At 36.6% G+C, this 71,942-nt stretch overlaps 3 protein-coding genes across 6 annotated transcripts; 2 read left to right on the forward strand and 1 right to left on the reverse strand.

The window, feature by feature from the left end:
* Positions 1 to 5,939: 5,939 nt before the first annotated feature.
* Positions 5,940 to 24,431, reverse strand: Rad1 (RAD1 checkpoint DNA exonuclease). 3 transcript variants are annotated; one of them, XM_040273576.2, is made up of 7 exons: positions 24,413 to 24,431; positions 11,651 to 11,780; positions 10,955 to 11,225; positions 9,924 to 10,032; positions 8,915 to 9,173; positions 7,062 to 7,160; positions 5,940 to 6,276 (listed from the first exon to the last, which is right to left on the reverse strand). In XM_040273576.2, the coding sequence occupies exons 3-7, from the start codon at positions 11,147 to 11,149 to the stop codon at positions 6,099 to 6,101; spliced, it is 840 nt and encodes a 279-aa protein (XP_040129510.1). In that variant the 5' UTR covers positions 11,150 to 11,225; positions 11,651 to 11,780; positions 24,413 to 24,431; the 3' UTR covers positions 5,940 to 6,098. The 3 variants fall into 3 exon arrangements, with proteins under 3 accessions (XP_040129510.1, XP_077873407.1, XP_040129509.1); XM_078017281.1 differs by lacking the exon at positions 24,413 to 24,431 and adding an exon at positions 24,022 to 24,130; XM_040273575.2 differs by lacking the exons at positions 11,651 to 11,780; positions 24,413 to 24,431 and adding an exon at positions 11,368 to 11,606.
* On the forward strand, positions 11,763 to 21,316 carry Brix1 (biogenesis of ribosomes BRX1). Of its 2 annotated transcripts, none has more exons than XM_005325645.5 (10): positions 11,763 to 12,077; positions 14,875 to 14,986; positions 16,170 to 16,213; positions 17,884 to 17,954; positions 18,205 to 18,254; positions 18,356 to 18,429; positions 18,585 to 18,635; positions 19,051 to 19,152; positions 20,510 to 20,638; positions 20,872 to 21,316. In XM_005325645.5, the coding sequence occupies exons 1-10, from the start codon at positions 11,919 to 11,921 to the stop codon at positions 21,139 to 21,141; spliced, it is 1,062 nt and encodes a 353-aa protein (XP_005325702.1). In that variant the 5' UTR covers positions 11,763 to 11,918; the 3' UTR covers positions 21,142 to 21,316. The 2 variants fall into 2 exon arrangements, with proteins under 2 accessions (XP_005325702.1, XP_021582257.1); XM_021726582.3 differs by lacking the exon at positions 11,763 to 12,077 and adding an exon at positions 12,259 to 12,768.
* Positions 24,179 to 50,167, forward strand: Dnajc21 (DnaJ heat shock protein family (Hsp40) member C21). The gene is made up of 12 exons (XM_005325646.4): positions 24,179 to 24,312; positions 30,916 to 31,009; positions 32,570 to 32,693; positions 32,983 to 33,105; positions 33,489 to 33,793; positions 34,837 to 34,988; positions 38,150 to 38,237; positions 41,487 to 41,645; positions 42,056 to 42,098; positions 46,471 to 46,643; positions 48,590 to 48,665; positions 49,168 to 50,167. The coding sequence occupies exons 1-12, from the start codon at positions 24,216 to 24,218 to the stop codon at positions 49,330 to 49,332; spliced, it is 1,599 nt and encodes a 532-aa protein (XP_005325703.1). The 5' UTR covers positions 24,179 to 24,215; the 3' UTR covers positions 49,333 to 50,167.
* Positions 50,168 to 71,942: the final 21,775 nt, after the last annotated feature.

Raw genomic sequence — 71,942 nt, forward strand, 5'->3', positions numbered from 1 at the left:
GAGAAAGAAAGAATGAAAACATGAAGTATAAGTTCTGGAACAGCAGTTGCTCAATGCAATGAGAACAGAAAAGAGAGAGAATCTGTGGGCACTGGGAAAGACTTCGAAGTGAAATTGACATTTGAGCCATTTCTTCAAGGGAGAGTAACAATTCTTCCATATGGAAAAGAGAAGCCATTCCAGAAAAAAAAAAAAAAACTGTTTTATGCAAAGGCACAGAAGCATGATGGAGGGCAGCGTATGGAAGGAATGGTGAGTACTTCGGGTCATTAAGTAGAGGTGCCTTTCCTAAAGGGGATTACAGAGAATGCCAATTCCAAGGGTGTGCACTGGTTGGTTAGCTGGGAGAGGGAGAGAGGCTCTGTGACATAAATCAGTTTAAGGAGAAAACTGGGTTGAACAAAGTGACATGGGTAACTTTCCTGAAGGACTCCTCAGACTTTAAATTCAACTTCTCTCTAGGCATATTTTGAATGATCATTTTTTTTTTAAGAAAACATTGTATTTTTATATACCTGAATTCTTTTTGAAAATGGTCAGTGATTTAAATTTTGGTCTAAAGACCTTATATTGTCTTTAGAACCAAAGTAGAGAACTTGGTTTTGTTTAGAGTAAAGGGTGTAGGACATGCCTGAACTAAGGATGCAAGGTTACTTTTATAAGTTAGTAAAGAATTTGGGTCCTACTTCAGGTCATAATAAAATCTTATGAATAATGACTATCCCACTAACAAACTATTTTATCTGATCATAGTAACATGTCTTCAACACATCCCTATGAAATTATTTTTCTTTATGATTCTTTGGTGATTAAGAGATGTAATTCTGGAGACAGAGAAACCTGGATTCAAACCCCAGAACTACTACTTCCTGGCTTGTGTAATTTTGGTTTCTTCATCTGTTAAATGTGGATGAGCACCATAAATTGAAAAGCTACTTCTAAGCTGATGTGAAGAACATTTTCTTGCTTGACATATCAGATGTGACCTAGAGCTTATCAGCCCCTGGAAACATAGAATATCATAGACAAGACAGTCTGGCACAGTCACTGAAGCCCAAAGAAGCTATTCCACACTATGGAGATTAGTTGTCCTTTAATGAACTGAAGATTTTTGGGAAGGGGAATTCTGCCACCTTGTGGTAGGAGTAGTTGACGGGAGGTTGACTGCTATCATCCCTAGAATTCCAGCCCTCTCAGATCTTGGCCCACCTCTGAATTTATGAGATTCCTGGGCAACTGACTTAATTTGTGTCTATTTCCTCTGCTAACTTAGAATCACATTCTCTTTGGGTTTACTGAGGAGAAAGTGAGGGTGTCCAGAGAGCTTCTGTATTTTATGCAGTTCCAGTAGAAGAGAATGAACCAGCTTTAGTGGGATTGCATATTAAAAGACCCCAAGATACTTGTAAAATTTTCTCTTATTTCTGTAGGTCAAGCAGTTTATTTCTATCTGAGAGTTATGAAATCCACAATTTTTATAGGCTTGAGACTATATAGAAGGTGACTGAAGATCACTTAATAGAAACTGTTTCTGGATTTTTTTTTTTTTTTTTGGACCATGTTCCTTCAAACTCCAGTTTGACTCCTCCAGTATTAGGAAACCAGAGAATGGAAGTCATCATGACTGGAAAAGGGGAAGCCAAATCCGCTTTTCAGCATGCATAGAGTTTCTAGGCTTTAATTTTCTGTGCTCATGAAGATCACTTGAAAATCATGAGTTATATAAGACCCTAAGTTAAATAAGTTTTTCAGATGTGGTTAAAAGTAATACAGATAACTCAGATATCCATTATTTGCTAACTAAATCAAGGGAAGAGCTGAGCTCACTCTTCTTTTAGGAGAAAACTCAAGACTCTGGTCCCACTCTGGAGACCCATTACGAGAGTCAGCACTTTTAGAAGTATGATAATGTGGGGAAATGATGGTGACCGTTGCCTCAAGCTGAGCACAGAACTTCTTGCTCAGATAAGGCAATGATTTGGTCCAGGGAGAGGCACAGGTAGTTATGGAAGGGAAGAACCAAAAAAAAAAAAAAAAAAAGCACAAATGGTTTTCTCCTTTCTTTAGGTCTTCTGTTATCAGTAAAGAGAAAACCTCTATACAAGAGTCAACAATAAAAGCAACCTTGTTGATAATAAAAATTTTGGAACACAAAATATTTTTACTGGCATAGATAGCAGAGATAGAGCAAAAGCAGAAGGTTTTACTAATGACACTGGGGTGAAAAGGTCCACTTAGTAGCACATTACAGGTAAGAGTCATGGAAACCAGGATCCTGACCTATAGGAGGGAAGTCTTTTAGGCACATACTTTAAGCTACAGTTTCTTAAGCCACAGAGATGTCATTACCTTCCATTTGCCTTTTCTAACTTTGATTTCATTCCTTTCAGTTATGATCTTTTAAAAAAATTCTGCAATACCTAAGCAGTTTATTGGTGAACATCTTAAGATATTATTTGGAAGTGTTTTTACTCACCTTTTTGAGGTTGCTAAAACTGCTTTGCAAGTATGTTTGATCCTTCTGAGACATTTGCCTGGATCTTATCTATTGAGAAGATCTTATGAAACAACTAGAAACAAGAGAAATTAAGGGACTTGAAAGGCCAGCCTGGTGGTAATTATAAGGTAGACTTCCTGAACTGCAGATGATCATTCTTTCTATTCCACTGTGCTGCCTCCACAGTAATGGATTAGAAAACTTTGTTTTAGAAAAGGAATGCTGAGGTTGTTAGGAAAAAAGTCCTTAGCCCCTGAGCAAGTGTATATTTGGGAAAAGAAACTGGCAATCAATTGCTCCTTACTTTGTTCCTTTCATATTCAAGAAGAAATTCAAGGAGAAATCTTATTTGAGCATGCATTATAAAATTTTAAAATTTTCCCCACCTCATCCATTTACCTGAACTAATATTAGGAGCTCAAAGACCATGTCTTAGTGATCAGAGTCTCACTAGCAACAACTACATCACTGAGTACTTATAGAAGTATATTTTGTTTTTTCGTTCAAGAAATTATTTGTCCAGCTATAGTAGTGAGTACTGTTTCTGCTGTGGCAGAAGCACTTATCTACAAATTAACCAGGGTCTTGTGTATGGACTGGTAGGCTTTCTGATAGCAGATGCTGGCTAACTCCCAGAATGATTCCGATTTGGCACTTGGGATCAAGGTTCCCAGTAGCAATCCTGCCTAAAGGCACCTGTATTCCATTATCCTTCTCTGCAACACTTATAAACTGGTAGCTTGGCCTGTCAATGTTAATTTTAGGCCCACCCGGAAATAGGACTTATATTGTTAATATTCTGAATTGACTCAAGTAGCTTTGTAAGAATCACTTCCATTCACATACCAAGCTGAAAGTGGATTTTCAGTGAGATAAAAACAAAGAACTAGAAAGATGCAACCAGTCAGACTCCATTTGGTGGCACCAAATTTAAAAGTTTTTACTATTTTGTGAGACCTGAAAGCCTAAAGATCTCCAAACTGACAAACCGACTTCAATAAAATAACAAAAAAGGGTAACACTATAAAATAAAATTTCATGGTGCATCTATTCTTACATTTGAGGTTTTAAATTATTTATTATTTCTTTTTTCTTCATAGTTAATGTAAAGTTGCTGTTTTGAGATTTTAATTTTAATGTTTTAGGATAAAGTGTTTGATTGTGAATGGTAAAATTTTAATAACCTTGAGAAAGTAAGTTGGTACCTATGTTTGCTCTCCCCAATATTTTTCCAAAGACTTTATTTTTTATTTTATTTTTTTTTTAGTTTTAGGTGGATACAATATCTTTATTTTTTATGTGGTGGTGAGGATTGAACCCAGTGCCTCACAGGTGCTAAGCGAGCACTCTACCATTTGAGCCATAACCCAGCTCCGAAAGACTTTATTTTTAAAAAGCAATTTTAGGTGAATGGCAAAAATAGAGCACGAAGCAGAGATTTCCTGCATGCCTCTTGTCCCCACACATGCATTGCCTCCTTCAGTATCAACACCCCCCCAACCAGAGTGGTACATTTGTTAAAGTCAACTAAATATAGTATAACCATTAAGTTCATGGTTTTCTTTTCGGTTTACTCTTGGTGTACATTCTATGAATTTATATATTTGGACTTGTATCTACCATTACAGTATCATCCAGAGCATTTTCACTGCCCTAAAAATCCTCTGGGCTCCACTGAAGAGTTTAAAAATTTTACGGTTTTGTGAAATTTCAAAGTCTTAAGAAAATACACTAGAAATGTTGAACACAATACAATCTCTTGAATTCTCACAGGGAAACTATAGATAAGTTTATACATATGGGCAGTGTTTTCATAAATGTTAGATTGGAATAAATTTAGAGTTAAGTAAGCAGAATTAAACAGTAATCAGTAAAATGCTAAAGATAATCTGAAAGTGGAGTTTCTTTCATCAAATATTTATTGAATGCTTTTTATTATCCTAGTCACTGTTCAAATATAGAACAAATCAGTGAACAAACCCCCAAATAACTACCCTAATTTTGTTTTTAAGGGTGGGTCTAGTAAAAACTGAAAACCTCTTAGACAAATTCTAAAACTGCTATAATACAACCTTATTTTAAATATAAGGGAAAATTACAGATCCTGAAAGGTTAACTAGTTATTTTCATAATTATGTTTTAGATTTTCTGTTCTTGGTGTTTAAACAAAAAATATTCTAACATTTACTAGAGTCATTCATTTCCTTCTTGAACACATACTAACTACACTTTACAAAATTTTAACTTCTTGTGTAGCAGCAGAGCATTCCAAGATTGCCTGGGAGACTTGCCAGTTAGGTAAGTCAGGTACTGACCCTGGGTTACATCAAGAACTGTGTATGTGACTAGGAAGAGGTGTCTGCAAGCGGTTCTGAAGGAGCCACTCCCCAAGGCACCTGTTGCAATACTCTTGGACTTCTTCTAATACTCTGGGGTCTGTTTTAAGGTAGAGCATTCCACAGATGCCCTTATGGGTTTCTATCATTCTCTGCTTTCAAAAGTTTGGAGCACTTTTACTTGAGGGAGGAGGTAGTCATGATGACTGGCATTAATGCGTAAATGCCAGGGAGGCTAAGTGAATCCTGCAGTGGGAGGACAGTTTTTGCCCCCCATGAAGAACTCTTACATCCAAAGGGTCAGTGGTGCTAGTCCATGACTGAGAGACATTAAAATGTTGTTACCTTGTTTATTAACAAAAACAGACATTTTATTTTAGTCATGTTTTTTATCTCTTAAAGAACAGATAATTTTAGCATTATATTTAATTTTAAATACAAAAATCACATAAAATATTTCAGTTAAAAACTACCCAGGAAAGTACAAAATAACTTAATAATGGGTTTTATATACTTTGGTTTGTTCAAGAAGCTATTATAGGCGAGTGGAAGGTTCCTATTAAACACTTATTGTAGTACTTCCTGCTCCAAACAGTTCTGAGAAGAAAATCTATAATTTTGAAGACTGTTTTATACCCTGCTCTTCAAGAGACATACTTGAAACCATTTGAAGAACTATTCATACTGGTTTGACGGTGCTTCAACCTCAGAAAGTTGTGAAGAAATCACATGTAAAAGTATCACCTCTAGGGGGCTGGGGTTGTGGCTCAGTGGTAGAAGAGTGCTTGCCTAGCCCATGTGAGGCACATTAAAATAAAATAAAGCTACTGTGTCCACTTACAACTAAAAAATAAATACTTTTTTTTTTTTTTTTTAAGTATCACCTTTTTTTTTTTTTTGAAGTATCCTTCAAAACAGTTGTTTTCAAATTTTGGCACTCATCAGGATTTCCTGGGGGAACCTTATTAATGTAACTTAATTAAAATAAACCTTAAGTCTATTAAACATTCTACTTAAACAGAACAGATCATAACTTATTCACCTTGACTCACAATTATTTCCATGAGTTCAAAAGATAGAACCACAGGATAGTCCAAAAAGCTGGATAGTCTATGCCTACATGAAAACATTTATTTATGAAATACATAGCAATTGTTAGCGTACAGGGACCTATAGAAAATCCAATAAGAAATCATGAGTATTGTACTCAAAATGAGAACATAATCTTTCTTAAATATACACATAAACCTACTGAATTTTTATATTCAAGATTCAGGAACTTCTTCATCAGGGCAACAGTAATATTCTACAAAACATATTTGTCCATCTTCATTTCTAATCATGTACTGTAATGAGAGGAATCCCCGGTTATCTGTCCGAATAGATACCTTACAAGATAAAACTAATGCCTTGGTAGAGGGTTTCAGTAAAGAAATCTTGTATCTGTAAAGAGTAAATAAAAAGTTATTATTTGGATACACTTAACACAGTGTTCATTAACTCTAAGTAATGAACAAATTTAAACAAGAACTACTACTAAGTAACAAATATAAAATAAAATTAAACATTAGTTAGGCATAATGGCACAGATATGTAATCCCAAAAGCTTAGGAGGCTGAGGCAGGAGGATGGTGAGTTCAAAGCCAGCCTCAGCAAAAACAAAAACAAAAACAAAACAAAACGAGGCATTAAGCCACTCAGTGAGACCCCGTCTCTAAATAAAACATAAAATAGAGCTGGAGATGTGGCTTAGTGGTCAAGTGCCCCCGACTTCAATCCCTGGTACCCACCTCCTCAATCAAATACTTATCCAGTTTGCTAATATTTTGTTATTTTTATTCACCCACATTTATTCTTCCAAACCTCCAAGTAAATTCAGCCCCCTCTCACTCGTTTTTAAAAATACTATGCAATTTTATTAACAGTTTCTAAGTCGGGTATTTTTTGTTGATAGAAATTTGGTATTTAAGCTGGGCACAGTGGCACAAGCTTATAAAACCAGCAATTTGAAAGGCTCAGGCAGGAGGATTGCAAGTTCAAGGTCAGCCTCAGTAACCAAATGAGCCCTTCAACAACTTAGCAAGACCCTATCTCAAACTAAAAAAATTAAAAGGGCTGGGAATATACCTCAGTGGTAAAGTGCCTCTGGTTCAACCCCCCCCCATACAAATAAATAAACAAGTATTTCATCTTTATCACTAATAACAACCTCTATATTAGGAACTGACCTGTTAACCTGGGTCTGATTACAATGAAATGCTTCCATCAAATCAGAATCTTTGGGATAATCAAGGTGGGAGCTTCCTGCATTTCCAAAAGTAGATAACCTATAGTGGAAAATGAGCATTTACTCACTGGTCCAACAATAAGCAACATTCAGATCCAAATAAAGAAATCATTTCCTCTAGCAGCTCATACTTATGATGAAAGAGACATATAAAACAAATATTTATATCATACTTTAAGAAGCATCATAATAAAGGTTCCCACAGGATGCTGTGGGAGTACAGGTAATTGCAACTAATAACTAATTTGAAGACAGTCACATCAGTCTATACATCCGACTCTGACACTGACTTTTCCTTATCCATAAACCTAGAAATACATAACAGAAATGAGAAATGGAGTATGATGGAAGACCTTGATCTAAATCAATTGCAATGTTTGGGTACCATTTCCCAATCTTTATTGTCACAATGTTTTTCTGCATCTTGGACTGCTCTTGAGAGTTTTATGGCTTTCCTTCCTTGGTAACATTAGCAGCTATATTTAGGCAATTTAAAATGTTTATATGTTGATTTAATTTGTAAGAACTTGTTTAGCATTTCCTATGGGTCAGCACATTGATAAGTACAACATGAGCACAGTGATCAGACCTTGGTGTAAGTTTTCCCCAAGCTCCATCTCCACTCCAAATCTTGTCGATATTGCTTTTCCCAGGATCCATCTTTTCTTTTTCTAACAAAACCTTTCTCTGAATGTCTTGTGCTTAGGCGTCATTCCAGCAATGACGATGATTTTCAAATCTAAATTGCAGTGTAGACTGATTTCCTGAGTGCTGTACTGCTGGTACAGCAGTGTCACAGGCACCTCAAATTCTAACATATCCAGAACAAAAATTTTAACTCCCACCTCCCGACTAACAACTGTTTCCCACGCTGGCAATGAAAGATGCCATGATTCATCTAGTTACCCAGGCAGACAGAGGCTATTTAGAAGGGGAGCCTCTGTCATACTGGTTAATTGGCTTTCAATGATTAACATTTTGGTTACCATTTAACACAGCTTAAGCCAAATTTTTATCTGCCTAATGCCACTAAAAGGACCTGTGATTCTTCGAAACTTGACACAAAAAGAGCATATACCTTTTATTCCATATGCATTTAGTTCTTTTACTCTTCAATATTCTGAAATGTTTTAAAAGAGAATAAATATTTTGGAGCAGCTTTATCATTTTAACATTGTATTCCTGCTGGAAATTACCTTGGCCACTGCTCTCTTGAGTGGTATATGCATGTGCTATTTACTCAAGCATTTTTGAATATTATTTTGGTACTCAGTGGTCTGCAGTTTTGTTCTTTCTCTGTTGTTTGACATATTTTCTCTTCACCTTAATTTTAAGCTGTTACTCCCATAATCTTAAGAGAGATATGTATACGTTAAGTACTCAACAGATACTGAGTAAATAAACTATATATCAGAAATATCTATTTTCTTTTGTATCTTGCACTAAAAAGAGAAAAAATACCATATAATACAAATACATTTTCCAAATATTTAGACCCAGTTTCCCTCATGTTATGGCCTAATCTACAACAGTAAATAGTAACAGAATGAAAAGGCCACTAGATTATGGATTAAGAGAGTCAGCTTTTCATCTATAAACCAACACAACCAAATATGAAATCTTAACTTCTTAGGTTTTAAGTTTCTAAAGGTCTAAAATTATGAGGGAAGAACAATAGTTCCCTAAAGTTCTGGAAGTTCTAGGAACTTGGGTAATAAAAATTCTGCAACCTCTGCAGTGTGTAAATGGAGAAAGGAAATACAGACCACATGAACCATAACTTCTCTCAAGTACCTGAAATATGGCTTATTAGGAGACATGGTGATCTGGAGGACCTCACTTGTCATATCCAATTCAGAAAATGCTTCACGGAGCCCTTCTGACTGCAGAATAATTTTATTAATAACATTGGTGCTACAGAAATCAAAATCAAGAGTCTCCTCAGGCTCCTGAGTATTGATTTTGCAGACGGTTACCACTCCTCCCTCTTCCAGAAATAACATCAAAGGGTGACCATAGCCTTGGTAACACATTCGAAGTGCAGTTAAAGTCCCTGCAACAGAAAGAAATCATACTTGGTTTGTCTTTATGGCTCTGTGTTCAGCTTCTCCTCCAAAGACAGACTAAATTCCTTAAGAATATTTTCTGATTTATTCTGCCAAATTTCTATCATATGCGTATCTCCTTAAAAGAAATTATAACCTTAAAAATTGCAAGATTGGGAAACAGAGCAAAATGTAAATTTCTGAAATCAATATTAGCTTGCCCAAAATACCTCAGAAATAGCTCACTGATCATATGCACAAACACACACACCCATTACAGGACAGAGAATCTATCCATGGACTAACTTGACAAGTAACACAATTGTTGCAGTATAGGCTATGCTATTTCTTGAAGGTTCAAATTTCAGCAACAGTGCATTACTTTAATGTCTACTTATAATGTCAGTGTATTCAACTCTTAAGAATTCTTCCAACTACTACTGGGAGATAGTCTTTACATTTCTTCAAATTTTAAGATGAAATTGGGAGAAAAGAGCGTGACTAATGATGGTATGAATTTTGGTATTCAAAACCATTAAAGGAGAAATATGATAAGACAGTTTAGCTTTTTCTCCTTACTGAATGAAAAGTCACTTAATATTGGAATAAGTCATAATGGATGATTGTGACCATTGAAAAATGTATTGCCAACTAATTTTCTAAAAAAACAATGATTATGTATATCTAAAGAACTTATATTTTTCTGATCATTCTGTATAATACTATATGTTTTTATAAGGACAAATGAAATGATTCACCTGGCATAGGACTTGATCCAAAAATAGATAAGCAGTCCAAAAGGACTGTTAAATTAATTCGAAAAGTAACAGACTCTTCCTGAACCACAAACTCTTGAAATATTTCAGCCTACAAAGAATAAACATGAAAATGGAGTTATATTAAAGAATGAAATATGAGGTAGATTCTAGTTTTCACTTTAAATGTTTTAAAAATGACAATATTGTGCTAATGCCGTGAGGATTTCTGATTACTAAGGAGAACATCTTAGTTTTCTCAATTATACCTATTAGACCACTACTCGATAGCTTAATATCAAAGGTGTAACAGTGATACAGATCCCATGGCAAAGCCTTGTAATGGGTCCTTCATTTCCATTCCTGGATCAAAATCTATCTCCTGTTCCTTTGTCTCCTTTTCCTGTTTATCAGCATGGGTAAGATCACTTAGAAAATAGATAATTTTATAACATATGCATTAGTTTTCAGTATCTTTTGGGGAACCATATCTTATTTATTTCTCCATCTCTGAGGCCATACTGTGCACTTAAGTGTTCAGAAACATGCTGAATTGAATCTGATCCATATAATTATTACTTTTTAAGGACAGATCGTGTTATCACCAATAAAAGTAAAAAACATCTTTTAATAATAGGGAGGTAATAATAATGTAATAGTAAAGAACAAAAAACATTTTCATCCCAAACCTACTTACCAGCTATAAGACTCTGGTAAACTGCTTTTATTGTGCCTCAGTTTCCATGTATTTAAAATGGGAATAATAACAAAGCCTACCTTATATAGGTGTATTGTGAGGATTAAAGGAGTTAAATACTTAGAAGAGAGTGTCCTAGAGTTTAGATTAATAAACCAGTCACTATTAACCATTATCTCTGAAAGACAAGATAGGAAAAGAATTTGTTACCAGAAGATTAAAAAAAAAATAATGACATTTTGTTCTCTACTTAAATTTTGTCTAGTGAGACTTTCTGAATTCATTAAACTGGGTGAAGAGCATGTCACAGGCTTCACAGGTGCCTTTTTTCCCATACCTGAATAAAAGCATTTGCTTGCACACACTTTGCATTTTCCACTGTAACCTTGATTCCATTTTTAGTAGCGAAACATGTGGCAAAGTCTTTGAAATGAATAGCTTTCAAGATAGTAGAGAGATTCCTGACATTGTCAAGGCTGGCCACTAAGCTGTTCTCATTCTCATCTTGGATCTGTTGGGTTAGGAGGGGCATGGTCCACTGCTCATTCGGCCCCGAGGGTAAGCTCTCGATGCTGGGGCCAACACTGCGCCCGAGGATCAGGAAACGCCTGAAAGAGTCAACAGTAAGCCGCATCAGCGCAGGCAAGGCCCCGCGATCCCTAGCCACGCTGGTGCGGGCTGGAAGGGCCCCCGGAGCTCAACTGGACGCATCAGGCTGAGCCCCGCCTCCGCCACTAAACCGTCCCTTACCTGGGTGGCGGGGCGGGGGGAATTACTAATCTCTCAGAGCTACGGGTTCCTCGTCTTCGGTATGAGGCCAGAGATATTTGAAGTTGTAACCATGAAATAAACAACGGATACAGTAACTGCATTTGGGGTCGGTTCCACAGTCAAACCCGGATATACCCACAGACCTTGGCCAGCCGCCGAGCGTCAGCTCCGAAGACTCTCCAAAAACCCGTCACCCCATTCACCAACCCACAGAACACCCGCCCCTCACTAGTGGAGAAAGCCCAAGGCATGGAAATCCTACCTTTGCGGTAGGTCAGGCGCCTGAGAGCTCTTCCCAGCCAGGAAACCACGAAGGAAGAAAAGGGAATCCCGCCACTCTTTTCAGATCCGCTTGACACCTCGGCCACCGTCACCACAGAGCTGAAGGAGGCCTAGAAAGCCGAGACCGGAAAGAGGCACCATAGAGTGGAATAGGACTGCAGAGCCCAGCGCATGGTAACATAGAGACCGGAAAAAGAAGCGAGCGGCCGGCCCGGAAGTACTTCAGAGAGCTACGGCGGTGAGGCAAGATGGTGGCAACCAAGAGGAAACGGCGTGGGGATTTGGCGGTTCAGGCGAAGAAGCCAAAAAGAAACGAAAAAGATGCCAAGTCTTTATCTAAGTCGCCCGTCAAGGCAGAAGAGGTGGAGGAAGAAGAGAAAGACCGTATCCCAGGTCCCGTTTGCAAGGTAGAAGAGCTGCTCCGGGGTTACACCTGCGAGGACGGCTCCATGCGCCTTCTTTGGGGCTAACTACAGATCTGCTGTTTCCTGAGTATCCCGAGTTTTACCCCGGAGCGGTCTCAACGGTCTGCTGGGCTGAACTGGGCATTGTTTATTTTTAATCCTGGCGCACGTGGCCGTCTTCCCGGAGGCGGCAGTTTGTAGATTTCTTACCCAACTCAACGGGGTGCTCAGTTTTAGCATTCTGTTTTCCAGTTACTCAGGCTTTTTCTAGCAAAATGCTTTTCCTTATTTATTTCTTGCTATAGGGAATATATTTTCCTGCGGTTGGTACTTTCACATCCACAATAGTCAGCCAGTGTTATTCAGGGATTCTGAAGCGTGTTATCTAAACTGGGATGTTTTTCTGGGGGATTGACTCGGACTTATTTGAACAGGTGTTTAATTCAGGAATGAAAATTAGGATAGATAGCATGAGTTTTGTCTGTGTTCAATAAACTTTTTATTTTGGTACCAGGGATTGAACCCAGGGGTGCTGAACCATTCATCAGTACGTCCCCAGCCATCACCGCCCCTTTTTGGTTTGGCGGAGTTACCTAGGCTGGGTTTCAACACAGCCTCCGGAGCCGCTGAGATTACAGACAGGCTCCACCCGCTGGCCTTTCACAAACTTTTGATGTGCCTTGTAGTGTTCGAGGTAGGCTTCCCCTGGCATTTGATATTGCAAAGATGACTAGAACGTGACCTTTTCCTGAAATTTTGGAATTTAAAAGGAAATGAAGAATTCATAGAAATGGATAGATTTTATTTAAAGGAAAATGAGCACAAGTTCTAGTTGGAGTTAACTTTCATTCAACTGAAAGCTCCTTGAGCCAGGTGGAATATTGTGGAGACAAGGATTGTCTTTATTAGTTTCAGTGTTTTCTGCACCTAGCAGAGTACTCAAGCCCTGACCCTGTGTGGTATGATGGCAAGATCCGGGGAAAAGAGTGATTGTAAGGAATGAAAGAGGAGTGTGAATTAATAGCCCTCCGTATTAGTAGACAGTGACGTCCTGTGCTGTTATTTGCCCATTTCAGAGGATGAAAAAACTTTTTGGGAAAAGTAAGCCAGAGAAAAATCTGGTAGATTTTCAGTAAATGTTAGTGCTCTCACTCTTCCTTTGAGGAGCTGGAAAGAAATATGACAGAATCTATGGCCTTGAGTTATGCATTGTGTGAAACACTGGAGCTAGAGCTTATTTTTATCCTAGGATAATAAGATAGAAATTATGAGACTTAATGTTGAATTGGATCTTAAAGGGTAACGTGTTTTGTTTTGTTTTGTTTATTTGTTTTGGGGGGTGGGGTACCAGGGATTGAACTCAGCGGCACTTGACCACTGAGCCACATCCCCAGCCCTAAGACAGGGTCTCACCATGAGTTGCTTAGCACCTTGTTTTTGCTGAGGCTGGCTTTGAACTCCTCCTGCCTCAGCCTCCCAAGCTGCTGAGATTACTGACTTGCACAACTGTGCCTATCTTAAAGTGTAGGATTTTGATGTTCAAAATGAAAGGAAACAGTCCAAGGGAAAGAAAAAAGAACTAGCCAAAGGTGTTGAAGTGGGAAATACTGAAAATCTAAAAGCAGAACCAGATTGAAGTGTAGGATTGATACAGGTTGTAAAAAGTGAAAGTTTATTTTAAAATACAACTTTAAAGCTATGTCATTTTCAACTTTGGAAAACTCTGGGAGATGAGATTGTGATTCCAACAGTGTTTTAAACTGGCTAGTCTGCCATATCTATTGGAGGAACTTGTTTCTGGGAAGGCTAGCCATTTAGGAGATTTGCCCTTCATACAAGATTAAAAGGATCTAAGTAAGGACACTGTAAATGAGAAAAGAATTAAGATCTGTTGCAAAGAGAAATTAACAGCATTCAGCAATGCTGATAATATAAGAAAATAAGTGCAAATGGAAGGTTCAGAGTCTGGGGGACTGAAATGATGATAACATCAAAAAAAGAAATGGCAAGGAAGTTTACTAGATTTAAGGGATAAGATAATATTATAGTATTGCGAGTTGAGTTTCAGGCTTTAGTCAAATACTTGGATTATTAGGGCAAAAGAGATTTCCTTTCTGTAGAGAATATAGGAATAAGTTCTCCAATGGAGAGAAAAACAATTTTTTACAAAAAAGGAGACTGAGAAAAACAAAAACTTTAGAATTTTGGGAGGAGGAATTGAAAAGAATGAAAATGAAGAACAGAAAAGGAAAGAAAGAAGGAGGGCATTTCTGGGTAGCAGATGTGCTCAGTAAATGTTATAAAGAGATTGAAAAAAAGAGTTGTGAATGTTTGGCTTACTATTTTTAATTTGTTTTTTGTTTTTAAAACAGGGTTTCACTTTGTTGCCCAGGCTGATCACTAACTGTTGGACTTTTATCTTCTGCCCTGGCCTCCTTAGTAGCTGAAGCTACAGGCATGTACCATCATACCCACCTCTGGAAGCTTTTAAAACTATCTTTAAAAAACAAGATGCTGGGGGCAGTGGCTCTGTGCCTGTAATCCCAGCAAGACTCCACAGGCTGAGGCAGGAAGATCACAGGTTAGAGATCAGCCTCAGAAACTTAGTGAGGTTCTAAGGATTTAGTGAAACCCTAACTCAAATTTAAATATAAAGCAAACAAACAAAAATAAATAAAATGGAGAAGAGCTGGAAATGTGGTTCAGTGATTAAGCAGCCTTAGGCACAATCTCTGGTACCAAAAAAAAAAATAGGTTCAGTACAAGATTTAAGATCTTTTAACATTTTGTTTTTCTTTAGGGCAAATGGAAGAATAAGGAACGGATTCTCATTTTTTCTTCTAGAGGAATAAATTTCAGAACAAGACATTTAATGCAGGACTTGAGAATGTTGATGCCTCATTCTAAAGCAGGTACCTTTATAGCAAGTATTTTAAGAAATTGTATTTATAAACTTGCATATTTATATATTTACAGTTATTTATGTATTTTCTCTTCATTTGTTCATCTGGTTAAACAGAGAATGAGAGTACCTCAAAAGTGTATCCTCAAGTACCACAATTTATTAAATGAATATTTCATAAGAATCTTTATAGAAATCAATAGATGTTCACTTTCTTACATAGGTACCCTAACATTGAAACATTTTTCAAAACAGTCTAGGAATGTCTTCATTACAATGCTTTGTGTCTGTGTTGGGAGATGCTTTTGGTTTTAATTCTAGCTAATAGCTTGGTCCTTTATACCAGTGCTACTTGAACTGGGGTAGGCTTTAATGTCTTCATATCTCTGAAACTAATAAGAGAAATTTTAATTTGTATAATTTTTCTATGATAACCAAAATCATTTTTTAAAAGTTTTCTTTGACAACTGTGATTTGATATTAAAAGATATTGTCATTGGTTAATATTTTTGCTCTCTTAAGTGAATGTTTTCTTGAATGGCTCCTTGGATATAATCTTCAGTTTGGGAATTTTCCCATTTTTGAAAAGGGTTCATAGACTATAACCATCTGGACCCCTGGCTTCTCCATTTGTAGATTCAACTAACTGCAGAATGAAAATATTCAGGGAAAAAACTACTGAATATACTCAGACTTTTTTAATGTCACTATTTCCTAAACAATATAGGATAACAATTATTAATATAGCTTTTACATTGCATTAGGTATTATAGGTAATCTGGAGATAATTTCAGGTATACAAGAGGATGTGCCTAGGTTTTATGCAGTCGGCTACATGGTTTTATATAAGGAACTTGAGCATCTATAGATTTTGGTATGTGCACTGGGTCCTATAATCAATCGTCCTTGGATATAGACCAGTCCTACTTGGATACTGTACCTAGAGCCTGAGAAACTGCTTAAAACACTGTTAATGATTCTTGAGGTCTAGTTTTTAATTACTTGTTTTCTTCATATTTAAAAGGAATCAATCAAAGGTTGTTTATTCTCGGGTCTGATTATTTTGAAAATTAATTGTAAAAATCTCTTTGCAAAACAGTACAAAAACACCAGAAATTGTTTCCTAGGTAATATGTGATTTTATTGAAATAGATTTGAAATCTTTCATTTACTTAGTTTTTTTCTTTTTATAGATACTAAAATGGATCGTAAAGATAAGTTATTTGTGATTAATGAGGTAAGTTTAGAAACTATAGCAAAATATTTTAGAAAGTTTAACAATGCCTTATTAAAATATAAGTCAATTATTTGATGACTTTAAACTTGTTTTATGAGAATATTCAAATTTTTACACTTCAATAACCTGTTATGTTTTTATAGTACTTCCTATATCTCACATTTTAATGCTTCAGTATATATTATTTCTAAATTCTTTGTTTATTGTGTCTCAACAAGCATAATGAAATTTCCTGAAGACAAAGATACCTCATTTGCTTTCTTTCATAATGTCTATATTGTACAAAATTCATAGTAGATATTCATAAAAATTATCAACCAATCTGTATAAAATAAAAGTCACTGAATATTTATAGGAAATCCACATTATAAAAATAATTGTGCCAAAAAAGTGATATATATGAGATTTGTTCTTAAATAGTATAAACTAGAAGTAGGTTAAAATATTATTGAAGATATTAAACCTGTATTTGAAAGAATAGTTTTCAAAATAATTGTTTTAAGATAGTTCTTTCACTAGAAAGCTTCTTTTATTTACTCATTTAGCACAAATTTTTAAATCTCTGCTCTAATATTATTCTGTGTATTATGGAATCATTGTTTACCAAAATACTACCCCTGCTGTTGTGGAGCTTACATTCTAACAAGGTGGGCCATAAACAAAATTTATAATTTCAAAGAGGAAAGAGAAAATTTGTAATTTTCAAGGAGATAGAAGTAAAGCCACATATGGGTTTTTGACAACTTACCTAAACTGGAAAGGCCTTTCTGAAGGAATGCTGTTCAACTTAATATTTGAGTAGAGACTTAAGTAGAAATATGTGTGGAAGAACATGCTATGTAGGAAAAAAAATTAAAAAAAACAAGTCCAGAGGCCTAGAAGTGGCACAGACTTAATGTTATTTATTCTGAGACCAGTAATTTTATGATACAAAAGCATTGGGCCTAATATTTTTTTTAAAGTTGCTAGGTTTAAAGTCTCAAGTAATTTATGAATATCATATTGGATAGCTTGAGTTTATGTATATCAACATAATACAAGAGTTTGCTCTTGTGTTTTGTGTATTTCCTTAAGGGTTACTTTGTAAACCTTCAAGATGTTGAAGTCCAGTTCAACTTGGAGTAGGTTTTACGTGGTTTTGCTTTTCACCAATCCTATAATGATTTTATAGAACAAGATCATCAAGAAATGTGATAAGTGTAAATGAGGAGGAAAAACTTGAATTTTATGAATTTAAAATAAAAAACCTAAGAAGTTGAGGGTAAAATAACCACTATAAAAGCATTGATTCTATAAGGATGGTATATTCATAAGATTGATGTGTTTAATTGTGTGCCTTATCTTTAGGGCATTTATTTTCAGTCTTTGTATTTGGAAATAGGACTGTGGTTGGAAGAAGTACCAATAATCAAAAAGTGAGACCAGTTGCTTTAAAATGCTAGGCCAAACAGAGTAGGATAGATACGTCTACCAAAGAGTTGCTCAGAAAACTCTTTGAGATATCCTACCCAAGAGGAACTTTAAATATTTCTGGAAAGAATAAATTCACCTAGGTATAGACCTTGGGGCCTATTAATTTGCTTAAATGTTTTTGGAGAAATTTGTTTGACTTGCACTAATTACATTCTCACTTGTATCATATACATTTTTCTGTACTTTGCTTCATTTAGGTCTGTGAAATGAAAAACTGCAATAAATGCATCTATTTTGAAGCTAAGAAAAAACAGGATCTCTATATGTGGTAAGAGGATTATTATTAAGATTTGCATTGAACTTAAATGGGCTTCTCTTTGTACCTCGTATGCAATAGAATCCTTTCAGTTTTTTACGTAAAAGAGGGAAGAATGAAGCAAACTCATTTGATTTCACATAATTTGAAGCCTTTAAAGAAAATTTAATATTTCAGTAAGCATATTATGGTATCTTTTCATGAATAGGTGGTAAGCATATACTATATTCTAAATTCTAAAAGTTTTCCTCATATATTCCAGGCTTTCAAATTCACCTCATGGGCCATCTGCCAAATTCCTTGTTCAAAACAGTAAGTTAACTCAGTTTTATTTTTTAAAGAAAAAATGAATAATCATTTGGAATAATGAGTCAAAATTACAACTATTTTTATTTTTGTTTTAATTTTTCTAGTTCATACCCTGGCTGAATTAAAGCTGACAGGAAATTGTTTGAAAGGTTCTCGGCCCCTTTTGTCTTTTGACCCTGTAAGTTTCTCATACAGTGTCTGATTTTCTTATTTTGCATAGCTGTTTTTTAGTAGATATAGTTGTGTATATAATTAGGTTTAGTTAATATAAAGAAAAATTTTAAGTTTTGCATTCTACTAGTGTCAAATAATATGTTCTTTTCATTTTTGTAGGCTTTTGATGAATTGTCACACTATTCATTGTTAAAAGAACTCTTAATTCAGGTAAATATCTTTCCTAGAAAGCATTTTTAGTAAGAAATGACTCTCTTCCTTTGGACTTTTTTGTATGATTGTCTGATACTAGGGATTGAATCCAGGGCAGCTCTACTACCAAGATGCCTAGTCTTTTTATAAGTTGCCCAGGTTGGTGATGAACTTTTGATTCTCAGCCTTCTGAGTTTAGACTTTTTATTAACTTACTTATCAAAAACATTTATAAAGGGCTGGGGATGTGGCTCAAGCGGTAGTGTGCTCGCTTGACATGTGCGGCGCTGGGTTCGATCCTCAGCACCACATACAAATAAAGATGTCATGTTCGCTGAAAACTAAAGAATAAATATTAAAAAATTCTCTCTCAAAAAAAAAATACATATACGCCTTGTGATAAGTATTTAATGTGTTTTTTTTTTTTAACTAGATTTTTAGTACACCCAGATATCATCCCAAAAGCCAACCATTTGTGGACCATGTGTTTACTTTCACCATTTTGGATAACAGAATATGGTTTCGGAACTTTCAGGTTAGCTTTACTTTGCTTTTAAATTATAGATTTAAGTAACATATGTGGGATTATTTGTAGACATAGAAAATGCAACCTGTAAGTCCTTTTGTTTTAAATAGCCTTATTTCCTTCTCAGAGGTTTACTGCAAATAAATAATTGTCTATTACTCTGTCAGTGATCTCTTTCTTCGTCTTTTCATGATCATGAGTTAATATGGAGTGCAGGTTTGTTCACAAACCATTGTTATGTTTCATTTTTATAAAAAGGAAAATCTTGCTGGGTGCAGTGGCACACGCCTATAATCCCAGTGGCTTGGGAGGCCGAGGCAGGAGGATCACAAGTTCAAAGTCAGCCTCAGCAAAAAAGTGAGGTGCTAAGCAACTCAGTGAGACCCTGTCTCTAAATAAAATACAAAATAAGGCTGGGGAGGTGGCTCAGTGGCCGAGTACACCTGAGTTCAATACCCAGTACTGCATTAAAAAAAGGAAAATCTCTGGTGTAATTAGGGTTCCAAATTTTTGCTAAAGAATTTATGTAAAGAATACAAGAAAATATGTTTTTCTTCCAAAGGTTACTATCTATCCAAGGGGCAAGGAGGAGTTAAGACAGACAAACATGACTTCTGTCTTCTGAAAGCATTCAATGAGAACTATTAGATGAGTCTCACTGTGACTCATTCAGAAGAGGTGATTCTTGAAATCTTGAAGCAGAAATTTGGTAGAATAAGTCTGCAGAAAGATGGAGAAGTGAATGACAGCAGCAAGAACAAAATTTGAAACAGCATATGGACTCTTACCTGTGTGTTTTATATAAGACTCCTTGCAATATGAATTAACTATATTCCATTCTTAACCTCTGAGGGCAGACATACCTGAACCAACATACAGTGTTAATGTTTGTGAGAAGCAAGATGTGAAACAAATTCAGATTAGTCAACTTTTTTTTCTTTTTTTGGTATTAGGTTTAAACCCAGAGGTGCTTAACCACTGAACCCTATCCCCAAGTGTTGTTTTTTTAATTCTTGTTTTGTTTTTGAGACAAGGTCTTGATAAGTTGCATTGGGCTGGCTTTGAACTTGTGATCCTTCTGCCTCAGCCTCCTGGGCGGATGAGATTATAGGCATGCCACTGCTTCCAGCAGATTAGTCAATTTTTAAAGATCATATTGAGAAAACATATGTATTTTTCCCAGAACAATCTCCTGTAACTAGTAATAGATTCAGAAAATATTGATGATTTGGCACTTGCCGAGTTTTCTCCATTTCTCTACCTTAATTTTACTGAATATCAGTTGTTTTAGCACATTTGTAATGAGGGTATATCCAGTTTTGAGTTGTACATCCAAACCAAAATGAATCTTTCCCTTCTGTTAAAGATCATAGAAGAAGATGCTGCTCTTGTAGAAATAGGACCTCGTTTTGTCTTGAATCTTATAAAGATTTTTCAAGGAAGTTTTGGAGGACCAACTTTATATGAAAATCCTCACTACCAGTCACCAAACATGGTAAGCTTTTTTGTTGTTGTTTAGTGGTCTTCAATGTACCAGAACTCTGTGACCAAAATAATTTCTTAAAGTAATTATTAAAACTGTGAAACCAGGTTTGGTTTTTGTTATGTATATACCTGTGAATTACTACCTTTTCTCATGACACTGGGTGAAGGAACAGAGTTCCTAAGTGAATGTCTGCCTTATATAAAATGTTTATTACAAAACCACCTAATCTTTGTTGTTTCTAGCATCGGCGTATCGTAAGATCTATCACAGCTGCAAAATACAAAGAGAAACAGCAAGTGAAAGATGTGCAAAAACTGCGAAAGAAAGAGCCAAAGACTATTCTTCCACATGATCCCACTGAAGATGTTTTTGTTACACCAGCTGAGAAAAAACCAATAGAAATACAGTGGGTAAAACCAGAGCCAAAAGTCGATTTGAAAGCAAGAAAAAAAAGGATTTACAAAAGGCAAAGAAAAATGAACCAGAAGGTGAACAGTGGGAATGCAAAATGAATCAATGGATAAAGATTTGCTTTTCAGTTGTTGTGTATTTATTTTGTATTGAGTATGTAAATACTTTTATCTAGGACTACCTTTTGTCTAATTAGTGTACCATTTAAAAGAAAAAAAATCTTAAAAATCAGTGATGCTTATCATTTTCCAAATAAAATATCACCAGAACTCATCAGTTAACTTTTGTTTTTCTTGTAGCTTGTTTGCTATTACTGAAAACTTAGTATGCTCAATGGTTTAGGATTGTTTTCTTGGGTTAGAATTTTTAGTTTAGCAACACTGAAATTCAATTTATTTATTGGGTTCTTACTACATACAAAGGCTTTGGGCTCTTTGGGAGCATAGTTGAGCTAAGAAGTAAAATAGGGATACCCTGGTAAATAGCAAAACATCTTAACTGAGCTTTGGCTCCTAGACTCACCAATTAATGAAGCCTTGGAAAAATTAACCTCTGATCTTTTTCTCACCTCAAAAGAGAATTCATTAAAATTTTTAAGTTTTGGGGCTAGGGTTGTGGCTCAAGCGGTAGCACTCTCGCCTGGCATGAGTGCGGCCCAGGTTCGATCCTCAGCACCACATACAAACAAAGATGTTGTGGGCTGGGGATGTGGCTCAAGTGGTAGTGCGCTCGCCTGGCATGCGTGCGGCCCGCGTTCGATCCTCAGCACCATGTACAGACAAAGATGTTGTATCTACCGATAACTAGAAAATAAATATTAAAAATTCTCTCTCTCTCTCTCTCTCTCTCTCTCTAAAAAAAAAAGATGTTGTGTCCACCAATAACTAAAAAATAAATATTAAAATTCTCTCTCTCTCCCTCTCTCACTCTCTCTTAAAAAAAAAAAAGAAAACCTGCTTAAATATAAGGAGACAATTTAAAAACATGTTCTACAATTTAAATAATGTTAATTTTAATTTTAAATAATTTTAAAACATGTTCTGTGACTTTAAATGATATAAGATAGATTCAAATTAACCAAACAAATTTCTTCCCAATTCAGTAAATTAGCTAGGAAAGTTTAATAAACCAAAGAATGGTTTTTTAGGAGGAATTCAGCTTAAAAAACTGATCAAACTCATTGTCTTTTGTTGTAGTATACTATACAAAAACTTTTTCTGATTCAGGTGCTTACAGTGAATATTTCTACACATTGATGGTTTTTTAGAAATGGGACTCAAGTCAAACATTTTAAACAATATTTTGCTTGATAGAACATTCACTTCATTGCATCTTTTGCCAATGGTGAGATAATGTCAGGAAAAAAAGGTTTGGTTTTAAAAGTTAGTTTTTCTTTTGTGACTAGACTTGTTTTTCTGTAGTAAGGTTATCTTCTACTGATTTCTAAAAGTTCTTATATAGTAAAGTTATTTTAGACTTCTGTCCTATATTATATTTTAATTATGTCTTATTTTGAATCTTTGGAAAGAACTATTACTCTTCCATTATTTAATTTTTAATTTTCTGCTAAAGATCTTAGTTGTATTTTAACTATGTTACTTATCTTGAAATAGTCTAAATTAGACTAGTTATACAAGTAATTCAGTTCAGAGGTTCACTTCTATGGTTAATTAAGTCCAAATCTAGTTAAATGCAAAAAAACAAGGTGGCCATTGGTTTATTTAGGCAATTATGGATAGCCTTGGATTAAAAAAAAATGAGACAAACTATTCAGGATTGTTAAACACCCACATCTCAGAAAAAGGTTGATCTTAAAACAAACTAACAATTTGCCAGTTTGAAGACACCTTTTTGAGAGATGCATTGTGGAGTTCAGGTAGAATCTCCAACCTCATATTTGTAAACGATTAATTTCCATATGGAAATGTTTTTACAATCATTTATATGGATACCTTATCTGAGTGAACTCTGGAATGGATCATCTCCCAAATCCATGTTCATTTAGAAGTTAATCTATTATTTTCTTAAGACTGAAATTTATATTCAGGGTCATAGTCTTTAAAATTTCTAAATATTGTTATAGGCAAAAATAGGTCTCCTCTCAGAAGGGAAAAAAAAGCAAGTGACTTCCAGATTTTGTACATGAAGGCAGATATAGTGGGAATAAAAAGAACCTCTCCACCAAATCCATTCACAGGAGGGGAAAGGTCCCATGTTTCTTCAAACCTTATTAAATTGGAATATTTTTTAATAGATCTTCCATCAATGCAGAGCAGTTAAGCTAGTCAGATAACCCAAACCTTGTTGATTAAAAATCATCCCATAATTGCTTTCTTAATCTAAACCAATCTGGCAAGTAGGATAAGCCAGACAGGATTAAAGTAATGGATGGATAGATGAGCACAATTCCATGTGTATTGCTTATTTTAAATGTGTTGATGTTTTCTTCTTAAGTTGATAGGCTGATTTATACAATCTTCTTTAATGTCATTTCTCATGTATATTGGTCAAAGTGAGTGGTAGCATAGGTTTTACCAAGTGGTAGCTGCCAAGAAGTGAATGTAGTCCAATGAATCCTGCCATTACATAGAGAAGGAGACATGAGCCAACCTCTTGACTACTCGGAGCCCCATTTGCCTCATCTATTACAAAGGGGACTTAGTTGAGAAATAATCTGAACCCCATGATATTTTCGAGAATCCTTCCCATACCAACCTTGTCTCCCTCCCGCCTCAGCCCTCAAGCGGGCTGTTGTCCAGTCAGTGTCACCGATTGCGGTTTGTGCCGCTCACAATGACACCCGCCGTGGCCCCGCCCACTGCCCGGAGGCCCCGCCTCCCACTCCTTCAGAGCCCCTACGAAGCCCCGCCTCCCTCCCCGCGGCTCTTCCCGGAATAGAGCCCAGCCCCCGCCCATGCGGAGCCGCGGCCGCCGGCGCCGCCCCCTCTGCGCGCCCGCGTGCCGCAGCCCGCGTCGCCTACCGCCGCCGCGTGCCTCCGCTGCCCCGCGCCGCTGTCGCCGCCGCCGCCACGCTCGCTGGCTGGCCGGGTGCGGGCGCCGGGCTCCCGCCGGAGGAGAGGACAACCAGCGCCGCCGCCGCCGCTCGGGTCCGGGCCCGGGTCCCGTCCCCGGCCCCGTCCCGGGCCCCGGCCACAACCCCTTGCCGGGCCCGGCCATGAAGTGTCACTATGAGGCGCTGGGGGTGCGGCGCGACGCCAGCGAGGAGGAGCTCAAGAAGGCCTATCGGAAGCTGGCCCTGAAATGGCACCCGGGTAGGTTACCGCCCCGCAACCGCCGCGGCGCTGGGAAAAGCCGGGCGACCTTTCTCACCCCGTCCCGCGTGACACCGGGAGGCTGGCGGGCGCGACCTACCTGCCGCTGGGCCAGGTGGCAGCGCGCAGTCTGCCCATCCTGCGGTGGACGCCCCTCTCCTTCCCGCATTGCCCGTGTTTGGGAAGCCCACACTCCGGCGACTTCACCTGCCCTCTCGCAAGTTCTGCTCAGAACCTCTGGGTTCTGCCCTGCCCTGGAAGGAGTCGGCCTGGCAAGCCTCCGCCCTGCCGGTCCTGCTGGCCCAGCCTCCGGCGATCCTCCCTCAGCTGCCCCGAACTCGGCTGGGGAACCCCAGCTGCTTAGAGCTCACCTAGGGCTCCTTTCTTCCTGAAGTGAAGACCGGGGACCCGTAGGATGTCTTAGAAAGGGATGCCTGAGTTTTTTTCTTTTAGTGGGCTGCTTAAACACACCCTGTGAATTGGACATTTGTCTTCAGATGAAGAGTTCTAATCACGTGTCTTCCATAATGAAGTTTTTGTATGTTCACTTTGACATGCGCCTTCTTTTGGATATTTTGTTTGTATCCAGGCCTGTGCGACTTTTCTGAAGTAATCTGATCTTCCAGACTGGGTCACTAAGACCATAGTTGACTCTCCGCTTTTGGGGAGTTTTAATAAGAGGCTTTTATTTTAACCATTAATAAATAAACAGAGACTCCAATATATGCAAGTCACCGCATATATTATTATGAAATGCCACGGCAGGAATTTCACAGTCTAGTTGGGAAAACATTCCTCACACACATTAAGAGTTAACTACAAGTGCAAAGGAAAAATAGCACAACATACGTAACAGAAAAACTAGTAAATGCCCAGAAATTCAAGGAGGGAGTTATCACTATGTACTGATAGATGCTGAGGTTTTCCCTCTTTATAGAAACTTTGATTGGGTCCTGGAAGAATGGAATGTGGAAAAATGAACTAACAAGGATGGGAAGAACTTTAGTGGTGGGCAAAAGATCTTCCAGCAAGGGGTTTAGCAAAGGCAGTGTTTATAGAAAGAAGGAAAAATAAGGATTGGTAAGAGCTGAAGAAATACTGGGGAGCAGAGTCAGAAGGGAATGTCTGTAGTTGATGGAATAAGAAATAGGGTTATTAGCATGTTACTCAATTAATAGTAATTACCAAGAGAGGAACTAAAAAATATATACATATATTGGAAGGACAGAAATAAGTGAACTAAATGTTCATCATAGCAGGAAGTAAAAGACAGGCAAAATTAATAAATCCAAAAATAGTGTAAAAATAGTAGAAGTGTATTGGCAGAATGACAGGTAACTATCATTACCTGTTTTACTAAGATATTTTGGTAGGATACTATGAAGGCACTGAGTGATTTATATAGGCTAGCGAGGTCAGGGAACAACTAAGGAGAACCCAAGCTGTGCTTAGGGCTAGGTTGAGGGGAAAGGTTCAGATAACGCAAAGGAAAGATTACTAGATTTGGTGAGTAATCACTGTGAGGAAGAAAGGAATAAGTATGCACATGTTAATGAATGCAGGAACTGATTGTCAGGAACTAACTGCATAGTTTGTGTCATCCTAAATACATTTAAGTTTGAAAATGTTTGTATATTCCTATTTTCCCACAGAAACATGATTTTGGTTTGCTTGCTCTGTTAAGTGTGTTTCTCAAATGTTTAATTTTGTTTTATGCACAGGGCATTGTGTTAGATATTTCTGGGGTTAAGCTTTGCTTCAGAGAATAATGTGTCCTTGATATAGAAAGTTTGTTTGTTTTTTTATGCTATTAAAAAGAGAAGGAAAAAATTATTTTTTTTTCATGGAGGAGCTGAGAATAATTTCCAGTGGGATCAATAATTCCACCTATGAGATCCCTTTTGTGAAGGCAGGCTTTCAGTAATTCATCAGTGACTATATTTCCTGAGCTCTGTGAACAGGGTGGGAAAGACCCTTTCCTGGTGGCATTTGCATTCAGTGGGAGAGACAGGTAGGAATGGGCAATTTTCAGTATGGTGTGAGAAGGGGGTTGTATGAGGACAAATATAAGGTGCTTATGAGTCCATGTACTCACTCTGGACTAGGTGTGTGTGGGGGCGGGGAGCAGAGATGGAGAGAGCCATTCAGAAAATGCATCCCTGAAGAAGTGACATCTGAGGGGAAAGACAGGAGAGAACATGAGGAGGAGATGAACATGGCCAGGTAAGCAGGGCTGGTCCTGAAGTTTTGGTAAACTGGAGTAGGGCTTTAGCCTGAGGGCATTGGGACCTGAAGCCATCAAGGACCTGGAAGCAGGGGAATGATAGATTCAGGTTTTTCAAGTTTCTCTCAGACTATTGTTGGGAGTGGGTAATGGAAGGCACAAGACCAGAGGTATGGAGGCCAGGAGGTCAAGAAATTGAAATCACTAAACTGATATGAAATCTCTGAGCCAGGTACCAAATTTTTCATTGAGTCAGGAAGACAGTTGAACAGTGATGAAGAGAAGAGGATGATTGGCCAAATGGTCTGAATCTCAAAGGAATGCTACTTCTTCTTTTTTTTTTTTTTAATTTTTATTATTGGTTGTTCAAAACATTACATAGTTCTTGACATATCATATTTCATACATTTGATTCAACCGATGTGATTCTGCAATCTGTATACGGGGTAAAAATGGGAGTTCATAACCCACAGGAATGCTACTTCTTACCTGTTGGGAGAGTAAAGGATCAGTGGCCAGGCAGATGCCTGCTGTCGGAGCGCTGTGGAAAGAGGAGCCAAGAGGCCTGTAGAGTGTTTTCAGGGAGCCAAGGCCAGGTTTAAAAGGTACCCTTGAAATCTTCTAGAAGGCACTGTCAAAAAGTTAAGGAGGAGGCAGAAGAGTGAATGTGAGAAGAGAAAAGCACAAAGATAGCGTGATAATGAACTACTTAAACTCCAGTGACTGGATTTGTAATACATGTGACTTTCGCATATAGAAAATGTAAACTTGCCTTATTATTGCTTGTTTACCTTATTACACTTAGATTTGAGTTTGATATATTTATGTGAAATAGAAAGCCATATGACAGATTGAAAAAAATTACTTAAGAAAATGACTCTAGTAAGAGATGAGACTGTATTTTTAGACAGTATGTTCGTGGGTTTTGTGTGTTTAATTAAAGCTTTAGCTTTCTCTAGACTTCTTCAGGAGAGGAAAGAAGAGAATGGGACAAAAGAGGAGGACAAGGTATAATACTGGTAAAAAGGAAAAATAAACATCTTTCCCCCTCTCTTACAGGTACCTGTTTTTGTTGTATTTAGGAAGATTCAGTTGCTGGCTTTTTGTAGGTCATTTAATTTGGACTTCTTTTTTTTCTTTTTGTCTGACCAAAAAAAAAAAAAAAATTCAGACTTAAAATTTCTCCCAATTGTCCTAGGATGCCAGAGAACAAGTGTAGGCCAGTTAGATTGTGATGCTCTGGTTGTTTAGGATCTCTACTTGAGGTGTGCTTGATGAATATTGAAGTGAATATTGGAAAATGCCAGAACATTACAGGACTCTGTCCTTATTCTTTTCCTTTTGAACATGTTTTTAATGATTTGGTGAAGACATAGAACTCATAACTCTTTGTAGCTAGACCTTGAAGGGGTATTGGAATTGTGCTCAACATCCTGTGATGGGAAGCTGGCTACAGTGGCTAATCCAAAAAGTTGTTACATGACCAGAAATCTGGAGGAGGCCTGTCCTGAGAGCTCCAGCTGTGTGATAAGTCCATTGGAGACCTGCTCCATAGTCCTCACCCTAGGGTTTGAATCCTTATATCAAGTTTAGGCAGTAAAGCCTCAAAAACAGAAGTGAATTGTTTTCTGTGTAGAGGTACAGAGATAAGACAGCTGGAGCCTGGAATAGCTGTTTTCAACCATGAAGCCTTTGGACTTTCTGCTGAGGAATTCTCAGATGGCTTGCTCACCTATCATCCAAGATAGCAGCTTGTGGGAGGACAGGATAAAGGGAGGACAGAATAAAGGAAGCGAAGGAGTGTGTGCTAGTTACCTTTTAAGGAGTTTTAAAAGCTGCTGTATAATATTTTTATAGATTTTATTGGCCAGAGCTTAATTACCTGTTTACACCCAAGCTTCAAGGGAGGCTGAGAAATGAACTCTTTATTTCTGGGGCCAAGTATCTAAAATCAGGGTTAACTGGAAGGAGAAGGTAGCCAGCAGTCTTTGCCACATTTTTAAATTGAGTATGGCTTCATCTGTAAGCTTACACCTTAGCTTTGGGCAGGACACAATTAATACTTTAAGGGCACACTGTGTCACCCAGGTCCCTTTTCTTCAAGGGAACAGTGTCTTTCCTGAGAGTCTTCACTTAGTGGCTAAAACTTGCCACCTGATAACCACACAAAAAAAGAAAGTCTGAAATTTTTTAACTGGGTATATTGCCACTGGGAATATCTGTTACAGAGTGATAGTCAAAATATCAAATAATTGCAACAGAGCTCCGTGTGTCCTGTTCTACTTAGAACCTGATTGCAAAAGGGTCACAACAAGATATAATTGCTAGATTCATCGGAAGTAACAGAAAGCCTAACCAGTTTATTTTTATTACCATAAGACATCTTTACCAACATACTTTATTTCATGAGCTTGGTAAAAAATGTTCAATGTCACTGCATATCTCTTGACTTTTCTCTCTTGATCTCAAGATAGCTGCTGAAGCTTCAGCCATTACATCTATATGTAAGACAATAAAAAAGAGGAAGGAGGAAGAAAATATAACTTTACTTTCATTGCATTGGTCAGAACTTTGTCACAAGGCTGTTCCTACCAGCCAGGGTGGTTGGATAAGCAAGTATCTGTGTATATCCAGCCCCTGCACGCCCCTCACCTCCAGTAGAGACTAAAGAGAAAAGGAGGAGAGGGTATTGAATGATCTAACTTATAGTGTCTGTCACAGAATGGATTAAATCCTATGTTTGAGTTTATGAAAGTAACTGATTGTACAGTTAATAGACTTGTCAGTAAAGAAAAAAATATAAACCTTTGCCAACCATTAATTCTGTATGATAGTATGCTGCTACTTAGGAATTAATGTAATTGGTTATAGTGATTAAAAGTGTAATATTTCAGAAGTAACAAGTGGCTCATTGATTATCTATGCCTATCTTAGACTATATTGGAAATAAGGGATTCTGATGTGCCATAAGAAGTGGGAGTACTCAGTGCAGAGAAAAAGTGGGTAGGGAGATGGGGTATTGGCTGAAAAACTCAGCACTTGTCTAGCTGAGTTACTATCAGATTGTGTTACTTCTCATATACAGAGAGGTTCCAAAGATAGAGATAATTTTTACTTAATATAAGATTTCTTTCACTTTTACAAAAGACCATGATTGTAAAATGTCTATAAAGCTTTTTGTGTTAAAGCATCAGTAAAAACAGCCATGGCAAATTGCCACACTTAAGTATTGTCAGTATTAAGTGTTGAGTAGAAGGCAACCTACAGGACTAGGATCATTGTGTTGAGATCTGAGAAAAGGCAGTAGTAAGATGCCTTTGAGAGTCAGTGATACAGATAGTATTTAGGGAATATATATCTGTCATCATATCTTTTATCTAACCTCTTAGAAGATAAGTATTGAGTTATAGCTTAAAGAACTTTGATATTCTTAAAATACTTTCCTTTCAAATGTATTAGTTTTCTATTGCTACAAGACAAATTAATAAAGCAACAAAAACAGCAGACATCTATTTATTATATAGACTCCCAAGTTTCTGAGACTCAGAATTGGGAATGACTTGTCTGGGTGATTTTTTGCTTAGGGCTTCTTGTGAGGTTATATGATCACTGAGAGAATCAGTTCATTTCCAGGCTAATGCATGTAGTTGTTGGCATGCCCAAGGTGCCTACAGCTCTGAGAACCTCCAGTTTTTACCCCATGAACTTTTCCATAGGCTGTTTGGTTCCTCAGCTATGGCATTTTTAAACTATGCCCAGAGAGAGTGAGAGCTCAAGATAGAAACTACAGTCTTTCATAACCTCATCATTTATAGGATGTATTATTACTCCTGCCCCTGCTGTTGGTCACTGAGACCAACCCTACTAATGAGGAAGGGAACAGACAGCATAGGATATGAGTGCCTAGAGGAGGAGATCACTGAGTGCCAGCTACCACCTGAAACAAAGATGCTATCAGAATCCACAGCTAAGGGAAGAATAATTAGTATCTGTATATTTTTAATTTTATGAAGTTTATTTTGGTATATACTGACAAAAAAAATATGAACACTAAATGTAATCTAGCACGAGATACTAGATAAATAACAGTCTTTATATAACTGATTTGGAATGTTTTTCTCATTGTGGAAATAAAATGTATGCTACTTAAGGTTTTCTATTTGTGGATTCCAGGTTGAAGATTCAGTGATAACACCAAGACTTATAGATGCTTGTGACAGATTGCTGCTTATCAACTGTCATCGTAGATTTCTATTTTTCTTAGTTATTTTTCTTTATTTTATACATTCTTCATCTGTTTGGCATTTGTGATGGAAGACTCTCCCTGACAGTCTGCCTTCTACTTTTTTTAATGGAATTTTGTAACTTTATTTTAACAGATAAAAATCTGGATAACGCCGCAGAAGCAGCTGAACAATTTAAATTAATTCAAGCAGCATATGATGTGTTGAGCGACCCTCAGGAAAGAGCATGGTAAGCATCACCTTGTCTTTCCCATCCTCATTTATTTTGTTGGAAGGGATCATCAATATAGGTTTGATTTTTTTTTTTTTTTAATTAATACACTAGATGGTTTCAGTGTGTTCTGAAGCATTTATCAGTTATTCATTATGTAAAATGCAGTATTATGGTAGGAAGGAACTTTGGAGATACTTTTTGCTACTGTCTGGTTTAATAAGTGATTAAACAAAGTTTGGTGATTTTATGTAGTTTAATTTTTTTACTTTAAGTGATTTCTTATTACTTGGTCCCTTTGGTGTATGACAAATTTCCTGATGTCCAACAGGAATAAGACTGACTTGTCCTTAAATTAGGTAGATCTGGGTGGCAAGGAGGATCTCACATTCAAGACCAACCTAGGCAGTAAAGTGAGACTTGTTTCAAATAAACAAAAGCAAGAGTGTTTAATACAAGAATTTTACATAAAATATGTGAAGATATTTGTTAAGTTTCTATATTTATGACAGACACTTTTACTAGATAATTTAATTTCATTTCTAAATAAAAGTTTCTATGTTTGAAAGTTATGAGTTTTCAGATTCTTGATTAACCTTTTACAAGTGGTAAGTTTTAAACCCTGACACACACATGCAAGATCCTGCTGTTACAAAGTGAAGGTGGTGTTTAGTGCTACTGTGTATTGTCTGTGCATTCAGCATTGTGCATAACAGCTGACTCTCAAAGAGAGATTGTGAAGAAAATTCTATAAAATTGTCTTTTATAAGAAAATCAGAGATTCCTAAACTTTTCACTGCCTGAATAATTTGGAGATCTGGCCTTAGAAATTCTGCTTTCCTCTTGGAACTTTTCAGATTCCTCCCTGACTTCCTCTTGTTTAAAGCCTCTTCTCTAGAATTTAGGTTGTTTTCTTGACCCATGAACTTTCATGTCTTTTTACATAAAGCTTCTGCCCGGTAGCTCTCCTATTGCCTTGAGGGAGTACCATATAGTGGCAGGAACCTGATTTGCCCAGTGCAGGAGACCTAGTTTTGAATTCTGATGATACTGTTTGTGGATTTTATGATCATGGACAGTCTTTAATATCACTGAAATTTAGTTTTCCATTGTATTAAACAGTGATGATAGTAACTACCTTTACAGAGTTAATATCAATAGTAATTATGTATGTATAAAGCTCATAGATTTAAGTTTACTTAAACATAAAAAGAGTCTTATCTTGCAATTTGGTAAATTCTCAAATTTACTTATGGACCAAATTGTGTCCAATATTGTCTTTATTTGTACTGTTTCTTTCCTATGCAAATGCAGCTTTCTAGGAGAATCATAGAAATTTACTGGCTTTTTAAATTTCTCTGTTCACATGGGCTAATATTACATAAAGTTAGGAGCTATAGCACAGTTTTTTAAAAGGCTTAAGTCTTTTCATGTTAATATTTCCTTAAAATTGGTTGTATATTGGACACATTGAAATGTATACTGACATTTTAGTTGGTATGTAGTGAGGAGTCCTTTGAATTCTTATTTATTTAGCTTTCACCAACGGTGCCTATTTTTTATTTTTGTATTTTTAAGGTATGATAATCATAGAGAGGCCTTACTTAAAGGAGGGCTTGATGGAGAATACCAAGATGACAGCTTAGATTTGCTTCACTATTTCACTGTTACCTGTTATTCTGGTTATGGAGACGATGAAAAGGTAAGATAAGTGAAAGTCTTAATTTCTTAAGTAAGACTCAAATAGAGAATTCTTAAAAGTATTCTAAAATAAAAAGTGAAGCAGTATTCATTTTGAACCCTTAAAATTCAGTGCCTTCATATTTACATAAAAACTTCCAATTGATACTAAATGTACTGGCATTGACCAGAGCTGAATTCTATAAATTTTCAATGTGAAGAGTTTTTCATCTTACATTTTAAAATATTTCTTTGTGATTAGACTATAAAAATATTAAGTATTTGTGTTTCTGATTTTTTTTTTTTTTTAGGGTTTTTACACAGTGTATCGTAGTGTTTTTGAAATGATTGCAAAGGAAGAACTGGAATCTGTGTTAGAGGAGAATGTTGAGGATTTCCCAACTTTTGGAGACTCCCAGAGTGACTATGATACGGTAAAAGACAAGCGCATTGCATTTTATAATTAGCATTTATTACTCTTTTTCCCATTTTCTGATTTTTAAAGAAATGAGTCCTAGTCCTGTGTTATGACGACTTCTCTTATCCTCTCTCCTTTTGAAGGAACATGCTGTTCTCTCAGAGCCACACTCTTTGCTTTTTCTGTAAATGGACCATAATCTTTTTCTTTGGCCAGTAAGATTGTTTTCTTTTTTTCTTAAATCTGTTGAAGAGTAGTTTAAATCCTTAAAAGGATTGTGCATTGATTAGTGGGATTGCTATATATATATATGAAAAAAGAAAGTGGGATGTTTTGGATCATTAATATTTACTGCTTTTTTTAAAAAAAGTAGAATTTACCTATTTTCTTTGTCACTAGGTAGTCCACCCTTTCTACGCTTATTGGCAGAGTTTCTGCACCCAAAAGAATTTTGCTTGGAAGGAAGAATATGATACACGGCAAGCTTCAAACCGCTGGGAAAAACGAGCCATGGAAAAAGAAAACAAAAAGATTCGAGACAAAGCAAGGAAAGAGAAGAATGAGCTTGTTCGGCAGCTGGTAGCTTTCATCCGGAAAAGAGATAAAAGAGTGCAGGCACATCGGAAGCTTGTAGAGGAACAAAATGCAGAGAAGGCAAGGAAGGCTGAGGAGATGAGACGGCAACAGAAACTAAAGCAGGCAAAGTATGTGACTGGCTCCTTTCTCAGTTTTAGGAGGGATAAAGGGCAGCATCAGCAGAGACCAGATTTTGGGTTCTCATGTCATGTTCAGTCATTATTGTGATTTAATCCTGGCATTAGGTAGAATGTTTTCACCCATTATGAAAACATTTTCATTTTAATTTGGGTATTTTTCTTTAGAGGCCCTTTATACTTGAAGTGCTTTATAGATTCTTATAAATATAATAGTAACTAATGTTAATTGAATTCTTACTGTGTGCAAGGCCCTGTTCTGATTGCTTTCCCACCGCAATTCTGTGTAGAATTTTTTTCTTTTTTTTTTTTAATTTTATTTTTTAGTCGTAGTTGGACACAACACCTTTATTTCACTTATTTATATTTTTATGTGGTGCTGAGGATTGAACCCAAAGATCTCGCATGTGCGAGGCGAGCACTCTACCGCTGAACCACAACCGCAGCCCTCTGTGTAGAATTTTTATCCTCTTCATTCTTGTGAAGAAATGAGACAAAAAGCCCAAGGTTACATACCTAGTCAATCACAGAGCTGGGAATAAGATCCAAGTTTACTTTAGGGCCTTGCTTTTAACCACCATGCAACATTGCATTTCTGTTATATCCTGAGATATTAAGTTCTTTTCAGTTTCTTTAAAGTTTTGTTGTTAAGAGTAAACTGTAAACATTTGGGTCCAGAACATTGTAGTATTCTGTTATAAGTCATTCACTTACTAAAAATTCTACTTATTTCACCTGTCATCTTTTGAAGATTGGTATTTTATTTGACACTCAGGACTTAAAGTGATGTGAAGACTTTTTACATGCTGTAAAGATTTATGTTTTAAAACCCATTATAAAGCAATTAAAACCAGCTAGGTGACAGGTTTCAGCGACTTTGCCAGAAATTTAACTTAAGCACAGCGTTTAGGTTTGTAAGCATTACAGCTTGGGAGGAAGAAGGTCTCTATGGGATAGATTTTTAAGCCTAAGAAATGAGTAAAACCCTTGTAGAGATATGCTTGTCAGAGTAAGGCTTTGTTCTGTGAATCTAGACTGGCAGAACAGTACAGAGAACAGAGCTGGATGACCGTGGCTGATTTGGAAAAGGAACTCCGGGAGATGGAAGCACGATATGAAAAGGAGTTTGGAGATGGATCAGATGATAATGAAATGGAGCAGCATGAGCTTAAAGATGGACAAGATGGTAATTTTTATTGACTAACAAATTTTGGGAAATAAATTTTATTGTGTGCAAGGATGTACACTCAGAACACTACAAGTTCCAGTAAAGGGACCCAGGAATTGGACAGTAGGGAAGGGAAAACCCAGAGGATCCTTGAATTCCAGCTGATATTGCCAGCACTGTGCCAGAGTTTTCATTCTTTTGTTTGCTTTCTAAGTAAAGCTGGAAATCTGGACTTTATAGAACATCTCCCAATTTTTAATATAATTTTTTTAATTAAAAATAATTGTATGGGTCTCACATAGGTACTCTATTGAAGCAGTCTAGTTCAGGTAGTTTGTTTATAAGTTATTTTGTCTGTAATCTAAATGACTTCCATTTCTGGCTGCTTAAATGTAATGACAGGTGAGCATATTCAGAAGTGTGACTGACTGGCCTTTCAAAGAAAATGCAGTTAAACAGTAGGTCAAGTTGTAATAGCAGTTATTTCCAGAAAAACGGGCAAAAGTCTATGTATGGTATGTATTAATTATTTCTCTTTCTTCTAACTTTGTAGAAAGGCTCCTCTTAGTGTTCCAGAATAATTTCTGTGCCTCTATCATTAAATCATAAGCAAGTGACTACGCCAAAAGTGAGGTTTTGGCATTTTTGAGAATAGCTGTATATCTGATTTTCCACACTGCCTCTGGCATTTCCATAAATAAAACCAAATTATATAAAAATTATATAATTTATATAAAAATTATATAAACCAAATTATACTAATTTCACATAGCTGTGAATGTGATTTTTTTCTTACTAATAGCCTGAACGATAAAATGACAAATTTTTATTCATTCAAAATAATTAGGAAATGAAATGTTTTATTAGTGAACCAGAAATAGTATGTGAAAAAGTGCTTTGAAAATTATAAAGCACTTTATAAATGTGAAATGTCCTAATTCACAGCTTTATACTTTATAAGGTCATTTTTTTAAATTTTTATATTTTGTTTTTAGTTATACATGACAGAATGTATTTCGACTTATTATACATACATGGAGTATATCTTCCCATTTTTGTAGTTATACAGGATGTGGCGTTACACGGGTTGTGTAGGAAAGTTATATCTGATTCATTCTACTGCCTTTCCTAGTTCCATCCCTCTTCTCTTCCATTCATTTCCCTTTGTCTAATCCAGTGAATTTCTTCTCCCCCGCACACATGCTGATTGTGTGTTAGCATCCACCTATTAGAGAGGAATATTCAGCCTTTGTTTTTTTGTGTTTTTTTTTGAGATTGGCTTATTTCACTTAGCATGATAGTCTCCAGTTCCATCCATTTAACAGCAAATACTATAATTTTCCTTTTATGTACAAGATCTCACTTAATCCTCATGAAGTACCCTTTAAATGTAGATTTTGCCAATGGAATCATATCCATTTTACTGAAGAGGAAAGTAGCAGTCTAAGAGATTGGCATAAACCTGAGATCATAACCCACTTTGAGATGTAGATTTTTTTTTACTTCAAATCCAGCATTCTAAATTAACTGATTAATTAAAGATTATTTCATGTATATGATATTTTGAAAGTACACACATAATTGGAAAATAACACCATGTGCAGTAGGTCCCACTTTGATTTTACCTTCCATTGTTTTAGTTACTTTTGGTCAGCTGTGGTCTGAAAATATTAAATGGAAAATTATATAAATAACTTGCTTTAAATTGTGCATTAATCTCAGTAGTGTGATAACATTTTGCACAACTCTGTCTCACCCCATTTGGAAAGGGAATCATCCCTTTTTCCAGAGTATATACTACTCATAGTCACTTAGTAGCCCTCTAGGTTATCAGATTAACTGTCATGATATCACAGTGCTTTTGGTCAGGTAACCTTTTGTTTTATTTAATAATGATCCCAAAATGCAAGACTAACAATGCTGGCAATTATGATATGCCAAAGAAAAGCCTTAATAAAGTGCTTTCTTTAAATGAAAAGTTGCCTGTAATCCCATTGAAACTCAGAAGGCTGAGGCAGGAGGATCTCAAGTTCAAGGATAGCCTCAGCAACTTAGTGAGGTCTTAAGCAACTTAGTGAGACTCTAGCTCTAAATAAAAAAAAACAGTTGGGGATGTGGTTAGTGGTTAAGTGCTCCTGGCTTCAATCTCTGGTACCTAAATAAATAAACGTAGATAAATAAATAAATAAAATAAAAGGTGGAAGTTTTTGATTTAAGGAAAGGAAAAAAGTCGTGCGGAGATTACTAAGAATTCAATCAAGTAAGAATGAATCTTGTAACTATGAAATTGTGAAGAAGAAAAACAATCCATACTAGTTTTACTATTCAATTTCAAACTGCCAAGTTACAGCCACCGTTTGTGGTAAGTGCTTGGTTAAGGTGGAAAAGGCATTCATTTATATAATTTGGTAGTATCTGTGATTTCAGGTATCCACCAAAGGTTTTGGAATAAATCCTGTGGTTAAGGGGAACTACTGTCCTGGACATTAACCCTAATAGGATGTATTTTGGTATTTGTGACTTCAGTGAGTAGTTCTTCAGACTTATATTAACATTACTTATAAAGAACCAGAATGTAGAATATGAAAGAGATACCTTGGGATCTTTATTGTTGGTAATAATAAATCCCAAATGGCATTAATTTATTTTTTATTTCCTAAAAAGTAGAATATGGGATTGTTGTTGGAAGAATTCCATTTGAGCTCCTTAGTCACTTGGATTTCATGGGATTACAATGATAGTAATTATTCTGTTTTTAATAAAACCTCAAGCTTATAAAAAGAGCTGTAAAGAAAATGTTTAAACTTTTCCATATAATATACTGTTTTAAGACCTGTTCAGTAATAATGGACTGTGGTAAGCTAAGTTTAAGCTTATCAGAGTAGATCACAGTTGTAAAAAACCTGTGTTGAAAAACCTGCTTTGTGGTTGAATATTAAAATGGCGTTTGATGTTCTACACTGAGTTCCCACTTAGGACTTCACAGATTTTCTGAATCTTCTGAGCATACTTATGAAAAGAATGTATAAAATAGGGTGATTTATTTGAAAGTTTTTGTTGCTTTTGAAAGACCAATTCAAGTCCTGTTTTTATTTTTGTTTTAGATTCATTTATCATTTGTTACTTTAGGTTTGTATTCTAACCAAATAGGATTCTTACCATAGGCTTTCCTCTCTTAGGTAAAGATAGTGATGAGGCGGAGGATACTGAGCTTTATGATGACCTTTACTGCCCAGCATGTGACAAATCTTTCAAGACAGAAAAGGCGTAAGTTTAATATCATTGAACTCACCTTTTCTTTTGAGGTAAAATGTAACACTTTGAATGTCCTTAAAAGACTTTGCTTACAGCAGTAGATACTAACCCCTACTGGGAAGGAAGAAGTTTTTGTACCAGTAGTTAAGCCTGTTGTACCAGTTGTCATTCATCTCAACATTCCTATGTAATATCTGCTTTTTAAATACACATGATGTTTCCAGAAAGAAGTTCTGCTTGTTGAGACAAGACATAGTCATACAGTTGAGGAAGCTAGACTGCAATCATCTATCCCCATTATTGGCATCAAATGTCTAACCATTGCTATTCCATGGATGTTAATACCAGCCTAGGAACTTTAAACTTGTCCTGCCAAGAGTCTGTTTACTGAAAGGGAATCACTTCATCTTGTGGGAATAGTGATGAAGAGTGAAACATTAAAAAGGATTCTATCATAAAAGAAGGAGGAGAGTACATGGGAGAAAATGAGAGTCACACCACTAGGGAAAAGAAGCATAACGCCTGAAAGTAAAAGGAGAGTGAAGGATGAGAATGCGGTTGTGGCAGTGTGAACAAGTATTACTGGGTAATGCTAAGGAGAATTGGCAGAATACTAAAAGAAACAGAGGCAGAAAAGTTAAAAACAAGCAAAAAACAAAACAAAATGTAGTAGTGAGAGTTTTTTGGAGTTATTATTTTTTTAATTTGGAAATAATATCACACCCAAAGAAAAGTTCCAAGAATAAAATATGGCATACCCTATTTACTTGTTGCTACTATTTTGCCCCATTTACATGTGCTTCCTCTACTCACATATGCATGTGCACACACACATACAGCTTTTTTCCTATACTGTTTGAAAGCAAGTTTCATATCTACTGCTTTTACCTCTAAATACTTACTGATATAGGAAGAATGAAGATATGTTACGGACATATAACATTGATGAAGTACTTTTATCTAATTTATTGCTTATATTCCAGTTTTGCTAGTTGATTTTTTAATATTCTATATAGCATATTCCCTGCTTCAGTACAGAATCCAAACTAAGATCATACACTTGATTTATTTGTCTCTCTAGTCTTATGTAATCTGTAATAGTTAACTTATCTTTTATGCCATTTATATTTTGGAGGTATAGTACAACTTTAAAATGTTTATTTCTTGAGAGCCAGGCACAGTGGTACATGCCTGTAATCTCAGTGACTTCCAAGATTTGAGGCAGGAGGATTGCAAGATTAAGGCCAGCCCCTGAAATTTAGCAAGGCCCTAAGCAACTTCCCCCGTTTCAAAATTTAAAAAAAAAAAAAAAAAATTAAAGGCTGGGAATGTAGCTCAGTGGTTAAGCACCCCTGAGTAAAATCGCCCCCACCCATGGCCCCCAAAAAAGGCTTTTTCTTAAATATATCTTATTTAGGATTTGCTACTTCACAATTAGATCCAGTTGTGCATCCCCAGGTGGATACTTAATAACATTCTTAAGGGTTCATATCTGGGGACACACAAAGTCACCTCTTCATTGGTGATCATATTGATTACCTAATCAAGGTGTTATTCAGTTTTTTCTATTGCAGAATTAGTACTTTTTTCCCTTGCAAAAATTTTCCTTAGAAACATGTTTAATCTGTAGGGAGAAACCCCCACAAATGTAGCATCCATTGACAATTTTCATCTTGCATGAGTTGAGTATCGCTAATCTGAAAATTCAGAATCTGAAATTCTCCCAAATCCTAAACAAAAATTTTGAGTGCAGATATAATGCCCAAAGTAGGAAAATTCTGCACCTCTTTATTGCAACGGACCTAGTCAAAATCAGGCACATTGAATATATTGTATAAAATTACCTCAGACTATTTGTACAAGATGTTTGTGAAACATAGCTGAATTTTGTGTTTAAACTTGGATCCCATTCCCAAGATATCTTATGATAGGATATGTTTATTTTGGATAAGGAATACTCGACCTTTGTAAGTCTTCCTTGTGTTGGTTGCCAAATGATGCTTTTCTGCTCTTTCTGCATTTATTAATCAGCATTTGGTGTTCTCTTGTAAAAACAAGCACCCTCTCTTCCTCCCATTTATCTACCTTATTTATGTATTTATTATTAATTTTCTTTTATTATTGAATTTGTAAATTTTTGTCAATGTGATCACATATTTATAGATGTGCTCAGAATTCCTTCAGGCCAGCTTCTTATGTCTTTTTGACATGACCTTATCATTTTGAGCACTTATTTATAATACAATGATTACATCTTAATGTATCCAAAGGGCTTTGTTCTGAAAGAGAATTTTACTTGGAAGGAAAAGTAGTAATCAAAATTTGGGAAGTCAAAAGTCTGAACAGATGACATGAAGTATTGAGTGACACAGGTGTCCTACTTTCCTCCTCCTTTTTCAGTGCTGGGGTTGGAACCCAGGGTTCTTTGCATACAAGGCAAGCACTATTATTGAATTATATCCCAGGCCTAACTCTCCTACATTCTAGTATATCTAACTCTAATATTTTGAGCTCTGTTTTGTGAAATGTTTTTTAGTTGCCTGTGGATACATTGAAATAGCATTCTGTATAGTTTCAAACATGTGTTTGAACTTAGATTCAGGATAGTAGGAGTGAGAAGGTAGACTCTGCTTGAGAAGGTGAAAACCAGCTGTTGAAAAAGCAAAAGAAAGTAAACTACTTTTGTCCTTCAAGCCTTCATATCACTATTACTCTAGGGGTATTCCTTTTGAAGTTAGAATGTGTATCTTTCCATTTTCAGTGATCCCTGAAAGACTGTAGCAAGGCCTGAAATACAGAAGCCACTTTTAGCAAATACTTAGTGATTAAAAGGAAATTGTGGAGAAAGCTTTAATTTCAAGAATTGAAAAATACACATATGGCAAATATTTTCTCCCTCTGTGGGACTTGCCTTTTTGTTCTCATAGTGTCTTTTGTTCAATGTTTTTTTGTTTTATTTTATTCATAAAAATAATATTTTCTTGAAATAAAGGTACAAAATCATGCATTAAGAGAAAAATAACAAATAGAGAATTTTGCAAGAAAAGAAGGAAAAAAATATATAAAAATCAAAAGGAAGAAAATGAGGGGAGTGCTGAGATCCCAGGGGCCTTAATATCTGGGCAGTCCTGACCAACTTCTGTTGCTCTGTAAAAAAAATTCCAAACATATGGCAATTTCAACTTGGTTGCAATCATCCAGCAACTTCCCTGAGAATATATGAACATTAGTACAGCTACTCATATCAGATTCTTCTTTCAGCATGAAGAATCATGAAAAGTCAAAGAAGCATCGGGAAATGGTTGCCTTGTTAAAACAACAATTGGAGGAAGAAGAAGAAAATTTTTCAGGATCTCATATAGATGAAAATCTATTGAATGCCAATTCCGAGGAAGAAATAGAAGATACACCAAAGCAAAAGTACTTTTTAATATTAAATTTCACTAGATATATTTGTCACATTTAGAGATTATTTAAATGCTATTTTGTCTTAAAAATTTTCTGTTATGCTAATATTTTCTCAGTCCCTTATAGTTGATGGAACTTCATCGGGTTGAAGTGGGTAAAGACATGATGTCAGGTCTAATTTTTACAGAATATGTTATGACAATATTAAAAGCAGTTACATACTTAGGCAACCATTTAACCACTGCTGCTGTTCTCAAAAGTTACAATATGAATATTTTGCTTTTATTTTTAGTGCTTTACAATATTAAATATTTTAAAATATTTCTTTACCACTAATATTTCATTTCAATATTTTCTTCCTTTCACTTGGTGAGTTTTCACAAAGTCAACTGTTTAACATTTTTATGTATGTTTGCTCTTAGGCTTTCTAAAAAACAGAAGAAAAAGAAACAAAAACCGGCACAGGTATGTTGAAAAGGTTTTATTAACATTAAATATCATTTATAAAGTTACAGAACTTTCATTCATTCCATTTAGCTTGTATTAAAGAGAGTAGGTTTATTCCATAATTTTATATTGGTTATCAAATTGATTAAAAGGAAGTGAAAGTATTTTCTTTATCCCTTGCGTCACCCCTTCTATATATGTAACTAAATTGCTATTTTAGGTTTAAATTTTTCATATGTATAACTCTCCTGGTAAGAATTATCCGAGTGCCATATTAAAAAAGTGTGGATACATCTGATGATTGGACTTGATTTCAAGTCAACTAAAATTTAAAGCTAAGAATATCATTGTACTTCTAATTTTATTCTGCTAACAACATCAATGAAATATTGGAGAAGGAACATTTGATTAAAAACTCATAATGATATATTGAGAAAATATTTCTATAACTCAGAAGTTTAAATATTTCACAGTTGGTATTCAGAATCAGTTTATAGTATTATTCTTTAGTATTATGGTGTCATTACACATGCCAAACACAATCTTATGGATGACACTGGAACCTGTAAAAACTGCAAGCTTGTCCATTTTAGTAATGATATTTGGTAGTTCTAAAGCAAATTGGATTGATTTTGTGTCATTTTAATATAACTTAGTTATATTAGTAAGCAGTAAATGTTTTTTAAAAACATTTAGGTAATCTATTAATAATTTCTCATAAGTTTAGATTTGGCTTATTTATCCAAATGGTTATAATAATCTGTTAGGTAGTTTTTATCACTTTCCTATTCCAAAAATGATATATAGTACAAATAAATCACTGTTTAAATTGTAATTTGGAACTTTTTTTGCTTCAGTTATAAAGCAGCATAGCTAATCATATATTCTTTTAATAAATTTACTTGTACCATCATTCACTCAAAGACCCTATAATCACTAGTTTAGAACATTTTCTCTTTTCTTTATATGTGTGAATACCACTAGAATAAGGACAGAATTTATAGCAAAGAAGAATTTATACTTAAAACAAGCCTGTTATAATTCACAGAGAATGGGTTCTATTGTGTTAGTATTTTCTTAATTGACAAAATGCTTCAAATGACTACTCCATTTTTTCCTTCCATAGCTAATATTTCTTTATAGCACCTCTTGTTTACAATTTCTGATTATTTAGGTTCAGATAAGTGTTCTATATGTAGCACTTTTCCTGGTATTTTCTAAGCTCTCTTGAAGTGGAAGGCAGTGTAGAGACATGTACTGATGGACCAAAGAGAAGCAGGCAGCAAGTAGAATTCTGGCACTCCAAATTGGGAAGGTTTTCTGTATGATTAAATAACAGTAAGAACAAAACCAGTTGTATAAACCAAAAAGAGTTATAAAACAAAGCCCTCAAACCTAAAGGACTAAAACTGAATGTAAATAGAAACAAATGATTCTGACAAAAAAGGATTAGTTCAACTTTTCAATGTGGTTGTTAAGTTTTGAATTTTGAACACAAGTACTTTCTAAACTCATGAGATAATAGTCAAAAGATAAAGTTAACTGCAAAGAAACTTAAGTCTTGAATTTAGTTGGGTTTTGGTAGTATTAATAAGGTATTTCTGAAACTCTTTTATATTATAGGACAGAGATAGTGGATAAATATATTATACTGTTAGAAACTAGATTCTTTGTGGTAGAAAAGAAATATAAATTCAAATTAAGGAAAAGAGAGGAAGATTGGAATTAGAGATGTTGGTAGGAGTTCATGATTTAAAACAGCAATGAACTAGAAGTAGTGACATCCCTCCGCAGTGAGCAAAGTTAGCACCCACATCTTGGTTTCTAAGTTCCTTTTCTCTGACAAAGAAAGGCAGGCTTGGTTTTTGGAGAAATGGATGATTCCATGACTGAGATAGGGAAGGTGAGCCTAGAACACTTAACACTAGAAACTAAGGAAGTGCTAAAAAGCTCATAGGGATATGTCATCAGTCCTTAAGACCCTGCTTACAGAACTTGCCAATGTGAGAAAATTTGAGTCATAAAAAGAAATAATGGTGATAGATTTTTACATATTGATTTTATTTAAAAAATTCATGAATCTATATTGAGTTTACAAAAAGGTTGGGAAAATGGAAATGGGAAAACTTTATTATAGAAAAATATGAGCTAGTACAAATTTAAGTGGCATAAGTAATAGAGATAGAAAATCACTGTTCTGTAATCACCAGTATAATAAATGGTTCGGGCAAGAATTATAAAGAGATGCCAAATGTATTGGATGAATGGCTGTTGTAGACGATTTTCATTGTTTTAGTCAGCTTTTTTTTCACTATAACCAAAAAAACCCAGGTAGAAAAATGTAAAGGATGAAAAGTTTAGTTTGGCTCACTTAGAGGAGTTATCCATAGTTTGCCAGCTCTGAGCCTAAGATGAAGTAGAACATTAATGGCAGAAGAGCATGGTGGAGGAAAGCAGCTCAGGACACGGCAACCAACGGCAACCAGGAAGCAGAAAGAAAGAGCTGCTTCGGGGTCAAAATACAAATCCCTGAAGGCTTATCCCGAAGTATTTTCTTGAGCTACACCCTACCTGCCTGCATTTACCACCCAGTTAATCCATATCAGTGGATTAATGCACTGATTAGGTTCCACCTCTTGTTAGATCATGTCACATATGAAAATTCTTGCATTGTCTTACACATGAGCTTTGGTGTAACTAAAATTTGAACACATAACTTCTGAACTCCTTCCTCAAAAGTAAATTATAAGAGTCTGTCCATGCCCCTTTTTTTGTCCATGCCTGTCTCACAATGCAAAATGCATTTAGTCCATTTACAAGCGTTCCCATAGTCTTAACAGTTTCAGCCTTGCCCAGAAGTCCCAGTCCAAAATCTCAGTTGAGACTCAAGGCAAATTCTTGGATGCTTGCGGAGAGCCATAGCCAAGTCAGAATATGGCCCCTGGCATTTTGCCAATAGTATTGGTTGAGAGGCAAGCCATTAAGATGATGCTGGATTGATTCGGTTGTATATTAGACCTTTACTGTCCGCCTTGGCCTGCTACTTTGGAGTTCCCGCACTTCCCCAACCAGTAGGAACTCTCCGGAAATCCCCATGAGAACTCCAGAGTTTTTCAGATTTTTCTGTCTGTTTTCTGCTCTTAATCACAGTAAACTTATCTAAAAAGCTTCTAGCAATATCCATGCCACCACCTGAATGCTGTTCTGCCTTGAAATTTTCTCTGCCAGAATAATTAGCACATCATCTTTAAATTCAGCCTTATAAAAAATCTCAGTACATGGGCAAGGTGTATATAACTTTTTTTGCCCGAACATAACTTGAATGACCTCTGGTTCAATTTTAGAGTCTCTTCTTCTGAGACCCCATGAGCCCAGTCTTTACTGTCCACAGTTCTATGAGCATTATTCTGGTCTTCTCAGCTCCCACTAGAATTGCCCATAAGCCTACTTATAACATTTTAAAACTTTTCCAGCTTCTATATCTAAACTTTTCAAAGTTTCCCCCACCTCACCCCAAAACCAGCTCCAAAGGCTTCTGAACCATGTGGTTGGGTCAGTTATAGTAATGACACTGCTTGTCAGTTACCAAATTCTGTTTTAGTCATCTTTTGAGTAACTGACCAGTATACCCAACAAGAAAAACTGCAAGGAAGAAGACTTTATTTTGGCTCACATTTTCAGAGATTTAGTTCATGGTCAGCCAACTCCATAACTCTGGGCCGGAGGTGAGGCAGAACATCATAGCAGAAGGGCGTGGTGGAGGATAACAGATCAAGAAATGACATCAGGAAGCAGAGAGTTGTATACACCAGAAACAAAATATAAAATCCAAAGTTGTGCCAGCAATAGCCTTCTTCTAACCACTCCATACATGCCTACAGTTACCACCCAGTTAATCAGCATCAGTAGATTAATCCACTGATTAGGTTCCACCTCTCATAACCGAATCATTTCACCTATAAAAATTTTTTTATTGTTACATACATAAGCTCATGGTATAATCTCTAAAGTTAGAATTAGGGATAATATTTACACTTTTAAATGTTTTGTTTTCTAACTATAAAAAATAGTTGCTCATTGCTAATCAGATAGAAAATATGGAAAAATATAAATACTATATACCTCATTAAATTGTGATTGGACATAATATGTAAAATTCTCTCTCCCATTTTTGCTAATGTTTTTTATATAATTAAATGAGTACTTTAGAACGATATTCTAAAGGTCTCTGAAGTGGAGCTACTCCTTGCCTGATGTACCTAGTTCTTCTTTTTAATTCCTGAAATCTACCTACTAGAGTATATGGGGACATTTATCAATTTATTATAACTATAAGAAATCAGTATTAGATATGTTTGTTTTGTAATGGCATGTATATTTTCTCACCTAGAATTATGATGACAATTGTAATGAAAATGGACCTGGAGAAGGAATAAAGGTTGATCCAGAAAATATCAACTTAAATCAAGACAGTGCCAAAGAATTGGAAGATAGTCCCCAAGAAAATGTCAATGTCACAGAAACCATTGAACCTTGTGATGATCCAAAAAGTGAAGCTAAAAGGTAAGTGAGAGTTGCATATTATTTTCTAATTACTGAATTTGATGATAAAGATAACTTTTATATATCAAAATTTTCTTTCCATGAATAAGATAGGTGTAAACTGTACATAACAGTACATAGATATAGAGACAGAGAGAGAGGGAGGGAGGGAGAGAGGGAGGAATGAGTCAGGCTTGTTAGAAACAGAATCCTGTAGTACTGTGGTCACAGACAGTTCAGCAACATGACCAGAAGCACTGATTCAGTTCCAGTTTTCCTTGCACTGCCCTTGTTTTTATTTTGCCCTTGACATTCAAATGAGACCAAGGCTGCCTTTGAGTCTATTCCCCCCCCCCCATTCCCCTCGAGCATCACCAAGTAAATCTTCATGCTTGGGATAGCATGCTGTGTTCAGCCCCGTGGCATTGTCAGCAGCTTGGGTCTTCCTGCTCAAAGAAACCCTGGAGTCCTGGTGCTACCAGAATTCTCAGTGGTGGATTAGAGGAAAGTCTTTCTCAGGGAAGAGATCTAGTCCTTCTCCTAGCTTCTTGTCTGACTTCCTTGTCCCCATCCTTATCTGTTCCTCTAGAATACAGAGTTGTTTCTTATTCCTTGAGGAAGGATTTAAACAGTAGCCTCAGGTTTTTGTAGCCTCAGGTTTTTGTTCTCTTGAAAAACAGCTAAAGTCTAAGTACAAGAGTAAAGTGGCAGTGTAAGTGAAAAAGCTCAGTGTTGGAGCTGAAGTGATAGGGCAGTGGAATGCACTTAGGGGTGTGGGGAATTCAGGAAGAGTAGTGTGAAAGAGAAACACATGACTGAGGCTCTACGTGTAGAAAAGGAGGACAAGGAACAACACAGCTGGTAGATGCTAGGTGTTTGTTCCTATTTGACAAATGAGAAAAACTGAATCTCAGGTTAACTTGTCCAAAGACAAGAGTTTATAGGTGGAAAAGCTGGCAGTTAATCCCTTTCTGCCTGATTAGTCACTTGAAGGCACCTAGAACATCTGTCTCCATGAGGTTTGAGTGTCTTGTAGGGGATCTTGGGCTGCTTGGTGGGTACAAGGAGTGGGCCATGAAGTAGAGCTGAGAAATGGTAGGTTTGAGATAGATGCATTACCACGCCACCCTTCAACTGGTCTCCTAACTCTGAGACCTTTCTGCAGGGGCTCTGCTGCTTCTCTGCAGTGATGTAGACACTCTGGCTACTTAGTGAAAAGTGCTTCATTAAAAACTGTTTGTATATGGGGGCTGGTCTTGTGGCTCAGCAGTAGAGTGCTTGCCAAGCATGTGTGAGGCCCTGGGTTCCATCCTGAACACTACATAAAAATAAATAAGTAAAATAAAAGTATTGTATCCAACTGTTTAAGATTCATAGAGGAAATTGTGTAGAGAAATATTCAGAGTTCAAGCAGAACAGGAAAACCCTGACTGCTCTGTCAGGCAGTTTCTGGTTTAAAGGGTACAGGGGAAAGCCCACCAGATCAGGACATCATTTGTTAATGAAAGTAAATTTCCTATATGGAGAAAATTTTAATTTTATGAAAAATGCATTATAATGTCTTTATATTGCCATGAAATTATTGAATGATAAGGCTCAAGAACTTGATGTTTTTTGTACAACCGCATTTAATATCATAGATCATCATTACTTCTGACTGGTTATGAAGATGGTTTGCTTTTTATTAAAATACACTGTATAAATATTCAGAGATATTTTAGAGATATTATTTTTGTTTTTGTTTCAACTACTTTAAGTAAATTAATTTTTGTGCCAAATTTGTTATTTAATTTAATCTCTGCAGGTACTTTTTAAAGCTGCTTATTGGCCATGTGAAGATTAAATTAGCCATTAAAATTAATGAACTAACCTTTAAAGTACATCTCATCTTTTGATTGTTCTTGAAGCAAGATGACAATTAAAAAGGGTACATTATTTTGTATTATGCTAAATAATTTATTTTCCAGTGTTCCTAAGCCCAAAGGAAAGAAAACCAAAGATGTGAAAAAATCTGTCAAAATACCTGCTGAACCACAAATACTGGTAGGTCAAAACCATATTCACATTTTTGGTGGGTCTTATTTGAGTAGCATAATGTCCTAAAGATAAAAATGTGTATGGAGTGAATCCTTCCCCAACAATCTGCACCATGTGGATCCATCATGGTTTTGCATGCTGAAGGCAGAATTTATATATCTACTACTATCATTTTTTTCTTCTAAATGAGAAGTACATTAGAAATACTAGATACTAGAATAGTTACTATTTTATATTGTAATCTAAACTCTGTATCAAATTCTGAAGATTAATGATGAAGCATACATAAGTTCTCTAGTTTGTGTGGTGCATGCCATTGAAAATCTCAGAATGCTTAGAGTTGATGGTATTAGTTGATGAGATTTAAATTCCAGGAATATCTGCTTTCAGTGAACCTGTTTTGGTAGCTTTTTTTTTTTTTTAAGTTGTATTTTGAAGATATTTGATGTTTAAACACTGTTCTCAAGTGATAACACTTGTTTTATTTATGTTTTGTTCCCCTTCTCAGAGTGATGTTCTTATCAGCTGTACAACCTGCCATAGTGAATTTCCATCCCGGAATAAACTTTTTGACCATCTGAAAGCTACTGGTCATGCAAGAGCACCTCCATCTTCATCTTTAACCAGTGTAACAAGTAGTCGAAGCAAGAAAGAAAAACGTAAAAACAGATAGAAATTCTGCCAACACACTTTTTTTTTAACTGTCTCTAAATTTTGAAACCAAAAACTGAACTGAAATCATCTAAAGAGTTAAAATTTCAGTGATCTGAAATTTATTGCATTGTGGAAGATTATTTTTTATCTTATAAAGACTTTTTTTTTGTTTAATGTATATATTTTTAAACATTTCACTAGTGATTGAATTCTACTTTTGCCATCTGAATTGACTTGAATGTCTCAAAACAGGTAAATATTGTAAAGTATGTACCTTAATTTTTCACGTGAACAGAGATGTACAGGGAGAATTAAATTATTTTAACACAAATGCCCCTTTTTCCTTCATTTTGTAATTTCACACTATGTATTTTTATTTGTTTATTGCTTTTAAGTTTTGATTTGTAATCTGTCAAAAACTCAGATCGTTTAAAAATCACCCTAGGATTCTTTTCCACCTGACACCATGACTCCAGTTCTGACTTTTAAATTATTTTTAAATAAGCATTTGTCAAGTACTCTGTTCTTTTTTTTCCTCAAGGACAATGATAGGTGGGAACTAATTAAACATGTATGATTATATTTCAGGAATAATATCTTAAAGCCTAGTATGGTGGTGGCACACTTGTAATCTCCACTACTCAGGAGACAGAGGCAGGAAGAGGGGTCATAAGTTAAAGGCTAACCTGGGCAATTCACCAAGATCTTCTTGTCTCAAAATGAAATAAAAAGGGCTTTTGATGTAACTTATTAGTAGAGCACTTGCCTAGCATGTGTGAGGCTCTGGGTTCAACCCTTCGTACTGCCAAAAAATAAATAAATAAATAAAGATCAACTTTGGTAATTATCAATAAGATACATTTTTTTTTTGTTTTTTAATTCTGATTTGAATTGTAGAGGTAGAGGCAAATCAATTTAACTGGCACTTTCTCCATAGACATGGTGATGTTTATGAATGTAACAGGTAGCAAGCAGATGTTTCCAAATTTTACTGACTCCTTAACAAAGGATTTGTTCTTCATTGAGTTTCTTTCTTGTTTTTTTTTTTTTTTCATCATTCAATGAAAAGAAGCTTTCTTAATGAAAGATGATTTGATAGGGCAGATACTTGAAAGCCATCTACTCTGTAGCAGTGGTGACTATAAAATCAAAAAGAAGATAGAGAATCATTATAACTGTGTGTGACCAAATACACAATATAAATAAGTGGTGAGTCAAGTTTAGAATAAATACTCCGTTCTTTAAATTGGTCTTGAAAGTAATTTTACATTCACCAGCTTGAAATGTGTATTTTCTGTTTCATGTGATTATTCCTGATCTTATATCTTCAAATCTTCAAATGAAGGAAATGTTAATATGTGTAAGCTCTGAAATACTAAGAGTCCTCAATAGCAAGGTCTTTTCTGATAGCTTTATGTATAGTGTTGGTAATTGATTCTGTTACTGATTTAAAAATATGCATTTTAGTCTTAATTTTTTTCTTTTGTATTTAAAGATTTGGGGTTTTGGTTTGTTTTTTAACCATATTACTTTTCTGTTTTTAACTATTATTATTAATTCCTTGCAATTGTTCTTTCCCCAACTTTCTCCATCTTTCAGGGGCAATACTAGCCAGTTTTGTATATTCTGATCGTTTCCTCCCAGACAGACTTCATTTGAACACTATCTAATAAAGTTGGTCATAATTATGAATAGGAATGTAGGTAAATAGAAGCACATGTAAGTCACATATTATTATATAGTGAAAAAATATAAAGATATTTTAAAGGGCAGAGAGTGGCTTATAAATGTTCTTTAAACCTTCTTTGCTTTCCTCTGTATTGACCATGCTTGTGTTTAATTTGTTTTTGCTTCATGTGAGTATTGATTGGAGTTACTTGTCACTCAGTTTGACCAAAAAAAAAAAAAAATCAACCTTACTTTTCAAAAGATCTTCATCAGTTGTGATTGGAAGTTAGTGATCTTGTCTCTAATCTGATATGTTGATAAATCCTCTTCATTTTTCCTTATTACAACAAATTGCTTAGTATAATAGTATTATCTCCATTCTTCATACAGGATCATTATGAAGGCAAATAAAATAGTATATATGAAAACAATTTTTAAAACAAAAGCGTTTATACAAAATACTGCCCAATTTAAATAAATTAAATCTTTTTTAATTAAAATATTTGCAGATAGAAGTGTGCACATTGAATCATGTGTGCATGCAGTAAAGGAATTTGTTTCCTAAATCTACATCTGAAGAAGAAAACAAGAACATACATATGATGCCAGGGGTAAAATAATATTTTTGGTGAATCAGTGGCAGTTTTTTTTGAGGCAAAATCATATTCTAAAATACAGGAGCACATATTTTGCATTGATCTCATTAAGGATCAGTAGCAACTATCTTGATGTAACTTGGTTCAGATGTGAAGATAACATTGACTCTGGGAGAAGAGAGTTAAGGAAAATCTCTTTTTTCCCCCCTATGAGTCTTCAATGGAGCAAGAGTTTGGGCTTCTATAAAACCCATTTAGACTTTCCCTATTTCAAAATAGGACAATATCCTTTGTAAACAAAGTCAAGAATTAGCCCCCCCCCAAAAAAAAAGTGATTTTGCTAATTCTTGACTTGGGTCACAAAGGAGAAAGAGCTCCACGGTGCATGAATTTGTAGAAGATCTGTCTTATCAGAGTGTGTGTTGATTGCTGGTAGAGCAATATTGGTATTTTTGTGTTGTAATAATACTTACAGGATTTTATCAGAAGATTTCATTTTAAGTCTTCCTCTGCAGAATTTTCAGATGGAAAGCTACTTTAGTATTTGTAGAAATTGTCCCTGAAATTAATTCTTACAGTAAATTTCATTTTAGAGGATCCCCAAACCTTGAGAATGCTGTGTGGTGTGGTACTGATTCTAGCCTAACTTTCAACATAAAGCAATAAATAGAACCTTATGACCCTATGGGCAAATTCCTAAATTCACTTTATTAATAATCTGCAATGTTGAAGTATTTCTACTCATTACAATTAGCCTTTTCTTCATCAGCTAATTTACTTAATGTTTACTTAATGCCAAAATTATAGGCTCTTGGGATTTGTAGAAGGAAAGTAAAAAATGACTGTTAGATCTTTTGCTCCAGAGAAAGCTGAGCTCAGACAGATATGAACTCCACAGCTGGTTAGGGGATGCTGCTTAGCCTCTCAACATAGTAATCCTTTTATCACACTCCAAACTTTGTTAACCTTGGGTAGGGGGTTACTTTTAAGAAGAATCAACTTTTTAGGTATGGTGGCATACACCTGTAATCCCAACAGCTCAGGAGCCTGAGGCTGGAGAATCACAAGTTCAGATCCAGCCTCAGCAACTTAGTGAAGACCTATCTCTAAATCAAATAAAACAGAGTTGGGAATGTGGCTCAGTTGTTAAGCACCCCTGGTTCAATCTCTGGTACCAAAGGGTGGGGGTTGGGGGAAAAGAAGAAAGATAATTTGAGGAATAAAAGGGAGAGGCTTGGATTTGTTAATATGAAAGAATATTATTAAGAGATATTAGAGCAATGTGTGACTGGTGCCTGTGTAGGTCAGCATAATTCTGATGAGAACAGAGAGCCCGGAAACACGTCTATGCATATGTTAAAAATCCCATAATGTAGGATTTTTAACAGATTGTGGGGAGTTATCTTTAGAGTGAAAATATAATATGTACTACTCTACACCCTTTCCAAAATACAAATTACAAGTATAAAAGATCTAAATATGAAAACCAAAACATTTAAATGAGAATATAAATTATCTTTGTGATTTTTGCAGAACAGAGAATTTCTTTAAAATCAGACATGAAAACACAACATTTACAGTAAATAGGATTGTATTATACCTAAAACTTCTGTAGAACAATAGGCACTTAAGTAAAAAGACAAGCTGCTGACTGGAGAAAATGTTTGCAGTACACATAACTGACAAGGTCAGTATCTTGAATACACTGGAAAAACCTGAGAACCTCCTACAAATCAGTGAGAAATGACAGTTGTGTGTTAGAATAGCAGTGCTCACCCATTTTGATCCTGAACCCCTTTACAAATTTATGTATTTGTCTATTATTTAATTATTTAAATAATTAAAGAGACACTAGATTGGGTTCAAGGAACTTGTCCTCCTGCTTTGGCCTTTTGAGTAGCTAGGATTACAGATGTCCATTACAACCTCCCAGTCCCTTTATACTTTAAAAAATTGATAACCCAGAGTTTTTGTATATGTGGATCATATGTGTTAGAATTAAAATTGAGAAATTTTTTAAAAAGTAAAAAATAATACATGCTAAATATAAAGTTTAGTGAGAAGAATACCATTGTTTTACATTTTATAAATATTTTTAATGTTTAACTTAAGAGGGCTGGACTCTCCTACCTGCAGAGCAATCAATCTGTTTCTATATGTTTTAGTTAAATACATGAAGAAGAGAATCTAGCCTTAAATAGCTATGTAATTGGAAAAGGAGGGGCTTTTGCAGACCCTTTGCCAAATGTGTCTCAGAGACCTTGGATCACACTTGGAACTGCTGCATTAGAGAAATGGGTATACTATACAAATGGAAAAAAAGCTTAAATAGTTAAAAACCATGAAAAGAGTAGCATTATCATAATAATCAGGGAAATGTGACTTTATTGTTTCATGCTTTCAGATTGCTAAGATTCTCACAAGATCAAGTGTTGGTGAGAATTTGGAAATGGAAACATTCACTTCATTTGGAGTGAAATTTGTTCAATTTGATGATATCTGAGAAAGTTGATGATGTACACGCCCTATAACCCAGCAATTCTCAGTATGTATTAGAACCCCACTTCTCACAGCATGGTACACTTTGTAAAAAATTCTCAACACCACATAAAAATAAATAAAGATATTGTGTCCAACTACAACTAAAAAATAAATATTAAAAAAAAAAACAGGCCTGGGATTGTGGCTCACCAGTAGAGCGCTTGCCTAGAATGTGTGAGGCACTGGGTTCAATCCTCAGCACCACATAAAAAAGGAAAAAAGTTATCTTAAATAAATGAAAAATAAAAATGCAACTCTCAGTCACTGTCTTGGACCTGCTGAGTCAGATCTGTAGTTACCAAGATATTTCAGGTGACTCAAGCTCATTAAAGCTTGAGAAGCAGAACTTTAGAGAAACCCGTGCAGACGGCCAACAGCAGGATTGTTTGTACCTAGGAAAATGGAAATAACCTAGATGCCTGTTAACAAGAAAATAGATAAATAAATTGTGGCCAATTTATAAGATGGGAAACAATTGACCAGTAAAAATGAATGAATAATATCAAATGTGGATAGTCCTGGGGAAAAAAATTTGACTGAAAATAAGCTGTCAAGGAAGATAAAACTGCCATTTATGCAGTTTTTAGAAATCCTATGTTGATTGTTATTCACATAGAAAAAGCATAGAGGGCTGGGGATGTGGCTCAAGCGGTAGCGCGCTCACCTGGCATGCGTGCGGCCCGGGTTCGATCCTCAGCACCACATACCAACAAAGATGTTGTGTACGCCGAGAACTAAACAATAAATATTAAAAAAAATTCTCTCTCTCTCTCTCTCTCTCTCTCTCTCTCTCTCTCTCTCCTTAAAAAAAAAGAAAACGCATAGAGGGCTTGGGGGCTATAGCTCAGTGTCAGAGTGCTTTCCTAGCACTGGGTTCAACCCTTTGCACCACATAAAAATAAACAAAGGCATTCTGTTGATTTACAACTACAAAATAAAAGTTAAAAAGTTAAAAAGCATAGAGCCAGACATGCCTTTAATCCTGGCATCTTGGGAGGCTGAGGTAGGAGGATCTCTGGTTGAAATCCAGCCTCAGCAAAAATGAGGTGCTGATCTATTCAGTGAGACCCTATCTCTAAATAAAATACAAAATAGGGCTGGTGATGTGGCTCAGTGGCCAAGTGCCCCTGAATTCAATCCCCAGTGTCTCCCCCCCCCCAGCCACACACACACACACACAAAGCATAGAAATATGAAGGCCAAAAAGACACTCAAAAAAATGGAAATGGAAGGAAAGGAATGGAATTGGGATTGACTGCACAAGGGACCTCATTTTCAGAGTCCCTCCCCCACTTTTAATCTGAAAGAAAATGTTAATGTTAATTTGGGATTGGGGCTACATGAGGGCATGAGGGTTTGTTATTCGAGTTCTCACAAAACACTTCAAACATTTAGAAAGATACAAATGCTCCACTAGCAGTATATATATTTGCACAAAGTGGGAGAGGGATAGTAGATGTATTTCCCCTCTCCCCAATAATCCATAAACACATTGCACAGGCTATTGTCCCTCTCAGTGTCATTCTTTTGAGAACCCGGGTTTGTGGTTGGGCACAAAGCCACCCAGAATATAGAGATTGTTCCCCTTGCAGCTAGCTGTCAGTTCTGACCAGTGATCTGAGTGGACATGTCCTTAAAGGTATGGGTATGCTCTTACTCCTTTCTTTGGCCAGCTTAAGTAAAGAGGGAATGGCTGGCCCCCTTCTGGGATCATGATGTTCACCAAGGCAGAGCAGCAGAAGTATAAAAAAACCTTAGACCTGAATCCTCCAAGGGCCCCCAGGAGCCTAGACTACCTTCCTCTGTACTTAGGAGAAACAAAGCTTCCTTATTTCTGAAGCCACTGATTTTCTGAACTTCCTGTCATGGTGACTCATTCTGATTAATTCACATATGCAGTATGTGCGCAGTTACCTAAATGAGAGAGGTAATGTTACATTGTGTTATGGCCACAAATAAGGCCACACTATGAAATTTTCTTTTATACAGTTTACAGAAATATTTGAATTTAATGTAGAAGCAATGAAAACAGTTTTGAGTGATTCTCTTTTCTTCTGAACAACAAATACATTTGCCCTTGTTTATCTACTAGTGACTTTAGGATACACTCCTTATGATGGCTTTGATGGGGACAGATTCAGGGCAACATCCTGTCCAGCCATCTGATAAGCAGCATGGGACTTTACAGAAGCTGAGACTATTTTCACACTAGCCAAGACCAACCAAATATTTAGATATTTAATGTAATTCCCTAATATTGGCACAAATAAGAAAATATCTTAATAATTTCAAGGTGTGATCTGTTTTTTGATCCTTCCTGATTCCTTCATTGAATAAGAATTAAGTCAACATCTTCTGCTGGAAGCATCTTTTGAGGGTATAGCCCATTTGACTATCTATGTTGAGAGTTCTCTTGTTTCTTACGATCCTTCCCTGCCACAGAAATGGAACATGACCTCTCTGGGTGGGTGGGAGGAATGCTACAGCAAGACAATTTTCTTTCACTGAATGTTTTTTAAAAGTACTGCATGCATTGGTCCCTTCAACCTTGAATTGTGTTTTAAAGGGTGATGTTGATACAGATGGCATATATTTACTGCATTTGAAGAAAAACTACCTCATCTAAAGCAGGCAGACCCATCTGCAGCCATTTCCTAGCTGAGGTATGTGTGTTCTGCATTCAGATCACACTGAGAGATATGCTCTTGGGGCTTCTCTGGCGATGACTCTGAACCCAGACCTTTTGGCTTCCAAGGTTCAGTAACTGCAGAAGGTTAGAGATGTGCCCAAAGCCCCTGTAGCTTCCTCCTGTCTTCTTCATTGTTCTGCTTCCCAATGGGCCTTTAATGAACAACAGGAGGAAGTCCTCATGGAGTCCTCAAGGAGATGTGTGAGGAATCTCTTTAGGGAGCTTAAGCTAAAAGGCAGAGATGGCTTTGCCCTCCATTTGTACATAAGAGCAGGATGAAAAAATCAAGGTAGAGTCTGGGTCTTGAAGTTTGATACACATGAGTTCAAATCCCAGGATTACAAGTTTTAATGGCATATTACATGAGAACTCTGCACCCATCCCCTTTAAAGTGGAGATAACCCCCTTTTCATAGGTTAGTGCAACATCATATGCAAGTAGCTGGCAGACTGCTTACACACACATGCCTATTAAATCCTTGCTCCATCTGTTCCTAGTCTGTCCTCTGCCACCCCAGAGTACACCAAGGTGTGTGGATTGAATTGCCAGTCTGTCTTCACTCGTTTTCCTTGGGTCTCATTTTCTACATCATTCTATGAAGAGTCAAATCACAGATATCTCTTGATTCCATGGGGCCTCTTAGCCTGGGTCTTCTGCAAGAGGCTGTCCTGGGCCACCTTGGGTCTCTAAACCCCAATCAACTTCCTCAAGAGCCCCCAGAAAAGGAATGTGCACAGCTGAGTGTGACAGAAATCTTTGTGAACATGAGTTCCTTCTCTTACTTGAGGTTTGGAAACTGCTTTGGAAATGTCACCTGGGATAGCCCAAATAGAAATAAATAAAAAGAAATATTTAAAACTTGCCATGAGGCTGCCTGCATTGCCTTATAATTCACCAAATTATTGCTTATTGAATGGATGATTGTCCTTCAGAGAAAATGGGTCTGGATTTGAATCCCAAATGCCAGGCACCTGTGTGTGACCTTAAACAAAATACAGAACCTCACTGAGCTGAGCCTTGCCATTTGTAAAATGAGGGTAATATTGATTTCCTATTCCTACTGCAACAGATTACTATAAACTTGTTGATACAAAGCCATGTGAGCTTACTAACTTGCAAGTGTGGAGATTAGAATTTCTAAAATAGTTATGAACTAAAGTCAAAGTGTTGGCAGGGCTGGTTCCTTTTGCAGGCCTTAGAAGAGGATCCATCCTCTTGCCTTTTCCAGCTTCTGGGGGCTGCCTGCAGTCCTTGTCTTTGGCAGCCTGGCATCTTCAGAAGCTGCACTGGCAGTGTCAATGATGCAATGTGTGACCGGTGCCAGTATAGATCAGTATATCCCTGATGAGAACACGGAGACAAAAAGCAGGCTCATGCATGTGTGGGAACTAGATTTTTGTCAAATTTAAAGATGTGGGAAGCTATAGTTAGTGTGAAACCATATTTTGTGAAGGAGATTGCTAAATGATGGGCTAGCTAGAGGAAGGCTGCATTCCTAAATGCTCCATGACTTTGAGATTCAAGAAGCAGGAGTAATGCTTCTCTGCAAGGTGGATGAAAGAGGAAGTTCACTAAAACTCAATACTGGACATCAAAGTGAGTACATTAATTGAAGAAGAGAGACTACTTTGGAGCCAAGCTGGTTGGGACTACAGTGGCAGCAGTTGTTCAGCACAAAGGGAGGGAAAGCAGAGAGAGAAACAGAATGGACAGATTTAGTGTGGAGAAACCTGAGATCTAACAACTAACCCTTACCAGATCCAGAATCTGCATTGGACACTGGTTCTTGAAAAGTTTACCAACTGGCCACAGAACTGAGGCAGGAGTCATCTGAGCAACCATGTTGCAGCAGCTGCTGTAGAAGCCAGGAGTTCTGAGCAAACACGGCTACAGTGTCCTTCTATGTAGCTTAAGGTGTACCTAGCAGAACAGGAGTGAAATAGACACAGAGAATATACCCAGGGGAGTTCAAGTCAGAAAAGTGAAGGGGAGCCCAACTCACTTCCTCCTTTGGGTCTGGCAGCTCAAGTGACCAGCTGATGCAGGTTGGGAATCTTTGTTCAGATCACACTCAGGGACTAAGCCTGGGAAGCCTGGGCTACAAGAGGGGGTAAAAGATTGGCTCCCTGCCCCATGAGTAGAATTCTCAGGAGGCTCCTGAGATCCAGACTCCTAGCAGAGATTGGCAACTGCCAGGCCCTAAAACCAATCTCTCTATAGCAGACAACCCAACAAAGCCCCTAAAGCGGGATTAGACCTAAGCTCCACCTACTGGAACTCCACTCACAATGCTCTGCAGTGGACCCACCCTGGGAGTGCATCAATCTGATCTGTGCGGACAAAACTTCAACTGACAGTACTTCTTATCCCATCTTACCTCCTGCAGGGGAGAAGAGAAGTTGGGAGTAATTTGAACCATCTTCAGTCTTAGGCCATTCCAACTGTCATTTTGGTGAGCAAGACAAAAAGAGAGGAAGGGGTTAACAACTTTAATCCCTTGTTGTTGCTCTCAGTATGTAACTCAGGAAAAAAATGAAAGACAGTAAGGGGATGGGCTATAGCTCTGTGGTTGAGTACTTGCATCACACTTGTGAGGCACTGGGATCCATCCTCAGCACTGCATAAAAATAAAGGACACACACACACACAGAGAGAGAAAGCCTTAATGTGACTTCAAGTCTCTCTCTCTCTCTCTCTCTCTCTCTCTCTCTCTCTCTCTCTATATATATATATATATATATATATATATATATATATATATATATATATATCTCCAGACATAGACAGTGACCATCTATTCTCATTGACTATTTTGATCACCTCAGTGAAAACAATTCATTAATTTTTCATTAAGAATCTTTTCATGTTTGTTTGTTTGTTATTTTTGTGTGTGTTTTGCTTCTGATTGGTTCAGGGACATATGTACATACACATATTTGTTTCTTTTTTCTCATTTTTAGTGTATTTTAAATGTAGTTATTTTTCCTTGACTTGTCTTTAAGAGAATTTTGTATTAGTATATTGGTTTTGTTTTGTATTGTTTTTCATTTGTCTATTTCTTTTCTCTTTCTATTCTGTCAACAGCCAAATTCTATTATTCTTTCACTCTCCCCTTTGTTCTTTTTCTTTTTCTCCTCCTTCCATATAACCATTATCTGCTACATTGCTTCTGTGTTCTCTCTGTTCATTTTTAAAAAAAATTTAAAATATTTTTTAGTTGTTGATGGACCTTTATTTTATTTATTTGTACTTGGTGCTGAGAATCGAACCATGCTAGGCAAGGGTGCTACCACTGAGCCATAACCCTAGCCCCTCTCTCTGTTCATTTTTTTAAAATTTATTTTTCAGTTGTAGTTGAACACAATACTTTTATTGTATTTATTTATTTATATATTATTTTTATGTGGTGCTGAGGATGGAACTTAGGGCCTCACATGTGCTAAGCAAGTGCTCTACCACTGAGCCATAACCCAAGCTCCTCTCTATTCATTTTTTGAAATTATGAACTCTCTTCCACCTTTCTATCACATTTTCTTTTCTCATAGTTAAATGTATTCTTACTCTCTTTTAACATGAATTGATTTATGTAACTCCTGCCCCCACTATTAAGGCTGTTGCAATTTATTACTGCTGTGGATGACATAGTTGGTTGCCTTAATGCTAGATATAGTTCATGGTTACTTATTGTGTTTGCTTTTTGCTGAACCTACCATTTCTGTTTGTGTGGCAATTAAAATTGTAGATATCATAGTAGAAACCAAGTATTTAGTTTAATTCTGTATATTCTTTGCATTGGATGTTGCTATTTTATCCATTATTCTATGAGGTGCTGGGGACCTCGGGGCACAGCTATTTCACAGAATAGAAAGTCTGCTGCTGAATTAAACTCAACCAAAAGCACACTTTTCTCCTCACACAAATTAATGACACTCAATCTTCAGCTATACTTTGATACAAAGAATAGAGGAGAAAACCCCCAAACTAATGAACATGCTCCAAGTAGAAACAGTTAGAGGCCAGCCTGGAGATCTGGCCTACAGACATACTTTGCTATAGAAGAACAAAACAAAACAAGCAAACAACAACAATCTCAAAACAAAAATAACACAAATTCTGTGGACAGCACATCTATGAGGGAGGTGTCAGTCCAGATCACTCTAGGACATTTTGGCACGTGAGGATTGTGCCCTTCCAAGATCCAAACATAAGAGTGGAAAAGAAATCCCTTCCAGCAGATAAACAAAACCCAACACAGGTATACAAGAAACATTAAAAAAAAACAGGCTAACACAACACAAAGTTCATAATTCACCAAAACAGACCCCAAAGATATTGAAATAGTGTCATATCAGATAAGGAACTCAATTATAAAAATGATCAATGAATTCTGAAAGAACACAGAAAACAACTGAATGAATTAAGGAAGTCAATACAGAATATGAATGAGAAATTCAATAAGAAGATAAAAATATTGATAGAGAACCAAACAGAAATCTTGGAAATGAAGAACACAATTTTAAAAAATGTTCAGTTGAAAGTTTCTCTGATAGAATAGACCATGCTGAAGATAGAATCTCAGAGCTAGAAGACAAAGTGGCCAGCCTTGATTATTTAGACAGCATTAAGGGGAAAAAATAACCATGATCAGACTATATAAGAACTCTGGGACAACATGAATAGATCAAATTTAAGGATCACTGGAATTGAGGAGAGTTGTGAGATGTGGGGTAATGGAATGGATAAACACCTAAGGGAAATAATAACAGAAAAACTTCCAACCCTTCAGAATGAGATGGATATCCATATATAATAGGCATTCAGAACCCCAAGTAAACAAGATTAAAAAAAGAATCTCTCCATGACACATTATAATTAAAATACCTAACATACAGAACAAGGATAGAATTTTAAAAGTCTCAGGAGAAAATGTCAGGTTCATTAATAAGGGAGCCAATCAGAATCACTTCTGATTTCTCAGAACAAACTTTACAAGTCAGAGGGCTTGGAATGATGTGTTCCAAGTCCTGAAAGAATAACTGTCAACCAAGACTGCTATATGCAACAAAGCTACCATTCAAAGTTGAAGGTGAAATAAAGACCTTCAAAGATAAGCAGACACTAAAAGAATTCATTATTACTAAATTAACACTAAATAACTTATTTGAAGAAATATTTCACAGGGAAATTTTTTTTTTAAATTCAGATCTGACAATAGAACAAATCTCACTTGAAATGTAGCTAAGCAAATGAGAAACAGAACTAAATTTAAAATAATGAATAAATCAAAATGGCAGGAATTAATAAACATCTTTATTTGATAACATTGAATGTAAATGGTCTCATCTCTCCAATTAAAAACATAGGCTGGCAGAATTGATTAAAAAGCAAGACCTAACTATAAATTGTTTTCAAGATATGCACTTTACAGGCAAAGACATCAATAGGCTGAAAGTAAAAGGAAGAAAATTGATATACCATGTGAATGAAGCCTAAAAACAAGCAAGAGTAGCTACTCTCATATCTGATAAAGCAGATTTCACACCAAAATAATTCAGAGGAGACAAAGAAGTTTACTTCATATAGGCAAAAGGAACAATTCAACATTAGGTATAGCATTAATAAAGATCTATGCCCCAAATGTGGGTTCAACTAGGTACATAAAAGAGGTGCTATCAAATTGAAGCTCCAGGTAGACCCCAGTACAATAATACTGGATGATTTCAACACACTTGTCTCACCATTATATAGATTATTTAGACATAAACTCAGTAAAGACTGTTTGGTCTGAAAAATATAAATCAAATGGACCTAATGGACATCTATAGACTATTTTGTCCAACAATAGCTGAGTACATTTTCTACTCAATGGCTCATGGAACTTTCTCCAACATAGACCATGTTTTAGGCCAAAAAGCAATTCTTAGCAAATAAAAAATATATAATTCCTTATCAGACTACAATGGAATAAAATTAGAAATCAATACAACCAAACCCTATAGAAACTATATAAACCCCATGGAGATATAACAAAACCCTTTTGAATGATCAATGGGTGATAGAAGAAATCAAGGGAGGAATTCAAAAATTCTTAGACTCAAATGAAAATAGTCACACAACATACCAAAACCTCTGGGACACTGTAAAGGCAGTTCTAAGAGAAAAGTTTACAGCTATGTATGCTTACATAAGAAAATCAGAAAATCTCTAATAAAAAACTAATTGTGCATCTCAAGGCCCTTGAAGAAGAAGAATGAACAAATCCCAAAAACAGTAGGAGAAAGGAAATGAATGATATCAGATTGACAATCAATGAACCTGAGAATTAAAAAAAAAAAACCTACAAAAGATTGATAAAAAAAAATTTGGTTATCAGAAAAGACTAACCAAAAGAAAAAGGATAAAAAAATCAAAGTAATAAAATTAGAAATACAAAAGGAGAAATGACCACAGACATCTCATAGATCCAGCAGATCATTAAGGACTATTTTGAAAACTAACACTCCAATAAATTGGAAAACCTAGAAGAAATGTATATATTCCTAAGCAAATATGATCTGTTGAAACTGAATCAAACTTAAATAGACCAATAATTTGTAATGAGATATAAGCAGTAATAAAAAGACTTTCAACAAAGAAAAGCCCAGGACCACATGGATTATCAGCTGAATTCTATGAAATCTTGAAAGAAGAACTAATGCCAGTATTCCTCAAATTATTCCATGAAATAGAAAGGGATAAAACACTTCCAATTTCATTCTATGAAGCTAATATCACACTCATAACAAAACCAGTGAAGGACATATCAAGGAAAGAAAACTACAGACCAATATTCCTGATGAACTTAGATGCAAAAGTAGTTAATAATGTATTAGCAAATTGGGTTCAAGAACATATTAAGAAGATTGTACACCGGGCTGGGGATGTGGCTCAAGCGGTAGCGCGCTCGCCTGGCATGCGTGCGGCCCGGGTTTGATCCTCAGCACCACATACCAACAAAGATGTTGTGTCTCCCGAGAACTAAAAAATAAATAAATAAATAAACAAACCAATAAATAAATAAATAAATAAGAAGATTGTACACCATGACCAAGTTGATTTTATCCCAGAGATGCAAGGATGATTTAATATATGCAAATCAATAAATGTAACTCATCACATTAACAGAACTAAGGATAAATATCACCTAGTAATCTCAATAGATGAACAGAAGGCATTCAACAAAATTCAGCATTCATTAATGACAAAAACACTGAAGAAAATTGAGTTAGAACATACCTCAACATCATAAAGGCTATATATGAAAAATCCAAAGCCAATCTCATAGGAAATGAGGAAAACCGAACAAGTTTTCTTTAAAATCTGGGACAAGACAATGATATCCACTCTCACCTCTCCTATTTAATATAGTGCTAGAAATTCTAGCCAGAGAAATTAGGTAAGGGAACACTTCTACACTGTTGGTGAGACTGTAAATTATTACAATCACTATGGAAATCAGTAAGGAGGCTCCTCAAAAGACTAGGCATGAAGCCACCATTTGACCCAGCTATACCACCTCTCAGTATTTACCCTGAAGAATTAAAGTCATCTTATTACAGTAATACATGCATACCCATATTTATAGCAGCACAATCCACAGTAGCCAAACTATGGAACTAACCTAAATGTCCACCAACAGATGAATGGGTAAAGAAAATGAGGTATATATACAGAATGGGGTTTTATTCAGCCATAAAGAAAAATAAAATAATTGCATTTTCAGGAAAATGAACAGAACTAGCGGTCACCATGTTAAGTGAAATAAGTCAAACTCAGAAAATTAAGGGTCATGTTTTCTTTCATATGCAGAAACTAGAGAAGAAAAGGGGGAAAAAAAGGTGGAGGTGTTTCTCCTAAAACCCAGAAGGAGATGTGTAGAGGAAATGGACCAAGGTGTGGGAGGCAGGGAGGGAGTGGGCTGGAGAGTGATATTGGCCATATTATAATATTGTGTAGATACAAAAATATATAGCAAATTCCATCAATATATATGATTGTAACACACCACTTAAAAATGTGGAAAAAGAAGATAAAACAGTATATACTACCCAACACTCTCCCCAAAATATAAATGACATGAATTAATACCTAAATACCAAAATCAAAACATTTGGATAAGAATCTATAAGACTATCTCCATGCATTTGCAAAAAAGAAAGATTTGTTTAAAATAAGAAAGCACAACACAGGCAAGAGGACTGTACCATACCTAAGACTTCTGTAGAACAATAAGCACATAAGTAAAAAGACAAGCTGCCAACTGCAGAAAATGTTTACAGGACACATAACTGACAAGGTTAGCATTCCACTTTGGAAAAACAAAAGAACCTCCTACAAATCAGTGAGAAAATAGCAGTTCTTAGACTTTTTGGTTTCAAGACCTTTTTACACTTAAAATTGAGAACTCAAGGTGTGTGTGTGTGAGTGTGTGTGTGTGTGTGTGTGTGTGTGTGTGTGTGTGTGGACTATATTGTTATGTTATGGTTTGGATATGAGATGTTCCCCAAAAGCCCACATGTGAGAGACAATGGAGAGGGTTCAGAGGGGAAATGATTTGGGTTATGAGAGCCTTAATCCAATTGGTGAATTAAACCTGATGGGATTAATTGAGTGGTGATTGAAGGCAGCTGGGGTGTGGCTGGAGGTGGTGGAGCATTGAGGCACGGCTTTTGGGTATGTATTTTTATCTGGCAAGTGGAGGCTCACTCTGCTTCCTGACCATCATGTGAGCCACTTTCCTCTGCCACACTCTTCCACCATGATGTTCTGCCTCACCCTGAGCCCTGAGGAATGGAGTCTGCTGTCTATGTATTAAGACCCCTGAAACCATGAACTCTCAAATAAACTTTTCCTCCTCTACAATTGTGCTGGTCAGGTCTTTTAGTCATAGCAGTGAAAAAGCTGACTAAAACAGACTATATTCATATCTATTGTACTCTAATTAAAAATTAGAAAATCATATGGAAATAATAATATATATTACATAACAGTCCTAGAACATTATTTTCCAAAACAAGTTTAGTGAGAAGAATGGCATTGATTTACATTTTGACTTGGGTGTTGCTTTTTCTGTCACATCTCTGACTCTGATCTTTCATTTATAAATATCCTGGTAATGACGCTGCACCCACCTGGATCATTCAGGGTAATCTTTCCATCTTAAGATTCTTAGCTCTACAAAGTCCCTTTTGCCAGGTGAAGAAACTATCACAGTTTTCAGGGATTAGGGGAATAGGCATCTTTGGGGCAGATGGTGCATTATTTGTCTCAACCTGTAGATGCCTTTTCAAAGGGTGTAAAAGGACTGAAGTGGTAAACCTGGGGCTCAGAGTGCTCACTCAGCCTGGGGCAAGCTTGCCTGTTCACAGGACGTAAGCTACCACTAAACTGCATACTGCTGGAGGGAAGAGAGAGGCCCTGTGCTCCTTTTCCTTCTGTAGTATAGTACAGTATATGCTTAAGAAATACTTCCTGAACTGAAATCTATACTGAATTCAGAGCACACACAGAGGAAGCAGAACATGATTAGAGGGCTCTGGCGACTCATTATTGTGTTCTATGGAGAATAAATGGGCATCAGCAATCCATTATTGTGATGTTGCTTGCAGCTGTGCTGATGGGACAATTCCAAAGGCACTTGCATGCAATAGAGCCAAGACCTGGCTGTGTTGATACAACACAAAGCCTTCTAGTGAGCAGGCACTGCTCTCTGCAACACAGACATACCTGACTTGCTGTATACACACTGAAGAGAAGGTGAACCATTAGAAATTCCCCAAAACCCAAATCATGTGCTTTGTACTTATCTGACATCCTCTGTCAGAGTCTGATTTGAAACCAATTCTGCCATCAGTACTGACATGGACCTTTTAATGTGAAATCCTGCAGCTTTGGGGGTTCAGGAAGCATCCAATTATTTTTTAAAGTAAGTTTACCAGTTTTCTATGTTTTTCTCAAACTCTCTCCATACTTTATAGGAGGTAGAATCAAAACAGTTTACTACAGTGTAAGTCTAGAGAGCAATTCAGTAATCTCCTGGTCGTACTTTTTACTTCCAAGGGAAAGCTCATTGATGGGGAAAACTGTCTTGCCTCTCTCCACCCCCTAGACTCTTGTTGCCCTAGAGGAGAATGTGTGAATTGTTAGTTTGGTGGACTTGGGAGAGGAACTGTCCTAGATGACTCAGCTCTACCCCTCCTTCTTTGACTTGGTCTGTCTGTAAAGCCTGAAGCATGAAGCCCTGGTCTGACCAGGGACTACAGGGAGGTGAACAAAGCCATACAGATTCTGCACCTGCAGGGGGCGTGATCCAGGTGCATGGACAGATGGCCGAGGCTGTGCAGCCAGTTCTGCTATGATTGGTGGGCTCGGTCTCACCATGGGATTCCTATTAGGAAGTCATCTTGCCACACAACTTGGACCCCTTGGTATTAAAACTGATATTTTAATGTCCATCTACTTTAATCCTCTTTTCTCAATTAGTTCAAAACTTGGTGAGAAAAAGAATCCCATCCACCAGGCTCCCTCAGGCTCAGCAGTCTAAGGATAACTTTTATAATCATAAATTATAATAATGAAGTATTTTTGCTGTGAATAATAGAAACTAATTCTGGTTATTTAAACAAGACCAACTGCAACAAAGACTGGAACAGCAGCTCCACAGGCCTTCGCTGTAGGACATCATAGAAATGCCTATTACTCCTTTAATAAAGGTACTCAACCTCACTCAACTAAGGAAAATCAAAATTACACTGGCAAAAAAGATACTGTTTTTCACTTATTCAACTGTAAAATTTGAGAAGTTTGAACACATTCTTTGTGAGAAGGTGTAAAAAACAGACAACTTATAAAAATTGCAAGTGCGTGTAGACCTTGAACTCCAAAATGTATCTTCCAGTTGCATTCACACTTGTGTAGAAGGGTTTTAATTGCAGCATTTTTTGTAAAAACAAAATATTCAAATACCTAAATGCTCACCATTTTCTAATAAGAATTGGCCAGGCAGTTTGGTACTTACTTTTAATCGTTGCTATTCTAGAGGCTGAGACAGAAGGATCTTAAATTCAAGGCCAGCCTCAGAGACTTAATGAGACCCTGTTTTTGAAATAAATAAAAAGTTCTGGGAATGTAGCTCAGTGTAAAACACCTTTGGATTCAATTCCCAGTTCCAAGAAAATAACTCAGGAATTTTGATACAAGACAATCTGCAAAAAAAAAAATGTAGTTAAAAAAGTATAATGCATTTGTGTTGTATGGTGGCTGAAGGGCCACTCACAGGCTACCCCTGGTGAAGTGAACCAGGCCATGGGGAGAAGAGGTGAAGGCTGGGGCCTTTCATACTGCATCCCTTTTTGTACTTATGGATTTTCACAACAGTTGTACATACTGGTTGTTTCCAGAATGTTATTCTTGTGGTAGATGGCATTTTAAAAATGTATCTCCCAAGCCTGGGGTGGTGGTACATGTTTGTAATCCCAGCAGCTTGGGAGGCTGAGGCAGGAGTGTCCCGAGTTCAATGCCAGCCTCAGTAAAAGTGAGGCACTAAGCAACTCAGAGACCCTGTCTCTAAATTAAAAAGAAAAATGTGGCTGGGGATGTGGCTTAGCGGTCAAGTGCCCCTGAGTTTCATCCCCCCATCCAAAAATGTATCCCCCACCCAAGATTCCTTGCCCTAATCCCTAGAACCTGTAAATACAATTAAAATGTCATTCCTTGATTTTTTATCTTTTTCTTTCTTTTTTTTCTCTCCAGTATTGAGGATTGAACCCAGGAGCACTATGCCCATTAAGCTATATACCCACCCATTTTAAATTTTATTTTGAGACAGGGTCTCCCTCACTGAAATGTTAGGGGATAAGGAATTGTTGATTAGGTGAGCCTAATCTAATTACACAAATCCTGTTAACAGCCTAGAACGTTCCCTGGCTGGTGACAGAAGGGTAAGGTGGACAGAGTCTATTAAATGAGAAGGATTAGAGCCCTACTGGATTGGGAAATGGAGGCCATGTACCAGGAATGGGGATGGAGGGTTCTTTGAGTTTGATAAGAGATGTCCAACTGACAGCCAGTAAGGGAAAACAACTTCAGTCCTCAGACCCCAGTGCTCCAGCCACTAGTGGCTGAATCCTGCCAACAACCTTGGATGAGCTTAGAAGCTGATCCTTCTCTGTAACCATGCAGATAAGTGCCCAGGCCTTTTGAGGCCCTAAGCAGAGAACCAGATGAGCTACATATCCCTTCTATTGTTTTAGAAACTCTGCCTGAGCCTAAGGATTAAACTGACATAAGACAGATTAACAGCAGAAAAGCATGTAAATTTTCTTTAGTGATTTTTACATGTACACAGCAGCCTCCTGTTTAAATGTGGTGTCCCAACCCCAAAGCTCACATGTGAGACAATAAGCAAGGTTTGGAGGAGAAATGATTTAAAGGTTATAGCCTTAACCATATCAGTGAATTAATCCCTGATGGGATTAACTGAGTAGTGACTGGAGGTGGGGTGTGGCTGGAGGAAGTGGTTCATTGGGGGAACGTGGCTATGGGGTATATATTTGCATCTGGAGGGTGGATTTTTCTCTGTTTTCTGATCACTATGTGAGCTGCTTCCCTCTGACATATTCTTCCACCATGATGTTCAGCCTCACCTTGAGAAATGGAGCTGGCCTTCTATGGACTGCGACCTCAAACTGTGAGCCCCCAAATAAACTACCCCTCTTATGAAATTGTTCTGGTCAGCTCTTTTACTCACAGCAGCGAAAAAGCTGACTAAACACCTCCTAAAACATGAAGACTCAGAGAAGCAATTAAGACAGAACACTCTTATGCTAGGTTGGAGGAAGCATAATAAATTGTGAAAATATAACAAACAAAAAAAAGAGACTTGGGCCAGGGCAGGTGATTGTAGGAAGATATGAATTAGCAAGGTTTGTTTGTCCATATTTTTCAGCCTTGACTCACCCCTTGACATCTACATTAGACTGAGAGCTCCACAGACAGCAGCCATACCTAAGCCCTGTGTTCGCTGTGGATATAGCACAGCACCTACCACAGAGATGCTGAGTGAATGTTCACGTCAAGTCAAACTTAGACAGACTGCCACTTGCATCTATATCAAATATAACACTTTTGATGTCAGAAACAAAATTTCTAACAAGCTTAGTTAATAAGGCAATATATTATGTTCCAAAACAGTTAATGCAGAAATTGGGGCAGGCTCTGAGCCAATGCCATGAGGATTTGGGTTCTGTTTCTCTGTTCTTTCATCTTTCCTTCCCTTTTCTTGTGCTGCCTTCCCCTTATGGTCCCCAAATGAATGGCAGAATCAACCAAGACTTGCCCCTCCTCCCCCTCTTTCTCTCTCTCTCTCTCTCTCAAAAAAAATGCCCTCCTCTGGGCCGGGGCTGGGGCTCAGTGGTAGAGTGCTCGCCTAGTATGCGTGAGGCACTGGGTTCGAACCTCAGCACCAGATAAAAATAAAATAATAATAAAATAAAGGTATTGTACCCACTTATAATTAAAAAATAAATATTAAAAAAAAGAAAGAAAATGCCCTCCTCACTCCAAATAGAGATCTCATCTTCTCAGTCTAATTGGGCCATTTTCGCCACAGAACCATTGTTCCTAGTAACCACAGGAATGTCTTAGTCTACAAGTGGGATGACATTACTATGGCTTGAATAACCAGGAAACACCCCTAGACTTGGTGATGGGGTCAGACTGTGTATCTGAGCAAAACCTCAGGTACATCACAACATGGAGAAGGGATTAGTCTTCCTCCTCCCTTACCCTTCCTCTGGACCATAATCTGGACCTCTCAAGATAAGACTGTTAACTTTTATTCAGTGACCAAGAGGAAGACAGAACCTCAAAAGGCAGAGCAACTTTGTAAATGTTATTCTCTTGCAGCTACAAAAAAAAAAGAGAGTCAAGAGAGAATAATTTCAGAATCTTTAAAGAAGAAGGCAAGAGATGAGGCAGTATCCATGGTAACAAATGGGTCAAGTGGGCCCTCAAGAACAAGGAATATTGAATGTAGAACTGAGCCTGGTCCCCTGGCCTTTGTTTCTCGGCCAACTGGCCAGATTTCTTCCTTCAACCAGCCCCAATAGGACCAGTATGTGACTTGTGCAGTCGGTCACACAGGGTCCCCTGTCAGAAGGGCCTTTAACTTGACTCAGTGTTTGTGTGGCCATGTGAAATCTTTTGGCATTGTGTTCTGCAAATTATGTTGCTGCTCCTATTTTTAGGTGAAGTCCTTCAACTTCTCTATGAGGTGATTTTATAAGCTCTGTCCTCACTGTTCAAAATACCTCAACTAGCACATGACAAAACTTTGACGAAATCTGAATTCAGTTTTCAGGTAGGTATAGATATATCAGATTTGCAGTTTATAATGATCCTTCTATGGCTGTGGGGTGAATGGGTGGGAGAAGGATACTATTAAAGGCAGAGAAACCAGGTGCTCTGAGCCTGGTGAGGAAATGAGGTCGTGAGCTGAGGTTTGAGCATTGGAAAGACAGAGATGAAAGTAGGATTGAGTGATATCAGGAGGATAAAATGGAAAGTACATTAAGACCATTTAGATTTGGAGGATGAAGGAAAAGGAAGAATAAAAATTATTCCTTGACTGCTGGAAGGGAGTGGGATCTGAGACAATGAGTTCAGTTTCCTCATGTTGCAGTTTATGAAGAGCATCCAGAAGATGTTGTTGCACTTTGTTTTCTCCCACAAGCCAACTCTTGAAAGGAATTAACATGGGGAATACTTACTAAGGATTCCTCTTGGTACTAGCCTGTGGAAAGGAGGGGAAGGAAGCAGGACTGGGCAGAGAAAGATGTCAGAGAGCAATGATGGCCCAAAGACATCTCTGGTTACATGGCTCATCAGAACTGCCCCTTGTTAAGCCAAGTGACTGAACCGTTATTCCCCTGCCTGGATCATGTTGGATGGTGAATGTTTGTAGATCATCTTGGGAAGGATGTGCACTTGGGCAAGGTTGCTCTCTGCTTGAACAAGGACCTGACAACTGGAGGTGTCTGCTGACCACACACACCCCTGCCCACAGGGATAGCAATCAAGTCCTTTTTGAGGGAGAAT

Source organism: Ictidomys tridecemlineatus, chromosome 1 (genome assembly GCF_052094955.1).
Source record: "Ictidomys tridecemlineatus isolate mIctTri1 chromosome 1, mIctTri1.hap1, whole genome shotgun sequence".
NCBI classification, from domain to species: Eukaryota; Metazoa; Chordata; class Mammalia; order Rodentia; family Sciuridae; genus Ictidomys; species Ictidomys tridecemlineatus.

Coding starts and splice junctions, on each gene's coding strand:
- Dnajc21 (XM_005325646.4), top strand. CDS start 24,216: ATGAAGTGTCACTATGAGGCGCTGGGGGTGCGGCGCGACGCCAGCGAG. Junction 24,313..30,915: donor GGCCCTGAAATGGCACCCGG/GTAGGTTACCGC, acceptor TTATTTTAACAG/ATAAAAATCTGGATAACGCC. Junction 33,106..33,488: donor CCCAGAGTGACTATGATACG/GTAAAAGACAAG, acceptor CTTTGTCACTAG/GTAGTCCACCCTTTCTACGC.
- Brix1 (XM_005325645.5), top strand. CDS start 11,919: ATGGTGGCAACCAAGAGGAAACGGCGTGGGGATTTGGCGGTTCAGGCG. Junction 16,214..17,883: donor AGTTATTTGTGATTAATGAG/GTAAGTTTAGAA, acceptor TGCTTCATTTAG/GTCTGTGAAATGAAAAACTG. Junction 20,639..20,871: donor ACTACCAGTCACCAAACATG/GTAAGCTTTTTT, acceptor TGTTGTTTCTAG/CATCGGCGTATCGTAAGATC.
- Rad1 (XM_040273575.2), bottom strand. CDS start 11,489: ATGCAGTTACTGTATCCGTTGTTTATTTCATGGTTACAACTTCAAATA. Junction 7,161..8,914: donor CCTAATAAGCCATATTTCAG/GTACTTGAGAGA, acceptor TTTCCACTATAG/GTTATCTACTTTTGGAAATG. Junction 6,277..7,061: donor AATCAGACCCAGGTTAACAG/GTCAGTTCCTAA, acceptor TACTCTTTACAG/ATACAAGATTTCTTTACTGA.